The sequence below is a fragment of the Durio zibethinus genome, chromosome 2, assembly GCF_047325235.1.
Source record: "Durio zibethinus cultivar Kanyao isolate XHJ-2024 chromosome 2, ASM4732523v1, whole genome shotgun sequence".
Lineage (NCBI taxonomy): Eukaryota > Viridiplantae > Streptophyta > Magnoliopsida > Malvales > Malvaceae > Durio > Durio zibethinus.
In genome coordinates this window covers 6,121,745-6,183,262 of record NC_143163.1, presented here as the reverse complement: position 1 = coordinate 6,183,262, position 61,518 = coordinate 6,121,745, and the positions used below count along the sequence as shown (strand labels likewise).

Here is a 61,518-nt window from a genome sequence, read left to right as displayed (position 1 = left end):
GGCATATGAGAGATGCCTTACCGTCCAGCTCTGCATCATAGTTGCAACTTTTTCATTTAATGGTGCACAATCCCTGATGGTAAGCCTGAACGTAACCAGTAGTACACCAAGGTACCTGACAGGGAGCTTGCCAAGCTTGAAACTTGTTTCCTTCAAAATTTCTACAGTTCATCTATTGATACTCTTGTGCAAAATAGTTCACTTTTTGTACAATTCAGCTGCAATCCAATAACTAAGTCCAAGTTCCCTTTGGTGAAGATAAAAAGATCATCAGCAAAGCTCAGATGTGTCAGTCTAATCTTTTTACACTTTGGGTGGTAGGAAAAAACACCATGATCACTAGGAAGATCTAATATCTAGAAAGCACATTCATTACGATGACAAACAAGTAATGAGACATTGGGTCTCCTTGCCTTACTCCGTTTTCTCCTGTGAAATACCCAACCAAGCCACCATTAATGGACAACGAGAACAATGGTGTGATAAGGCAGCTCTTTATCCAGCCAACAAACTTCCCAACAAACCCCATTGTCTCCAGTATTGATATTAGAAACGCCCAGTTCACAAATCAAAAGCTATTTTCAAACCAATTTTTATGGCACATCTAGATGAAAGAGTAGTTTTGCCATACGCTCTCACCAATTCTTGTGCCATTAGAATATTATCCGTTATATTCTTCCCCTTAATGAAGGCACGCTGGTTACTGCTAATCAAGGTTGGCAGAACCTGCTGCACCTTACCTGCCAATATTCTAGTGATGCATTATAGATAACAGAACAACAAGATATTGGTCTAAAACCTGTGTCTTTCCAAGATTTCTGAGAGTATCTTTCCACCTCTCTGTCAACCTTGCCTAGCAGCTTTTTAAATATCCACTGCCTCTTTTAAAATCTGTGTAAATGTCTCCAACCGATTACCTTCACCATCATACAGACTTTTATGGCACTCTTTTTTTGCTCAGTTGCCACCGTTTTATGAAAAAAGACCTTGTTTTGATCCGCCCCTTGAATCTATCTTATCTTGGACTTTTGCCTCCATAAACTTTCTTAAGCTTTCAATAATTCATGTAGTTCCATTGAAAATATCTTCTGTTTTTCAAGATCTGCTGCAGCTAGACTAGTTAAAGCAGTTACTTACAGCGTTGCTAACTCCTCTCTTTTGTCTTTAACTTTATCCATAAATTCACCATATCGCAAAAAGTTGAACTTCTTTAGCACCATCTTTAACCTTTTCAGCTTCTTGTGCAGAATGGCTATTGGCTTATTATTGATTAGTTCCTTCCAGGATTCATTAACTAGCTTTAGAAATTCCTGGTGCTTTGTTTAGAAATTGAAAAACTTGAAAGGCTTTGGCGGGGACTTGTGTGGCACATTCATATTAATCGTGGCTAGATAGTGATCTAATACTTCTGGTGACAATAACTCCATAGATGAGTCTAACAACTAAGTAAGCAAGGTATCATTTATTAAGACTTTATCCAGTTTCCTTGATAGGGTGTGGTTACTCCATGCAAACAAGGGCCCAGTGAATGGATGGTTCATAATAGCCAACTTATTCAAGCATTTCCTGAAACTCTATAACACTTGGACTAGCAACTTAGGAATCATTATAACCAGAGCTCTCTAATTGATAAGCTACAACATTAAAGTCACCAGCCAAAATCCACGGGTAATGTAAGCAAATGTATCCGAGTTTTTTCCCAAATCGAAGTATTTTAAAATCTTTATTCTCAAAATAGGGTGATTTTAATCTTATTTCCCAAACTAAGGTACTAAGCCATGTCAACATGCCTCATCATCTTTATCATTATTAACTTAATAAAAATTAATGAAAATGTTGAATTTATCTCATGTTGAATTTATTTTTTTTTCACTCCAAGTTTACTCGATAAAAACAATATGCTTTTCCAAGGTAGAATAAAATTTAAATATCTTAAACAAAACTAAGCAATGGACACTTAAGTTTTTGGATCTAAGGTTTAATTAACAATAATTTCAACAAAGACTTGAATGTTATTTTAAACTGGAAAAGGGAATTCCTTTTTTTTTTTGTCCTTTTGCAACTAGTTTTTTTTTTTTTTAAATTTTAAATTCAATTAGAAAAGAATCAGTCCTATGTTAATTAGTAAAGAGATAAATCTGGTGAGCATTTAACTAAGATTGACATTTCCGCTAAAAGATACATGAAAGATGGTTTAAAAATTGCAAACCAATCAATCAATTTCTGTAATCGAAGGTACACTTCAGTTTCAAAATTCAATCGATTAAATAACGAGCAACATCCATAACACACAGTTCGAACCTTTTTAGAGAGGTTATTTATGATTAAAGACCATTATCCCACAACTCTGTCTGTAGATATAGGCTTTAATGTTCGAATATCAGTTTACCTAAATTTTTGTGCAATCATCAATCTGTGAAACTCCAGTTGTACAAAATCTTATACTTTTATCAATTTTCAAATTACTCAATTCGAAAAAAAATTTTGAGAGTTGTATCAACTTAAAAGAGAGACAGGTGTGATCTATAGAAACTCTCGAATCTGAAAAAAAAAATTTAAATCATTCCAAAAATTTAAAAATCCAAAAATTTAAAAAGAGCAAATTTTAAATGATAACATTTTCTTTATCATTCATCACAAAAATCTCAAATTTTGATTTTCGTAAAAGATATGAGATAAAAGAAAATTTTCGCCTAACTATTAAGAGAAGAAAAGTGTCATTTTAAGGAGAAATTGGTAGAAATTATATAACTAATTTCTTTATTCATCACGAATAAGATTTTTGCTATTTTGAGAATGAATTTTTCAAAAAAAAAAAAAAAAATATTGCAAGGAGAAAGAGAAGAAAAGTTTGAAGGAGACGATGACGTGGTTTAAGTGTACCTTATTTAGGTAAATAAGTTTAAAAGCACTCCTATTAAAGAATAAAGATTTTAAAATAAATTATTAATGGAAAAGGCTCAAATGTATCCATAAGTATAACCTCCTTCTATCACTTTCATTATTGCTTCCATATATGGTCGAAAGATAAAACTTTTAGGTACTATATAGAACACTACACGATATACTATGGTCCGTTACTTTTACCAAGTCCACGTGTATTTTAAACTTCCACATCAGCCAAATTCTACCATTATAGACATATGAGTAATTATGAAATTAGACCATTCTACAAAATTAGCCAAGTCACCTCCACTTGTAACCTTCTAAGCCTACCCATCACCTCCTTCTGTTTCATCGGGGCATTGCCCTCAAACATTTCATTTCATTAATTTCATAAGGATGAGGAAGAAGAAGCACCTCCTGAGGCATTTTGATCCGGCTTTGTCTGCTTGTTCTTGCTTTTATCAGTGAGGCCTTTCTTCTTATTTTTCATCTGTTTCATCAACTCGACAACCCCATTAGAAGTTACACAAGCTTTCTTGGAGAGTTGGGAGTGGGTTCATCCACATTCTTCTCTTGCAGACACTCATATTTATATCTTTCTCCACTTCTTCTACCATTTCCAAAATAGCAAATCTGTTTGTAAATTTAGCCTGTGCCTACTTATCAATTCTTGGCCTAGCTATTATTGATTCACTTCCAGTTTCTTTAGTAGTTCCCACACCCTGTTTTTGCTTTGGCTGCCAGACCTTAACTACTTAAGTGGTAGGCTTTTGCAAACATGCCTTATCTGTATGACCAAATACTTTGTAATGCTAGTACTTTGGCAACATCCATGGGACCTCAATTGAAATAGAAGTAATAATGCCATTATGAAACATTACATCAATGTACCTAGGGATATCCATATTCCCCTTAACATCTATACAAATCTTGGCATAAACAAGCCGTTGTTGATTTACCGTTATCTTATCCATATATAGTGAATTACCTAAAGCACTGGCAATGTAGCTCAATCTCTTCTTGTATACAGCTCTAATGGAATGTTTCCCAAATGAATCCAGACAGGCAATCTGTTCATCTGGAACTCCAAGGTTTTTATGCCTGGCTTCCACTTATTACTATTTTGTACATATGCCAGGGTCCTAATTCCAGAACTCTATTTCGATTTGGCTCAGAGGTAAATTGCAAAATGAATAAGTTCTCACCAACAGGTTTGATATTAACCAATCCCTCTTTTCCCCATATCAAATTGACAAGTCGCTGAAATTGATTGAAATTGGGAGCCTTACTTATAAATTGTGCTACCACCGAATTTTGCCATTGATAGGCACCTTCTTCGTACACCTCTTCTGAAGGTTTTATTAACATCTTTCCATTCGCTCTTTGTGATAGAAAAAATTGCAAGGATTGGTCCGTCGATGCCTCAAACAGTTACCTCCAATCAACAGAGTAGTCTTTTGCACATCCTTCCTAAAAGAAATTGGAACGTTTACTTCCAACCCACTTGAACAGACTTTTCTTAGATCAAGTTAAGAATCAATCAAATGAACAAATCAAAGAGTCTGTACGACTGGAAAAAAATAGAAAATGAAAGAACGAAAGAAAGTGCAGGAAAATTGATAGTTAAAACAAGAAAGTTGACAATTAGGCGAGAAAATCCCCAGCTCAAGGAAAACCTGCTAATATGAACTGAAAGCATTTTCTTAATACGTGATCTTAAACCCAACCCTTTATTTTTGTTTCTATTATGTGAATCATGATAAATTTCATAAATTTCTTAAAGTTTGGTGATACGGAATTTACATATGACAAATGTTCAGCAACAACAACGTTGGGTTTTCATCTTGGTTTAGATTTCCTACTTTCCTTTTCTTAGCCATAATTTCCTTCTTTTTTTTTTTTTTTTTGGTAGTACAGATGAAGTAACCACTCACTAGTTCAGATGCCGGAAGTAATATGAAGTCTTGAATACGGTGAAGTTACAAATTTACCATTATATTTTTATGGGTGATTTAATTTTTTTTATAATCTTTTAATTGATGAAATTTTCATTATATTTTTAGTTTTACAATTTTACCATTTTATATAAAAACCAAAATCTTTAACATAAAAAAAAAAAAAAAATCCTAGGTAAATAAGTTACATTTTTTACATGTAGAATACCATGTGTTATATAATTAATGAATTTGATTATATAATTAACTTTAAAATAACTTATTATGGCTAAATTAATTATGTTTAAATACTAATATTCTTGTCTCCTATAAATTAGCTATAATTAATTTGATTATCAATTCAAAAAATCAAAATTTAAATAAAAAGCTAATTAATCACGAATAATTTTACATATTTACTAATCATTATTTATGAATATGTAAACATATTAATTTGCTAGAATAATCTAATATATATATACACAAACAAAAGCACACAAAAGATAATTTCAATACATTAATTTGAAAAAAAATAACAAAAAAGTCTATGTATTTATGGTAATTTTTTATACATAAATAGTATCAAATGATGTCATGTGTTTTGATCATAATCAACAATTCAAATTTCAAAATTAAAATTATAAACTAACTTAATCTTTAATATTTGCAATTATTGTCCAAAAAAATTGTTACTTATTCAATGGTTTTAATTTTTTTTTAACTTTAAGTATGAATATTTCTTTCTAATTTTTTTACAACAAAAGTTTTATTGACCGTACATCCGATAGTTTTAATTTTGTTTTGAATTCTCTAAAGTTTTTTATACTTACATTATTTTAGTTTTGGATGTTTGATTATAAAAATAGAAAGAACTAATAGATTAAATTATATATTTAAAATTTAAACTCTAAGATAATATGTAATTAAAGAGATAAAATTTTTTCATAACAACATATAATTGATTGATAGCTAAATTTTTTAGATTCACATTTATGAATATGCATGTATGTTGTTTATATATATAGTGGTATGATGAAATTGACACATATAACAACTATTGTCAAAAAATTTTATTTTTATTCTTCTATTCTTTTTTATCCTCGATATTTAAATAATAGTATTACTTTTTGATATCTTACACCAATTTTCTACATTTTATAATAAATTCTAAAAATGATGTTATAAGATTATAACTCTGCGAGTATTATTATTTTTTGTAACATGTTCTTTTATTTATTTATTTAGTATTATATTTGTGTAAATATATTTTCCTTAATTATTCAAGTTAGAATTATTAGATTAATCTTAAATATGATTATTTGATTTTTTTTTATTTCAGTTTTGGTTTAGTGTTCTTAGATATTTTATTAGAAAAATTAATTGATAATTAATTTTTTCTTTTTAATTTTATAGGTGCAAGGGTTTCATATTAAAACAAAAAGTTATAATGTTAAAAAAGAATGTCAATGATGATAAATTTTTTTTATCAAAAGTTTATTTCTTTATAGACCCCTTTAAATGATTTTTTGATTTATTATTACTATTTGGCATTTATGTGTTTCTATTTCTTTGATAAATTCATTATTCAATTTGTCCAAAAAAAAAAAAAGTCTACTTTTCTCTTTTTTTATTTGATTATTAAATATTTCATTTGTAATAAGTAAGAAGAAAAGACTATTGTTCACTTATTTTTATTTCCATTTTTATTTTTTATTTTTTTATTTTTTGTATATGATTTAGCAGAAATTTTAACCAATTTGATATTATTTGAACTTATATTGGGTTTTCAACTAAAAGTTCATACATATATAATAAATCTTTGGTTTTTTTTTTTTTTACACATATACAATAAATCTTTGGTTCTTTTTTTTCTTAAACATATATAATAAATCTTTGGTGCAACTTATACTTCAATATATAATTTTTTATTCAAAAACGAATTTTACAATGTCCTAAATTATTAAAATTTTGAGTTTCAATAGCACTATAATTTTTTGATGATATAATTTTGTGAGTAATATGTGTGTATTCAAATTAATAAAAGACAAATAATTATTAAAAAGAATCATGCATTTCTTTTAATTGATTTAACATGTAGGTAAAATCACTTCGAAATCTTAAATTAATTAAGGCGAAATTGATCATATATAAAAAAAATATTTAACTTGATTTTTTTTTCATGTAACTTTTTCATTATATGTATCCATACGATAACAAGTTACTCTTAAATATCATCTGAATATATGCATATGTAAATTTTATTAAGTGTTTAATTAAGTTTAAATAATATTATTTATTAAATGTTTGAATATTTTGAAAGTATTATTTTCTTATATATTATTTAGATATATGTATATGTAAATTTTATATTTTTATTAAAAATAATATTTTTATGTGTAATTATATAAAAATAATTCGTGCATAGTATAAGTGACAAACTAGTTATATTTTAAATTTTGAAGCAATTTGAAGAATATTAATAAAAAATCATGTTGGAAACCATTTTACTATAAAAAAAAAATAGAAAATGATATGACAGAAAAAAACAATCATTAAACTAAAACGTGTAATTTATTTTGGTATTTTCTGGTAAATGTAGACCACATAATTCTACTTTTTATTTTATTTTTCTTATTTCATCATGATATTTTTTATTACATATAATACCACATTATATATTTTTCGGTTAGTCTTGACTCTTGATTTTTTTACCAATTTTTTTTCATATTTTTAATTATAAAAGAGTTTATAACAGAACTTTCTATTTGATATTTTTTAATTGCTTTGTAATTTGAAATATCATGATAAATTTGCTTCAAATTAAAAAATATAATCGTAATATTGTATCGACTAAAATCCATATAATGGTAATTTTCATATATATTTTTTTCACTTGGATCAGCTAGTAGAACACATCAGCCCGCTCTTCAAAGATCAAAGTGACAAAAAGGCCTAAATTATTGAGAATTGAATGGTCCATTGAATTCTGAATGCCGACGACGTCTGGTCTCCAATAGGGACTGGGCTGAACCATTAAAGCTCTAAACTATTGAGAAAACCGAATATGATTATTATTTTTTTCTTTAAAGAGAATAAAATTCATTTGTAGAACAAATAGAACAAATGCTTTTCTTTTCTTGTTTTTTTTTTTTTTTTCCTTTCTTAGATAAAGAACGGTTGAAATTGGTTAGAATAATTGACATATATAGTTTGACAAGCCACCCAAAAGCATGGATGTTGACTTTTACTTCATTGATTCTCAAATGTGGTCAAATTATAAGGCCAATTGTTTTACACATTATTAAGAATACTGAATTTTAATTTGTTCCATTAAAATCATTAAAGTTTATTAAATATACCCTAATCTTATCGTTTTAACGGATTTTCCTACGTCAATTGCTACATCAACTATCATAAATTAAAAGACAAAATAGATTTATCCCATGAGGTTCGATAGAAATTATATTTACCCCTTTTAGTTTGAAAAAAGCCATCTTATCTTGAAGTTTGGTCAAAAAATACATTAACTGTATTATTTACTAAAAGAATTTTAAATGAATAATAAATATATTTTCTATTATTTATTATTTATTTTACCCAAAAAAAATTTCTAACTACAAAATAATAGGAATTTAATTAATTTGAAAATTATCTTTTACTGTCAAATTAAATTTTAATTAAAGTTATATTCCAATTCAATCACATGTTAAATATTATCATTGAGATGAATGTATTATGTTATTTTTATTTAAAATAAATTAATTACCATTATTTTGAACTAACAAAACTGCTTCTAAAGGATAATATAATATATATTAGATAGGAGCTCAATATAAAGATAGGAGCTCAAATACTAGCTTCGTTGAAGCTCAAATTAGGTCTGTATTTTACGATATGCTAACCTAATTTCCCACATTTATTCAATTACAGCTGCCAAGTGTCAACAATGCAAAAAAAAAACAAAAAAACAAAAAAGCATTTGGCAGATTCTTATTGATTTCTCTCCCAAATCTCAACTCCCATATGCCATGCGCATCCACTCCCTTTTTTTTTTTTATTAATTATGAATCAAGTACATATGTGCAATATTCTTCTTTGTCCTCTATGTTGGATACAAAAAAATTTTCATTCCTTATCTTAAGCAAAATGTAAGATACAAATGAGATATTGGATTAAAAATATGTTCATCTTTGAAGGATGGTGCCGGAGATTGATTCTAATCCCTCTTTCTAGCCTTTTTTTTTTCCCCTTCTCTTTTGGCTAGGATTAGTTTTTATTCCTAATCTATGGAATTAATCCAACATCATTTCTTAATTACAAATAAACTATTAAAGATTCATTTTAAAGTTTAATTAAAAATTTTTCATCGTATTAGAAAATGCATTTTATGATTGAAGAATCGAAAGCTTAACAAAAGCACACGCTTAAGTTAAGAGAAAGATAATTAATTAGCCTATCTGGTGTTTTTATAACCCTTGTACTTTAATCCAATATTCCTTAATTTAAAAAAATAATAAGAATATCATAATGATTTTTAGGATGTAGATTCAAATTTTACGATTCGTGGATTTAGTCTAATTTTATGTTGATTTAATTTGTTTGTTTTATTTTTTTTTTCATGATGAACTAATTGATTGATTGATGGATATTGAAAAAGCTAAAATATTAAAAAAATTATTGAATATTTCATCTTTTTAAATAATTTTTTATGCTTTTATTATATCAAAATAAACTCTTATTTTTAATTAAAAATTATTTGATATACTAACAATGAAAAATTTTAACTTTACAAGTGTATTAATATGGAGACACATATTTCATTTTTTTTTTAATTATTTTTAAAACATATCATAAACAACATATATCACTTTGTTAGCCTGTTTGTAAAGTTAAACAATTACACTGCTATTGTATTTGATAATTTTTTTAATTTATATTCAAATAAACTTTTGTTTTAAATAAAATATTATTTTATGTTAAAAATTTATTTAAGTATGGATTAAATGTTAATGACTTATTTAAATGCAAATTAAATAATAATTTTTAATTTATATTCAAATAAGCTAATATTTCAAATGAAATATTATTTTATGTCAAGGATTTATTCAAGTACAGATTAAATATTAATAGCTTATTTAGATATAAATTAAATGTTAATAACTTATTTGAATATCAATTAAAAATTAAAAATTTATTTGGACATAATAAAAATATAGAAACTTACCTAAATAAAATAATAATATTCAGTTTTTTTTTCACTATTAGAGTCTACTGAAAATTATTTGATTGCGATTGTGATTTCTACCTATAATATGTAACCTCAAAAAAGAAAAAAAAAACTTTTAACTAAAACATTATTAAAATAGTAATAAAATTTTATATTAATTAAGTTTTAAGCATTATGAGCGTATAAAATATAATAAAAATATCCCAATTTAATTAATTAGGATTTCGTTGAACAAAATTTTAAAATCTGACTTTCAATTTAAAATTTAAAAAAGACTTTATTATATTTGTGTGTTGAAAATATTCATTAATTTAACATATTCAAAATTCATTTTATCACCACTTTAATAAAAATATTCGCCATCTGTTAAAAGAGACAAAAGTATACACTATACACAAAGACATTTATGATCAATCATTAACTTGCTTATACTCCAAGATATAATAATCACATAAAATTAAACTTCATAATTGATTTGGTTTTGCCAGATATTATACCAAAATTGTACTATTAATGAATGAAAAAAAAAAATCCAAATAAAAAATACCACAATGAGGGTTGGTTACTATATTTATATTTTGGGTTTAACATGTTATGTGCTATGGTATCTAAATAATTGTTGATTAAACCTTATCATGTCACTAATATTTCTCGATTTAACCTTATCATGTCATTAATATTATTTTTAGAAAGACATGTTATTGCCGATCAATTTAGTATCATAATTACATCCATAAATCATGAACTGTTTCTTGATGGAATAATTATGTAATTTAATTGTATAAAAAAATTATAAATATCATAAAGAATCTATAATTGTTTTTATGAGATTAGATTTAGGAGATCATTGGTTTGTATTGTTGCATGTCATTGTTACTCTTTGATAGCGGAAATTGGAAAATATCATTGGAAATATTATTGATCGATACCTTCTGGAAGCACCCATTTTACTTAATTGCCCAAGTATTCATCAATGTTTTTTACCGATTAGCAACTCCAATTGACGTTTCTTACATTAATGCCACTTAAAATGTGCAGATTTGGCATGCATGTTCGCCTTTAAGTATTTAACTCACTTGTAATAGTAGGGAAAACAAATCTAAACTTTAATTCGATTTGTTAATGGAGTCATTTTTAAAAGTTGATAAATTAATTTGAAATTTAATATTTCAATACTTACAATTTTTTTATATATATAAATTATGACTTCAATTGTTAAAAAAAAAGCATGTAAAGATTTAATTTATTGTGTAACAATCAAAGGCGATGGATAATAAGAACTAGAAGAGGCCTTAGCCCTTCCCAAAATTTTTAAAATTCCTTTATATTAAATTAAATTCATTTAAATTGATTAAATTAAAATTATTAATTTTAATTTTTTTGTGATTTTATTACTTAATCCTATGCATTGCAATTTAATAGATGTTTAAATCACATTAATATTTGTTCATTTATCACACTCAATAATCATTAACTATAAAATTCTTAAAATTAAGAGAATTATCATAAATTTCAAATAACAATCATGTGTAATTAACAAAAATCAAATTATTTTTTCTAACTTTTTTAACGAGACTCAATTTCCAACCGAGCATCAAATGTGTTTTTCTTTTTCTTTTCAAATTTTTTTTTGTACAAAAGACTGAAGCCTAGTTGATTTAAGGCAAAAAAAAAAAATGCAAGTTTTAATAATTGAACCCTAATTTGGCAAGAATCCATCTCCTAAAAGATTAAGTAAATCATTTAGACTAAAACTTACGATCCCTTTTTCTTTTAGGTTATTTTTAATTTCTCATCTCCGTATCATTTTTCACTTTTATTTTTACTTCAGATCTCTACGTTGTCATAATTTTTTCCAACAAAAAACTCATATTGGATTTACTCTACGAAAAGATAGAAAAATACTATAACTTTTAATTTCAAAATTTTATTATCATTCTTTTAAAAATACATTTAATTTTCTTATTTTGATAAAATATTTAATAATTGATTTATTCATTCATCTGTTTTATTTTATTTTTAATTGCCAAAAAAAAGAAATTTTTTATAATTTATTAATAAATTGTGTAATTAGTAATTTTATCTTTAATTGTACATCTTATTATCGATAAAAATACAATGTTATCACAATAATATTTTTATTTTATAATTTTATTAGCTTATTATTTTTTTATTAGTATATTATTTGCATATATATATATATATTAATAAGTATGATAAAATATTTTTTTGAAAAAAAAATATTTTATATATTATTATTTTAGTATTTTCAAGAATAAATATTAAGATCCATCACCGATGACAATTCACACCTTATTGACCTAATGGTCAAGGAGTTCTGAGTGGAATTAGAAGTCTTGGTTTCTAATCAAAACTATCTTTCTTGCTCCACGGGCTATGCCCATCCTATGGTTTTTTTTTTTTTTTTTTAAGTTGTGTACCTACTGATCATATTTTAATTTGTCAAAAATAAGCAAAAATATTAAAAAAATCCCTAAACTACTCTATTTATCTTAAAGAAGTTTTTATATTTTTATTATATTCAAACAAATTTTTATTTTTTAATTTGTATTCAAATAAACTTTTATTTTAAATAAAAGATTGGCTTATATTAAAAATTTATTTAAGTGTAAATAAAAAAATTAAAAGTTTATTTGTATATAAATTAAATATTAAGAATTTATTTTAATGTAAATTAAAGATTAAAAATTTATTTAGATATAACAAAAATATAAGACCTTATCGAAAATAAAGTTCAAAGAGTATTTTTTGTGATTTCAGCCAAAAAAAAAAATGTATGGTTCAAATATTATCCTATGAAGCAGAGTAAACAAAAAAAGAAAGGAACATAGAAAATGCAAATTTTTAGTTTTCATAACAATACTACGAAATGTGTAGTTTACTATATATGATTTTGTAGAATTGCTATAATGATGTTATTTTTGTTGGGGAATATCACAGCTCTGATACCATTGTTTAGGCTAAAAGCCTTCAATCCAATCACATCAGTGGAAGCGAAATCAAATAATAAATCAAACACACAAGAGATAATAATTTAATGTGGTTCGGTCCAACTGACCTACATCCACGGATGAGAAACAAGATCTACTAGTTGTAGAGAATTACAAACATACATCAAATCATCAAATCATCAACCTCACTCAATAATCAATACTCATAAGACACTCTCAATCTCTTCTAGTCCTATAGAATATTTTCAACCCAAACAAACACAAACCCAAACCATTGTGCACTCTTTCAACATAACCAAACACATACCTATATGCTCCCATACATCATACCTATGTGGACCCTTTCAATCTCCTCTAGTGCACTCACAAACAAACATACACACCCATAAGACGTAGAGCCCCAATACTCCTATGGGATGTCTATCCCACAAAATCCTACAACTCTCTTACATCTTTTTCTCATACCTAACTCTGTAGAGACTTCACCTATTTATAACCATACAAACTTGCCCATTAAGAATCCCTCTCCTCTTAGAATTCTTCTCATGTAAGTCAAACTTGCTTATTAAGAATCTTTTTCCTTTTAGAATTCTTCTCTTGTAAGTCAAACTTACATATTAAGAATCTTCTTTCTCTTAGAATTCTTCTTTTGCAAGTCTTCTTGTCCATCAAACAATATCTGAAAAATCTCAAACAAATCTCTTATGAGATTTGAGTCAATATTCCCAACAATCTCCACTTTGACTCAAATTCCATCAATCATCTATCTTCATGCTAGACATGTTTGGCTTCACCTGTAATGAAAGTCTCACAATCATCTTCTCTTCTCTTGTGTCTTCACGCTTTATACAAACTAATCCTCAATCTTCAAAACTTGAACTCAAATTCTTGAATTAAGCTCCTCTAAGCTTATTTCTTCCCATGTCTTAAACCAAGCTCTTCCCATATTTCGAACTGTCAACTCTTCCTATGTCTTGAACCATCAACTCTTTTTACATCTTGAATCTTCAACTCTTCTCACGTTTCAAACCTTCAGCTTTGATACCACTTGTTGAGGAACACCACAGCTCTGATACCACTTGTTGGGGAATACCACAGCTCTGATACCATTTGTTGGGCTAAAAGCCTCCAATCCAATCACACCAGTGGAAGCGAAATCAAATAATAAATCAAACACACAAGAGATAATAATTTAACGTGGTTCGGTCTAACTGACCTACATCCACGGATGAGAAACAAGATCCACTAGTTGTAGAGAATTACATACATACATCAAATCATCAACCTCACTCAACAATCAATACTCATAAGACACTCTCAATCTCCTTTAGTCTTATAAAGTATTTTCAACCCAAACAAACACAAACCCAAACCATTGTGCACTCTTTCAACATAACCAAACACATACCCATATGCTCCCATACATCATACCTATGTGGACCCTCTCAATCTCCTCTAGTTCACTCACAAACAAACATACACACACATAAGACGTAGAGCCCCAATACTCCTATAGGGGGTCTATCCCACAAAACCCTACAACTCTCTTACATCTTTTTCTCATACCTAATCCTGTAGAGACTTCACCTATTTATAACCATACAAACTTGCCCATTAAAAATCCTCTCCTCTTAAAATTCTTCTCATGCAAGTCAAACTTACCTATTAAGAATCCCTTTCCTTTTAGAATTCTTCTCTTGCAAGTCAAACTTACCTATTAAGAATCATCTTTCTCTTAGAATTCTTCTTTTGCAAGTTTACTTGTCCATCAAGCAATATCTGAAAAATCTCAAACAAATCTCAAACAAATTTCTTATGAGATTTGAGTCAATATTCCTAACAATTTTTAACATACTATACTATATATTCACTTAAGCTTTATTAATATATGATTTTGTAGAATTGCTATAATGATGTTATTTTTAATATACCATGTTATATATTCACTTATAGTTTTATCAGTCACAATATTTATCTTTTGGTTACTAATTTTAGTTGTTTACATAAAAAGTTAAAAAACAAATAAAAAATTGAAATAAAGAATTGAACATATATAGTAATAGAAACACTCAAAATCTCAAATAAAACTTATTTCAATTAAAAAAAATAAAAATGCAAAAACCAACTTCAAAAGAGTAAAGAAAGAAACAGGGAATTGATAAAAAAAAAAAAAGGATAAGAGTTTTCATGATTATATTAAAGGTTAATGTTATAAATAATTTATAAATTATAATAAAATATTTAATATAATATTAATTTTTAAAAATTTTTAATGTAATATTTAAATTATAAATTTATTATTTAATATAATAATCACTTTTAACATAATTAATTATAAATCTGATATTTAATAAAAAAATAATTTTTTAAATACTTAATTATTACATTAAATATATTTAAAATTTAAATATTATATTAAATCTTTTATTATACTTTAAGAAACATTTCATAATATTAATTTCTATATTAATTATATTAGAATTAATATTTAATTTACTAACAATATATAAATGTTATATATTACCGATCAATCATGTCGTGATATTTCTTTAATAAATAAAAGTAAAAATAGTTAGTTCCTTAAAAATGAAAGTTAAAAGTTTATTTAATTATTAAAATTAATTTATTTTTAAAATTCTGATTAAGTTTTAGTTTATTTATTAATAAAATAAAATAATTAATTTATTAATAATATATAAAATTTATACGTGAATTTAATATAAGCTAATTATATTGTACATACATTCCCTCAGTAACCGGCACAAATACATGAAAAAGCAAATTGAAGTCACCGAAGACACGACTGGTACGAGGGTACAACTGAGTCATAATTTCTGACCAGTATCCAGCATGGTCCACATGTACGATAAAGCAAAACTCAACCATATAAAAATAAAAATCTACATTCCACCAATATTTTCTCCACTTAATAAAAATAATTTATTTTCACCAAAACAATGTGGGAAAATTTTTGCAGGTAAAGCTTTAGCCCCCTCCTTGTTCGGGACATAAAAGGAATCTTGCTATATCTTTCTTCGTTTCCTTTCTTATCTCCCTTTCTTTCCATTTTTTCTCTTTCTGAAAGCAATTGGTAGCTTTGTATCAGGTTCTTGTGAAGTGTCATGAGCAGTTTTTATAAAAGAAATAAATAAATAAAAGAAAAAAATAAAAGCAAATGAATATGAGAAAATCATAAATTCTGACCAATCTCCCTCACTTTCTTCCATTTTCCATACTAACTGAGCTTGGATTGGTAGGCTTTTTCTTTTCTTTTTTTTTGCAACCGTGTGCATCTGCTTTCTATCTCTTTTCCCATCTAGGGTTGGTTTCAATGGTTCCTTCCTGATGTCCTTTCCTTTTTTATTATTATTTTTGTGTAAAGTATTTGATTATTATGTTGGCTTAATTTGGAAAGAAAAAAAATCCATTAGTACTGCAGCTAAGCTCTTTGTCCTACTGTTTCTTATCTGTGATCCCATTTCATATATTTGCTATTTATATCCCAGATTCCCTTCTATACATTTTCCATATCCAGCAACATTTTCACAGTACTTAACCTTGCTAGTTGCTTCTCTCTTGTATTTTGATCGATTTGAGGTGAAAAACTGGTAACTACTTTTTCTTTTTTGGGTTTGATTTCTTGTGACGAAACACCCATTTTTGTTGGTGTTTTTATGTACTTCTGAACAAGGTAATTTTCTTTTATTGCTGTTCCTGGAGGGTTAATGTTATGATTTTTGCTTCCCAACAACATTTGATTTCTCAATATGTGTATTGCCTCTGTCTTTCTCCAAATATGGTTGTCTGCATCTTGCTAATTACCCAGTGCTGGAGCTTAGCATTTTCTTTTGTGATCAGCTGTCCGATAGGATTCTGATGTTTGGATTAAAATTTAGGTCTTCTTTTCCTTTTTATATATTTCCCTTTGAACACCCCTTCTTCCCTCTCTTTCCAGACAACTACTGTTTCTTTGATTGTTTCCCTAGAATATTGTTGTTGCCCTTGTTTCCTTGATATTTTGGTTTGATTTTGTTTGAAGGGTTTAGATGAATTTATCCCTGGAAGAGAATGACGAGAAAAAAAATTCAGATCAAGAAGATTGACAACATAGCGGCAAGACAGGTGACTTTCTCAAAGAGGAGAATAGGACTTTTCAATAAAGCTCATGAGCTTTCCACTCTTTGCGATGCTGAGATAGCTCTTCTAGTCTTTTCACCCATTGGAAAGCTCTTTGAGTACTCCAACACAAGGTTGGTCTCCCTTATCTCATATCTATATGTTAATGCTTTGCCTTTATTCTTGCTCTATCTCTATTGGTTTTATATAGAAATATCTGCCTGCTGTTCCATTTAATGTGCTGAATGTGCTCGGGTGAGTGAGAGAGGAAGTGAGAAACATAATTGCTTTGAAGGATCTTTCGAATCAAGTAAAAGTATAAATTCATAATGACTGAATGTACTTGAATCTTATCTTTCTATTACCAAAAATTCTTTTAATAATTTATGTCAGAAGCTGAGGGGTTTTGGGGTGGGAGGCCATGGTTTCAAATGAATGTCTTTATGAATTTTGTTGATGCTAGTTCATACTTTACTGAACCTTGTTTAAGCCATATCTTATGACTGATATGCTATCTTACAAGAAGTTAATATCTGCTATCTTACAAGAAGTTGATGCTTTCCATATATCTTTGCCATGCAACTTAGAACACAACACTGATATTTTACCTTTCATTTTTCTATTTAAGGTGAAAGGTGATCTTTCAGTATGAAATCCCAATTATCTAAATCTTCCTACCAACTTTCATTAATTCCTTAAAGGTCATATTTGATGCATAAGATGATAAATAGAATAGGATGATAATCATCCTATATTATGTTTGGTTTATATTTAAATAAAATGATAGGATTATAAGAAGAATTAATTGTCATATTAGTATAGGATGATTCAATTATCTGAAAGTGGAGATGATTATTTTTAATTCATGAGATTGAATTTACATGTCCAATTAAACTTTTAAAAATTATATCAATAATTTAAATTATATAAACTTTGAGAAATGATAATTTTGATCAATAAATAAATTATTCTATTATAATCTTTGCATACATCACACAAGATAGGATGACATTATTTAATCTAATTTTATTTATAATTTTATTTTATCCTATCCTATCATAATCTTGTATACTAAACACATCTTGATTTCATAAGATATGCTCATAAAATATAGGGCTCCGACCAAATGACCAATGCTATATGAAAATCCCCAACAATATTAGAATACCAAAATAAATATTACAATCCCCAAACAACAAATGAGAAATGTGAATCCACTGCCTTAAAAAAAGGTAAATATATATGCATTTGTTAAATTATCTTGTTAATCAGTGTACTAAGGGCACTTACAATTTAACATTGCGAATTACTATATATTTAGAGAGAAATCAGTCTTTCATCTAACATATTGTTAGAAACCTTCATATTACAATCAATTATCAAGATAGTAATTTAAAACTGTGAAGAAATAGTTTGGTGTACTCTAAAAAGTTTTCTGAATTAATATAAGTAACTAGTTTATGTTCTTGATTTTGATATTATAGTAAGTATCGAATTAATTGGATAATGAACATATCTATTCTATTTTGCATGTATAGCCTACAATATTAAACGACTACACCTTATATTTCACCACAATTAAGACTTGCAAATTGGTAGCTCTTATATAAATATATATATAATCAGTGTTACTCTATAATTGGTCATCATTAATATTGGCTTCCCTTTGGTAGCTATCTCAAGAGAAGTACTTAAACCTAGAGTAAATATATCTATTGAGGTGCAACTAGCTAGTGATCATGTGTCTCCAAAGTAAAAATTTGGGATACAAAGAAACACCTGATAATGGCTGGTGTTTTGTTTTCTTTTATCTCTTTTCTTTACATAATAAGAAGAATGCTGAACTAGAATTCATCATGTAAGTGTGTGTATATATTTTTCTCTTTATTTAGAATTAGGTGCAGAAGTGTAATTCTTTTAGAAACTTAATCTCAACCTTTTGTTTTTACATACGGTAGTGAAGTCAGATGCTAGATCAATCAAACAAGATTTATATTGGAGAAGAATTTGAGAGTAAGCATGAATTGAAGACATAAAATTTTGAACATAGGGATAAGTTGCTTTGCCTTTGTTATAATATGGTCTAATTTTATTAATGGTATAATGAATACATGATTTTTTTGATTATCAAGCACATGGATGTCACAAGGATCAATCCTAGTAAATTACTACCACCCCAGGTAAATATACAATGTTATAATTTGAAAAATTATTCTATTTAAAAAAATTGTAAAATTTTGTTTGTTTGCAAATGCTGAGTCCATGTTATTGCATATGAGTTTCACATGGATCTCGTGTGGTATGGATAATCAAGAGGCTATTCTTTTGTACGTCCCTTTTCTCTTGATTTTAATTTCTTTTTCTTTGGCAAAATCAGAAAAATATATTCTAAGTACAATAGAATTAATTGTCATGGAAAAAAAATTGTATATGTGAATCTGACAACACCTTTTCTTAAACAACAAGTAAAGTTTGTTAGGATAAAATCTCCTTTCTAGCTAAATTGGCAATAATTTTTAAGCAATTTAATTTTAAGAAATATATATTTTTGCTAGCCTTAATTCTAATAAAGATCCAAAGAGGATATTCTAAGCTAGTTTCGATCATCCTTAATTGTTAGAGAACAAAACGAGATATATAGCTAGCAACAAGTTTATAAGAGATGCTTTTCTAAATGTGTGAATATTTTTAGTACTTGTGCATTGAAGTAGAGAGACATGAGAAAATGATACTGTTTATTTTCTTTAAGGTAATGTTTGATATTATTTTTATGATTCATCATGGTAATGCAATTATCAAAGTGATTTTATTACTAAGGTGATCTTATCATTTATGATTTAAAATTACTTTGTTTGATTAACAATTGTTAATTTATATGAATTAAAAATTACGGTATTTGATATTGCTAAAAATCAAATATTATTTTATTTAAAAGTACGAAAATAATCATCTTTATTGTAATAATTACACAAGTTAATTATTTAAATATTGTTTAAAGATAATAATTTATAAAACATTAAAATATTTTATTATTTTATAATAAATATAATTAAATTATAAATTTATTTATTTATTAAGTAATCTAATTTTTATAATATCAATTATGTAAAAAAAATTTGAAATCTATTAAAATCATCTTTTTTTGGAAAGTTAAAGCAGAATTTTATTAATATAAGAGAAATACCAAATTATAACTAGGCAACCAAATCATGGTTACGGTATAATCCTTGCTTTGCAAGAGAGTCTGCAAAACAGTTTGTTTCTCTATACACAGGGACAAAAGATATTTTCTGTATGCCTGCAAGGAGGTTGAGAAGTTTGTTGAGAATCACATTTATCTCCAAGGGCTGTCACTGATCTTCTTTAACCAAGAATTTACCCCCTTGGAATCACTTTCAACAATTAACTCTGGCAGCGGGTGAGGTTTGCTTAAATCTATTAGAATCATAATAAAAACCAAAGACATTATATTATATAAAACATAAGAAAAAAATAAAAAAAATGCATAAACTATTTTTGAATTTGCTATAATGAATATTAGTTTAAAAATATAAAAATTTTATAATATAAAATAATTATAATTTAAGAAGAATCAAAATTTTAATTCACATATTAAATGTGTAATATTAATTATTACTAATTTTATATATCATTTCATCTAGATGATAAAAGTTTCTAACCTCTTTGGATAAAAATAAAGGTGCAATGAACCTCAACAATATTCTAATGCATTCTAATTCAAATGCATTCTACTTCTTTAACTTTCATATATAAAAACTTATACCATCCATCCACCACCCCAAAAGAAAAAATAGTACCATTCACAAAATACATACCTAATATAAGTTCAACATCATCAACAAATTCCATTCTCAGCATTTCATCCACCTCATCAAGAACTTGAAATTTCAATGAACCTAAATGAATATTCTCCCTCTTTATGTGATTCTGAACCATTTGCAATATAGCATCAACTATATCAACTAATAAAAGTATTTAAAAAATGTAGAATTGAATGGCATCTCTAAAACTATCAAAAGCACTTAAATGAATAATGACCACATTTGACCTTTCATGCAGCCATGTGCCCCAACAACTATATCAACCTCTCTCTTTTGTTTCATCTCTTAGATGTGGTAAGGAGCTCTTCCAGGCTCCATATAAACAACATGATGTCAACCCAACACCTTGTTTCAAAATCTTCAAAAACCTAGGAACAAAAGGTTAATTATCATAAATTTTAGCCATTAAAGAAGGGCCATATCAAAGAATCTGATATCAAGAGAATTATACTTGTTTAGCCAATTTCATAGTTGGTAAAAGTACCAGAATTTTATGTTAAAATAAAAGAACAACTAATAAGGTGAATAAAATGTATAATATATATGCTAAATTTAAAATCATGGAAAGATAAAAAAATTTAATATAAAAAACCATATATTTTTTAAATAGTTAACTTGCATTGTAGTTTGTGTCTAAAATTTAAAACTGTTAATAAGAGATAAACAGGTAGTTTTGGATAACTAAATAATTGGTTTTTCACTTAAATTTTGAAAGTTTTGGATAATTAAACAATTTTTAAATATATTTTGATAAATAATCTAAAATTAGAAAATATTTTGTGTCAAAAATTTTAAGATTTTTCTTAAGTGTCAAAAAAAGAAACCATCTATATAGTTGTCCACATCAATATAGCTTATTTGTAATAATGTATTTTGTAATTATATATATATGATTTGACTTAGCAAAAATAAAGTTGAAATAATTTTAAAAAATTCTAGTTGGAGCTGACCTTTTCCTTATAAAAGAGGTCCTGAGTTTAAGTTATCTATTTCTTATAACTATTCAAAGAAAGGAGAAAGAAAAGATTAGGGATTTTATCAAATCCGTGGTATTTGAATTTGAATGAAATTAATACTATTCAGAGTAGAAGCTGATAGGTGTTTCTCAGCATTTCTTAAGATCACTTAATGCTAAATAATATACAGAGAATAAAAATTTCTCATTAGCATGATCAAGAAAAGCTTTAATTCATTCACTTAAAAAAGTACTTGTCATGCCTTGCCATATGTAACTGTCCATTTCTTTCTCATTTCATGAGGGCAATCTTCTTTTGCCACTGGAGTTTATATATATTGGTTTTAGTTGCCCGTGCACCCAGCCAATTGTTAATTTTCATTATCAATTTTACATTTCTAAAATCCTTAATTTTAGTTTTAATTGCTCCCGTAAATTTTTTCTTAAAGTATCAATTTGTACATTTTATCAAAGTTCACATACAAAATATATGATTAACTTTAATATTAGCCTAACATTAGATGGTGTAAGTTTTGGGTGGTTTATAAATGATTTAGGTGGGGAAAATCAAGGATTTTAGGATTGTTTTCTACAGTTGATCAATGGCTTCATGTTGCAGGAGTTTGATTAACTTTTTGAGATGCACCACTAGGCCAAGATCTATAACCTCGGAACACTTTACTTTGCTATAGGGAACATTTTCTTGGTAACTAAAGCAGTTAGAATTTGAATCCTAATCACTAATATTAAGAGTCCAACAATTCACAAATAGATCATAAATTGTTTTTTGAAATTACCAGCAGATCATAATAAAGTTGTTAGTATAAAGAAAACATTTTAGAAACTATTTATTTACAGTTTTAATACATTTTTATCAATCTTTAGCTTTGCAATCTTCATGATTAATGAGGTCTACATTATCCATATATATTTCATGAGCAATACATATCAATATATGAATAATGTCATTTGAGAAGATTGTGCAAGATTCAGCAGCTAATGGATTAGAGTCTAGAGATGGAGACATGAGACTTTTTTTTTTTGAAGCTTCTTCAATTCAATAGAAGTAAACTGGAGATGAAACAAGTTATAGCTTACTTAGCTTTTCAGTGAAAAGTAGCTCTAGCTAAATTGAGTAATTCATTGTTTAATTATCACCATTGACATGGTGGCTTAAAATTGGCATTTTAAAGTTCATATTATTAGAGGTTATGTTTATCATTTGCCCAATCACATGGCTTCATAAACTAAGGGATATTAGGGCAGGTTCTAGTTGGTTGGAATATTTGGACATTGATTTTGAAGATAAGAAATTATAATTTAAAACAAATTTACACAATCTCCTGATCGAAAAAAGTTATTACCAGTTAAAATACTAAAATTATCCCGAGCATGTCAAATTATATTTTAGAAAGTCACAAGTTAGTTTTATGAGAGAAAATATAATTTTTCATTTATTGCAAGTTAAAGTATTAAAAGTATCCAAATCAATTTGAATAATATTTTTTTTTTTATTTTTATTTTTTATAAAATAAAAAATAAATATTTCATTTCTAAATTAGTGCAAAAGAACTAAAAATACTATTAAAAGATTTTTTTTTTAAGTTTTGAAAGCTCATAAATGGAATCATATGAAATAATGAAATTTGGTTAGAATTGTTAAATTCTGTTTTTAAAAATTGAAAATATTACACATTAACCAAATTTTGTCCAAAATCAAGTTGAACCAAACGCTTATCAACCCTCCTATTGAAACAAGATTTTATTTATTGAGATAAAATTGTTATATATATATATATATATATATATATATATATTGTAAAGCAAGCTTTTATTGAAAATATAAATCGTTCGTACAGAGAAGGGCTGTCAAGAACCCTTTTAACACCTTAAGTTTTTAACACAGACTCCTGCATGATATACTACAACCAGGTATAGCACTATCATAATTCCTTACTTACAGTCTATGAAACTCTGATTCTACAGCCAGAGATAAAATTGTTATATAGACAATATATAAGGGAAATTAGAAGCTTTTAAAGTTAAAAATGTAATTATAATCTTTATACTGGCTAGAACCCTTAACTTTGAGCAACCGAAGACTTATCCTAGCAAGCACACAGACTAGGTTTGCCTTCCCATGTTTATATATGCATCATGTATGGTTAGGAAAATACTCAGAAATTGCTCCTTAGATCACCCTACTTTGGTTCCTATATATCAGAGATTCATCCCCGAGTCCAATAGGGTGTGTACTAACAGATATTATGTAATATATATGGTCTTCCAACTCTATTGCAAACCAAATATCATCTGTTTTTCTTTTTTTTTTTTTTTTGGTCTGGAACTATATTCTTCACTCTTATTAGTCCTAGCCCAACCACATTTTTAATTTGTTTCAAGAGCTAGTCTTCTTAGCATTCTTCTGAATTGTAGAGCCTGTTGTTGCTCTCAACGCAGATCAAATATATGTAAACTCCCTATGCCAATCTTAGTATCAAAGAAACAAATGCCTTCCCTTTCAGCTTCTTTATTGCCCATTGGAACTCCCTCTCCCAGTCAGCCACTTCCCTGTGTAGATTATATAGCTGCAAAATCTGTTTTCAGATAGTCTTTGGGTATGTACAATTGAAAAAAATATGAGTCTTGCTTTTTTTTTTTTTTTCTTTTTCTAATTTACCAAAGACACAATCCTTATTTATTGACTCCCCCACGATTTTCTGTTTTTAGTAGGGAGCCTTTAAAGAATAGCCATCAAAGTTATTAAAACATGCTTAAGAATATGGAATGTACACCATACGAGTCTATGCCAATTAACCTTCGGTTGCTTAGTTCTTAATTCCTTACACACTTTTGCAGTAGTGTAGCTAGGACTATTGGTGCTCCAAACAACCTCATTTTCCTGTCTGTGTTAAGAACTTGGAGGCAACACTTCTCAGCTTGAACAGTTTTTTCATGCCCCCACTATAGCTCGGCTTGATTAGGATCTCCCATCCGCTGCACCCCTTAAGCACATAGTTCCTTATCCAGCCTATCCACAACGATCTAGCTTGTGCGTATATGGACCAGAGAAGCCTAAGGACACAAGCTTTATTCCAAATTTCTATATCCTTTAAGCCAAGTCCACTTTTAGACTTTGGTCTATATATAATTTGCCAGCTAACTCAAGCTTCCTTATTGTGTTTGCCTACCCTTTTCCAGAAATATCTTAAGCATAGCTGTATGATCTTATTGATAACCTGCTTAAGGAGGATGAAGTGCCTGCAACAGTAATTGTGATGGCTAAATATCAAAGACTGAAGTAATTTCAACCTCTCAACATATGAGAGATGCTTTACCGTCCAGCTCTGCATCATAGTTGCAACTTTTTCAATTAATGGTGCACAATCCCTGATGGTAAGCCTGAACGTAACCAGTAGTACACCAAGGTACCTGATAAGGAGCTTGCCAAGCTTGAAACTTGTTTCCTTCAAAATTTCTGCAGTTCATCTATTTATACACTTGTGCAAAATTGTTCCTTTTTTGTACAATTCAGCTGCAATCCAATAACTAAGTCCAAGTTCCCTTTGGTGAAGATAAAAAGATCATCAGTGAAGCTCAGATGTGTCAGTCTAATCTTTTTACTCTTTGGGTGGTAGGAAAAAACGCCATGATCACCAGGAAGATCCAATATCTAGAAAGCACATTCATTACGATGACAAACAAGAAATGAGACATTGGGTCTCCTTGCCTTACTCCACTTTCTTCTTTGAAATACCCAACCAAGCCATCATTAATGGACAACGAGAACAATGGTGTGATAAGGCAGCTCTTTATCCAGCCAACAAACTTCCCAAGAAACCCCATTGTCTCCAGTATTGATATTAGAAACGCCCAGTTCACAAAATCAAAAGCTTTTTTCAAATCAATTTTTATAGCAGATCTGGATGAAAGAGTAGTTTTGCCATACCCTCTCTCCAATTCTTGTGCCATTAGAACATTATCTGTTATATTCTTCCCCTTAATGAAGGCACCCTGGTTACTGCTAATCAAGGTTGGCAGAACCTGCTGCGCTTTACCTGCCAATATTCTAGTGATGCATTATAGATAACAGAACGGCACGATATTGGTCTAAAACCCCATATATAGGTTGGAGATTGGCATTTAGGAACCAAAAATGGTTGAGTCAAAAGCTAAAAGCATTTCATCATGCTGAAAGAAATTCGTCAAAGTTATAGTAAATCCTTCCCCACTATGTTCTAAGCAGTTTTAAATAAATATTATACCCATTACGCCCTGGTGCTTTATCGCAATTATCAGGGATGGCAACGAGTTATGCTGGTATGGATTTTTGTTCGTCCTGAACCTAACTTGGCATGAAAAAATTTTTTTTTTTTCACATTCGAATCCTACCTGATCCGATATTGTATAAATTATATTTGATTCGATTTGACTCAAAATTAATATAATATTATTTTTTAAATATAAAATATTATTTTTTAATATAAATATAAAATTAAATATATAAAAAATAAAAAATAATATATATTTATATATATATATATATATATTAGGTCAGATTAAGTCAAATTTGCTTAAAACTCGATTTTGATTTTTTTTTATCATTACCAAATCCGACTCAAAATCTGATTTTTAATAAAAAAAATTGACACTATGAGATCGAGTTGATTTGAAATCTGCTCAGGGTGGGTTGGCCTGCCAACCCTAACTATTCTGTAGGAATATAGCCTTATATATTTCTTCTCCAATGGCATTCTGCGATAACATATCTCGCCACTCTTCAGTTAAAAACACCTAAATAATGCCAGCTAGCAATTTCTGAGAGTATCTTTCCACCTCTCTGTCAACCTTGCCTAGCAGCTTTTTAAACAAATCCACTGCCTCTTTTAAAATCTGTGTAAAGGTCTTCGACGGATTACCTTCACCATCATACATACTTTTATGGCACTCTTTTTATGCTCAGTTGCCACCTTTTTATGAAAAAAGACCTTGTTTTGATCCGCCTCTTGAATCTATCTTATCTTGGACTTTTGCCTCCATAAACTTTATTCAGATTTCAATAATTCATATGGTTCCATTGAAAGTATCTTCTGTTTTTCAAGATCTGCTGCAGCTAGACTAGTTAAAGCAGTTACTTACAGCGGTGCTAACTCCTCTCTTTTGTCTTTAACTTTATCCATAAATTCACCATATTGCAAAAAGTTGAACTTCTTTAGCACCATCTTTAACCTTTTCAGCTTCTTGTGCAGAATGGCTATTGGCTTATCATTGATTAGTTCCTTCCAGGATTCATTAACTAGCTTTAGAAATTCCTGGTGCTTTGTTTAGAAATTGAAAAACTTGAAAGGCTTTGGCGGGGACTTGTGTGGCACATTCATATTAATCGTGGTCAGATAGTGATCTAATACTTCTGCTGACAAAAACTCCATAAATGAGTCTAACAACTTAGTAAGCCAGGTATCATTTATTAAGACTTTATCCAGTTTCCTTGATAGGGTGTGGTTACTCCATGCAAACAAGGGCCCAGTGAATGGATGGTTCATAATAGCCAACTTATTCAAGCATTTCCTGAAACTCTATAACACTTGGACTAGCAACTTAGGAACCATTATTACCAGAGCTCTCTAAGGGATGAGCTACAACATTAAAGTCACCAGTCAAAATCCACGGGTAGTTAACAAACTCAAATTGTAATGCAAGCAAATGTATCCATAACCTCCTATCACTTTCATTATTGCTTCCATATATGGTTGAAAGATAAAACTTTTAGGTACTATATAGAATACTACATGATATACTATGGTCTGTTACTTTTACCAAGTCCACATGAAGTTTAAACTTCCACATCAGCCAAATTCTACCATTATAGACATGTGAGCAATAATGAAATTAGACCATTCGACAAAACGAGAACTCAGCACTTTTTTTATTTTATTCTACTCTATTCTTATTTTCAACAAACAAGTCGCCTCCACTTGTAACCTTCTAATCCTACCCATCACCTCCTTTCGTTTCATAGGGGCATTGCCCTCAAACATTCCAATTCATTAATTTCATAAGGATGAGGAAGGAGAAGTGCCTCCTAAGGCATTTTGATCCGCCCTTATCTGCTTGGTCTTGCTTTTATCAATGAGGCCTTTCTTCTTATTTTTCATCTGTTTCATCAACTCTACAACCCCATTAGAAGTTACACAAGCTTTCTTGGAGAGTTTGGGAGTAGGTTCATCCGCATTCTTCTCTTGAAGACACTCATATTTATATCTTTCTCCACTTCTTCTACCATTTCCAAAATAGCAAATCTGTTTGTAAATTTAGCCTCTGCCTGCTTATCAATTCTTGGTCTAGCTATTATTGATTCACTTCCAGTTTCTTTAGTAGTTCCCACACCCTGTTTTGCCTTTGGCTGCCAGACCTTTAACTACTTCAGTGGTAGGCTTTTGCAAACATGGCTTATCTGTATGACCAAATACTTTGTAATGCTAGTACTTTGGCAACATCCATGGGACTTCAATTGAAATAGAAGAAATAGTGCCATTGTGAAACATTACATCAATTTACCTAGGGATATCCATATTCCCCTTAACATCTATACAAATCTTGGCATAAACAAGCCGTTCTTGATTTGCCGTTATCTTATCCATATACGGTGAATTAACTAAAGCACTGGCAATGTAGCTCAACCTCTTCTTGCACACCGCTCTAATGGAATGTTTCCCAAATGAATCCAGACAGGCAATCTGTTCATCTGGAACTCCAAGGTTTTTATGCCTGGTCCCCACTTACTACTATTTTGTATATATGCCAGGGTCCTAATTCCAGAACTCTATTTCGATTTGGCACAGAGGTAAATTGCAATATGAATAAGTTCTCACCAACAGGTTTGATATTAACCAATCCCTCTTTTCCCCATATCAAATTGACGAGTCGCTGAAATTGATTGAAATTGGGAGCCTTACTTATAAATTGTGCTACCAACGAAATTTTCCATTGATAGGCACCGTCTTCGAACACCTCTTCTGAAGGTTTTGTTAACACCTTTCCATTCCATCTTTGTGATAGAAAAAATTGCAGGGATTGGTCTGTCGATGCCTCGAACAGTTTCCTCCAATCAACAGAGTAGTCTTTTGCACATCCTTCCTAAAAGAAATTGCAACGTTTACTTGCAACCCAATTGAACTGACTTTTCTTAGCTCAAGTTAAGAATCAACCAAATGAACAAATCAAAGAATCTGTATGACTGTGGAAAAAAAAGGAAAATGAAAGAATGAAAGAAAGTACAGGAAAACTGATAATTAAAACAAGAAAGTTGACAAGTAGGCGAAAAAATTGTAGATTGGACGAGAAAATCCCCAGCTCAAGGAAAACCTGCTAACGTGAGCTGAAAGCATTTTCTTAATACATGATCTTAAACCCAACCCTTTATTTTTGGTTCGATTATGTGAATCAAGATAAATTTCCTAAATTTCTTAAAAGTTTGGTGATACGGAATTTACATATGACAAACTTTCAGGAACAACAACGATGGGTTTTCATCTTGGTTTAGATTTGCCAATTTCCTTTTTTCAGCCAGAATTTTTTTATTTTTTATTTTGTAGTACAGATGAAGAAATCATTCACTATATTTGGCCAGTGGCCATGGAGCTCCGTTGTCGGGAGTAATATGAAGTGTTGTATTCAGTACGGTGAAGTTACAAACTGACAAAAAGGATTGAAATTGCATGGTCCATTGAATTCTCAATGCCGACGACGTCTGGTCTCAAATAGGGCCTGGGCTGAACCATTAAAAGCTCTAAACTATTGAGAAAACCGAATATGATTCTTTTTTTTTCTTTAAAGAGAATAAAATTAATTTGTAGAACAAATAGACCAAATGCTTTTTTTTTTCCTTTCTTAGATAAAGAACGGTTGATATTGGTTAGAATAATTGACATACATAGTTTGACAAGCCACCCGATAGCATGGATGTTGACTTCTACTTCATTGATTCTCAAATGTGGTCAAATTATAAGGCCAATTATTTTACACGTTATTAAGAATACTGAATTTTAATTTGTTCCTTTAAAATCATTAAAGTTTATTAAATATACCCTAATCTTATCGTTTTAACGGATTTTCCTACGTCAATTGCTACATCAACTATCATAAATTAAAAGATAAAATAGATTTATCCCATGAGGATAAATCTATTTAAATCAAATTAATTACCATTATCTTGAACTAACAAAGCTAAGCCTAAAGGATAATGTAATATGTATTAGATAGGAGCTCAAATTAGGCCTGTACTTTACGATATGCTAACCCAATTTCCCACATTATCTTGAACTAACAAAGCTGCTTCTAAAGCATTTGTTGGATTCTTATTGATTTCTCTCCCAAATCTCAATTCCCATGTGCCATACGCATCCACTCCCTTTTTTTTTATTAATTATGAATCAAGTACATATGTGCAATATTCTTCTTTGTCCTCTATGTTGGATAACAAAAGTTTTTAATTCTTTATCTTAAGCAAAACGTAAGATATATATGAGATATTGGATTAAAAAATATGTTCGTCTTAGGAGGATGGTGCTGGAGATTGATTCTAATTCCTCTTTCTAGCCTTTTTTTTTTTTTCCCTTTTCTTTTGGCAAGGATTGTAGTTTTTATTCCTAATCTATGGAATTAATCCAACATCATTTCTTAATTACAAATAAACTATTAAAGATTCATTTGAAAGTTTAATTAAAAAATTTTCATTGTATTAGAAAATGCATTTTATGATTGAAGAATCTAAAGCTTTACAAAAGCACACGCTTAAGTTAAGAGAAAGATAATTAATTAGCTTATCTGGTGTTTTTATAACCATTGTACTCTAATCCAATATTCCTTAATTTTAAAAAAAGAATATGAATATCATAATGAAAATTTTAGGATGTAGATTCAAATTTTCTGATACTTGGATTTAATCTAATTTTATGTTGATTTAATTTGTTTGTTTTATTGATTTGTTTATTGATTTTTTTCATGATGTATTAATTGATAGATATTGAAAAAGCTAAAATATTAAAAAAAATTTATTGAACTATTTTATTTATTTAAAATAATTTTTTATATTTTTATTATATTAAAATAAACTTTTTTTTAATGAGAAATTATTTGATATACTGTTAATAAAAATTTTTAATTTTACAAGTGGATTAACATGCTAAATATCTCTTTTTTTTTTTTCAATTAATTTTTTTTAATATGTGCTACGGAGCATATGTCACTTTGTTAACCCGTTTGTAGAGCTAAAAAATTATACTATTAGTATATTTTATAATTTTTTAAATTTGTATTGAAATAAGTTCTTATTTCAAATGAAATATTATTTTATGTTAAGAATTTATTTAAGTACAGATTAAATGTTAATAGCTTATTTAAATACAAATTAATGATTAATAACTTACTTGAGTACAAATTAAAAATTAAAAATTTATTTAGATATAATAAAAGTATATAAACTTATTTAAATAAAATATTAATATTTAGTTGTTTTTTTTATTATTAGAGTCTACTGAATATTATTTGATTGCAAATGTGATTTTATTATATAACCTTATAAAAAAAAATCTTATAACAATAAACCTTATTACAATAGTAATAAAATTTTATATTAAGTAAGTTTTAAGCATTATGAGCATATAAAAAATAATAAAAATATCCCAATTTAATTAATTAGAATTCCTTTGAACAAAATTTTAGAATCTAACTTTCAATTTAAAATTTAAAATCAATTTACAATGAAGAGACTCTATTATATTTATGTGTTGAAAATATTCATTAATTTAACAAATTCAAAATTCATTTTATCACCACTTTAATAATGTCAAAAGAGACAAAAGTATACCACCATACACAAAGATATTTATGATAATCATTAACTTGCTTGAACACTAAGATATAATAATCCCATAAGATTAAACTTCATAATTGGTTTGGTTTTGCCAGATATTATACCAAAATTGTACTATTACTGAATAAAAAAAAAATCCAAATAAGAAAGACCACAATAAGGGTTGGTTACTATATTTATTTTTTGGGTTTAACATGTTATGTGCTATAGTATCTAAATAATTGTTGATTAAACCTTATCATGTCACTGATATTTCTTGATTTAACCTTATCATGTCATTAATATTATTTTGAGAAAGACATGTTACCCTTTTTTTTTATATCTAATTTAAAAAATGATTGCCGATCAATTAGTATCGTAATTACATCCATAAATCATGAACTGTTTCTTGATGGAATAATTATGTAATTTAATTGTATAAAAACATTATAAATATCACAAAGAATCTATAATTATTTTTATGAGAGTAGATATAGGAGATCATTGGTTTGTGTTGTTGCATGTCATTGTTACTCTTTAATAGCGGAAATTGGAAAATGTCATTGGAAATATTATTGATCAATACCTTCTGGAAGCATCCATATTACTTAATTGCCCAAGTATTCATCAATGTTTTTCACCGATTAGCAACTCCAATTGACGTTTCTTACATTAATGCCACTTAAAACGTGCAGACGTGGCGTGCATGTTCGCCTTTAAGTATTTAACTCGTGGGGAGAAACAAACCTAAACTTTAATTCAATTTGTTAACGAAGTCATCTTTAAAAGTTGATAAATTAATTTGAAATTTAATATTTCAACACTTATATTGTTTTTTATATCTAAATTATGACTTCAATTACTAAAAAAAAAAGCACAAAAAAAATTAATTTATTGTGTAACCGTCAAAGACAATGGGTAATACGAATCAGAAGAGGTCGTAGTCCTCTCCAAAATTTTTAAAATCCCTTTATATTATATTAAATTATTTTAAATTGATTAAATTAAAATTATTAATTCTAATTTTTTTTTATTTTCTTAATTCTATGCATTGTAATTTAATAGATGTTCAAATCACATTAATATTTGTTCATTTATCACACTCAATAATCATTAATTATAAAATTCTTAAAATTAAGAAAATTGTCATAAATTTCAAATAATAATCCTGTGTAATTAATAAAAATTAAAATTATTGTCTTTTAAGTATTTGATTTAGTAACTAATGGCGTTTGAAAGGATATCAAATATCTAATTTCGAGTCAGGTTTCCCTTCTTCTCTTACTTGTACTAAAATTTTATTCTCCTAATATAACAAAAAAAAATTAAAATTATTTTTTCTAACTTTCTTAATGAGACTTTATTTCCAACCAAGTATCAAATGTGTTTTTTTTTTTTGTACAAAAGATTGAAGCCTAGCTGATTTAGGGCAAAAAAAAAAAAAAAAACTGCAAGTTTTAATAATTGAACCCTAATTTGGCAAGAATCCATCTCCTAAAAAGATTAAGTAAATCATTTAGACTAAAACTTACGATCCCTTTTTCTTTTTAGCTTATTTTCAACTTCTCATCTCCATATCATTTTTCACTTTTATTTTTACGTCAGATCTCTATGTTGTTGTAATTTTTTCCAACAAAAAAAATCATATTGGATTTACTTTAGAAAAGATAGAAAAATACCATAACTTTTAATCTCAAAATTCTATTATCATTCTTTTAAAAATACATGTAGTTTTCTTGTTTTGATAAATATTTAATAATTGATTTATTCATACATCTGTTTTATTTTAATTTTTAATTGCCAACAAAATTTAAGAAAATTTTATAATTTATTAATAAATTGTGTAATTAATAATTTTACCTTTAATTGTACATTTATTAATGTTAAAAATACAATGCTATCACAATAATACTTTTATTTTATAATTTTATTAGCTCGTTATTTTTTTATTAGTATATTATTTGCATATATATATATGTTAATAAGTATGATAAAATATTTTTTTGAAAGAAAAATAGTCTTTTATATATTATTATTTTGATATTTTCAAAAATAATAATTGTCTTTTTACTTATTGACCTGATGGTTAAAGAGTTCTGAGAGTATTTAGAAGTCTTGGTTTCTAATAAAAACTTCCTCTCTTTCTAGAGTAAAAAAAAAAAAAAAGTGTACTTACTAATCATATTTTAATTTTTTAAAAAATAAGCTAAAATATTAAAAAAAAAAAAATCCTTAAACTACTTTATTTTTTTTAAAGAATTTTCTATATTTTTATTGTATTAAAATAAATTTTTTTTATGTGTATTCAAATAAATTTTTATTTCAAATAAAAGATTGGTTCATATTAAAAGTTTATTTAAGTATAAATAAAAGGTTAAAAATTTATTTGGGTATAAATTAAATGTTAAGAATTTATTTTAATATAAATCAAAGATTAAAGATTTATTTAGATGTAACAAAAATATAGGACCTTATGGAGAATAAAGCTCAAAGAAATTTTTTTTTGTGATTTTAGCCAAAAAAAAAAAAGTATGTTTCAAATATTATCCCATGAAGCAGAGTAAACAAAAAAGAAAGGCACATAGAAAATGCAAATTTTTAGTTTTCATAACAATACTACAAAATGTGTAGTTTACTATATATGATTTTGTAGAATTGCTATAATGATGTTATTTGTAACATACTATACTATATATTCACTTAAGTTTTATTAATATATGATTTTCTAGAATTGCTATAATGATGTTATTTTTAATGTACTACATTATATATTCACTTGAAGTTTTATCAGTCACGATATTTAATTTTTGGTTACTAATTTTAGTTGTTTATATAAAAAGTTGAAAAACAAATAAAAAATAGAAATAAAGAATTGAACATACGTACTAATATAAACACTCAAACTCTCAAATAAAACTTATTTCAATTAAAAAAATAAAAATGCACAAACCAACTTCAAAAGAGCAAAGAAAGAAACAGGGAATTGATAAAAAAAAAAAGGGTAAGAGTTTTCATGATTTTATTAAAAGTTACCACAAGGTTAATGTTATAAATAATTTTTAAATTATAGTAAAATATTTAATATAATATTGAGTTTTAAAAATTTTTAATATGATATTTAAATTATAAATTTGTTAATTAATATGATATTTATTTTTAACATAATTAATTATAAATACTGATACTTAATAAAAAATATTTTTTTAAATACTTAATTATTACATTAAATATATTTAAAATTTAAATATTATATTAAATATTTTATTATATTTTAAAAATCATTTCATAATACTAACTTTTATATTAATTATATTGAAGTTAATATTTAATTTATTAATAATATATAAATGTTATACATTATCAATCATGGGACAATACTTCTTTAATAAATAAAAGTAAAAATAGTTAGTTCCTTAAAAATGAATGTTAATAAGTTTATTTAATTATTAAAATTAATTTATTTTTAAAAATCTGATTAAGTTTTATTTTATTTATTAATAAAGTAATATTATTAATTTATCAATAATATTTAAAATTTATACGTGAATTTAATATAAGCTAATTATATTATACATACATTACCTCACTAACCGGCACAAATACATGAAAGCAAATTGAAGTCACTGAAGACACGACTGGTACGAGGGTACAACTGAGTCATAATTTCTGACCAGTATCAGCATGGTCCATATGTACGGTAAAGCAAAACTAGCCATATAAAAATAAAAATCTACATTCCACCAATATTTTCTCCACTTAATAAAAATAATTTATTTTCACCAAAACCATGTGGGAAAATTTTTGCTGGTAAGGCTTTTAGCCCCCTCCTTGTTCGGGACATAAAAGGAATCTTGCCATATCTTTCTTTGTTTCCTTTCTTAACTCTCTTTCTTTCCATTTTTTCTCTCTCTGAAGACAATTGGTAGCTTTGTATCAGGTTCTTGTGAAGTGTCATGAACAGCATTTATCAAGAAAAAAAAAAAGAAACAAATAAAAGCAAATGAATATGAGAAAATCATAAATTCTGATCAACGTCCCTCACTTTCTTCCATTTTCCATACTAACTGAGCTTGGATTGGTAGGCATTTTTTTTTCTTTTGCAACCGTATCCATCTGCTTTCTATCTCTTTTCCCATCTAGGGTTGGTTTCAATGGTTCCTGCCTGATGTCCTTTTCTTTTTTATTATTATTTTTGTGTAAAGTATTTGATTATTATGTTGGCTTAATTTGGAAAGGAAAAAAAAACAGTAATAATGCAGCTAAGCTCTTTATCGTACTGTTTCTTATCTGTGATCCCATTTCATATATTTGCTATTTATATCCCAGATTCCCTTCTATACATTTTCCATATCCAGTAACATTTTCACAGTACTTAACCTTGCTAGTTGCTTCTCTCTTGTATTTTGATCGATTTGAGGTGAAAAACTGGTAACTACTTTTTCCTTTTTGGGTTTGATTTCTTGTGACGATACACCCATTTTTGTTGTGTTTTTATGTACTTCTGAGCAAGGTAATTTTCTTTTATTGCTGTTCCTGGAGGGTTAATGTTATGGTTTTTTCTTCCCAACAACATATGATTTCTCAGTATGTGTATTGCCTCTTTGTCTTTCTCTACATATGGTTGTCTGCATCTTGCTAATTACCCAGTGCTGAAGCTTAGCATTTTCTTTTGTGATCAGCTGTTCGATAAGATTCTGATGTTTTGATTAAAATTTAGGTCTTCTTTTCCTTTTTATATATTTCCCTTTGAGCACCCCTTCTTCTCTCTCTTTCCAGACAACTACTGTTTCTTTGATTGTTTCCCTAGAATATTGTTGTTGCCCCTGTTTCCTTGATATTTTGGTTTGATTTTGTTTGAAGGGTTTAGATAAATTTATCCCTGGAAGAGAATGGCGAGAAAGAAAATTCAGATCAAGAAGATTGACAACGTGGCAGCAAGGCAGGTGACTTTCTCAAAGAGGAGAAAAGGACTTTTTAAGAAAGCTCATGAGCTTTCCACTCTTTGTGATGCTGAGATAGCTCTTCTAGTCTTTTCAGCCACTGGAAAGCTCTTTGAGTACTCCAGCACAAGGTTGGTCTCCTGTATCTCATATCTATATGTTAATGCTTTGCCTTGATTCTTGCTCTACCTCTGCTGGTTTTATATAGAAATCTCTGTCTGCTGTTTCATTTAATGTGCTGAATGTGCTTGGGTGAGTGAGAGAGGAAGTGAGAAACGTAATTGCTTTGAAGGATCTTTCGAATCAAGTAAAAGTATAAATTTATAATGACTGAATGTACTTGAATCTTATATTTCTATTACCAAAAAATCTTTTAATAATTTATGTCAGAAGCTGAGGGGCTTGGGGTGGGAGGCCATGGTTTCACATGCATGTCTTTATGAATTTTGTTGATGCTAGTTCATACTTTACTAAACCTTGTTTAAGCCATATCTTATGAATGATCTGCTGTCTTACGAGAAGTTGATATCTGCTGTCTTACAAGAAGTTAATGCTTTCCATATATCTTTGCCGTGCAACTTCGAACACAACACTGATATTTTACCTTTCATTTTTCCTTTTAAGGTGAAAGGTGATCCTTCATTATGAAATCCCCATTATCTAAATCTTCCTACCAACTTTCATTAATAACTTAAAAGTCATATTTGGTGCATAAGATGATAAATAGAATAGGATGATAATTATCCTATATTATGTTTGGTTTGTATTTAAACAAAATGATAGGATTATAAAAAGAATTAATTGTTATATTAGTATAGGATGATTCAATCCTCTCAAAGTGGAGAGGATTATTTTTAATCCATGAGATTGTACTTACATGTCCAATTAAACTCTTAAAAATTACATCAATAATTTAAATTATATAAATTTTGAGAAATGATAATTTTAGCCAATAAATAAATTATTCTATCATAATCTTTGCATACATCAAACACAAGATAGGATGACATTATTTAATTTAATTTTATTCATAATATTATTTTATCCTATCCTATCATAATTTTGTATACTAAACACATCTTAATTTCATAAGATATGCACATAAAAGGGCTCCTACCAAATGACGAATGCTATATGAAAATCCCCAACAATATTAGAATACCAAAATGAATATTAGAATCTCCAACAACAAATGAGAAACGTGAATCCACTGTCTTAAAAAAGGTAAATATATATGCATTTGTTAAATTATCTTGTTAATCAGTGTACTAAGGGCACTTACAATTTAACATTGCGAATTACTGTATATTTAGAGAGAAATCAGTCTTGCATCTAACATATTGTTAGAAACCTTCATATTACAATCAATTATCAAGTTAGTATGAAAATATTTCTAAACATAGTAATTTAAAACTGTGGAGAAATAGTTTGGTGTACTCTAAAAAATTTTCTGAATTAATATAAGTAACTAGTTTATGTTCTTGATTTTGATATTATAGTAAGTATCGAATTAATTGGATAATGAACATATCTATTCTATTGTGCATGTATAGCCTACAATATTAAACAACTACACCTTATATTTCAGCACAATTAAGACATGCAAATTGGTAGCTCTTATATAAATGTATATATAATCAGTGTTACTCTATAATCAGTCATCATTAATATTGGCTTCCCTTTTGTAGCTATCTCAAGAGAAGTACTTAAACCTAGAGTAAATATATCTATTGAGGTGCAACTAGCTAGTGATCATGTGTCTACAAAGTAAAAATTTGGGATACAAAGAAACACCTGATAATGGCTGGTGTTTTGTTTTCTTTTATCTCTTTTCTTTACATAATAAGAAGAATGCTGAACTAGAATTCATCATGTAAGTGTGTATACATAAATTCTCTTTATTTAGAATTAGGTGCAGAAGTGTAATTCTCTTAGAAACTTAATCTCAACCTTTTGTTTTTATATACAGTAGTGAAGTCAGATGCGAGATCAATCAAACAAGATTTATATTTGAGAATAATTTGAGATTAAGCATGAATTGAAGACATAAAATTTTGAACATAGGGATAAGTTGCTTTGTGCCTTTGTTATAATATGGTCTAATTTTATTAATGGTATAAAGGCTACATGATTTTTTTGATTATCAAGCAGATGGATGTCACAAGGATCAATCCTAGTAAATTACTACCACCCCTGGTAAATATACAATGTTATAATTTGAAAAATTATTCTATTTAAAAAAATTGTAAAATTTTGTTTGTTTACAAATGCTGAGTCCATGTTATTGCATAAGAGTTTCACATGGATCTCGTGTGGGATGGATAATCAAGAGGCTATTCTTTTGTACCTCCCTTTTCTCTTGATTTTAATTTCTTTTTCTTTGGCAAAATTAGAAAAAGGTATTCTAAGTACAACCGAATTATTTGTCATGGAAAAAAAATTGTATATGTGAATCTGACGACACCTTTTCTTAAACAACAAGGAAAGTTTGTTAGGATAAAATCTCCTTTCTGGCTAAATTGGCAATGATTTTTAAGCAATTTAATTTTAATAAATTTATATTTTTTACTAGCCTTAATTCTAATAAAGATCCAAAGAGGATATTCTAAGCTAGTTTAGATCATCCTTAATTGTTAAAGAACAAAAGGGGATATATAGCTAGCAACAGGTTTATAAGATATGCTTTTCTAATTGTGTGAATATTTTTACTACTCATTGAATTAGAGAGGCATGAGAAAATGACATTGTATATTTTCTTTAAGGTAACATTTGATATTATTTTTAAGATATCATGATAATGCAATTATGAAAATGATTTTATTACTAAGGTAATATTATCATTTATGACTGAAAATCATTTTGTTTGGTTAACAATTGTTAATTCATATGAGTTAAAGATTGCGGTATTTAGTATTACTAAAAATTAAATATTATTTTATTTAAAAGTACGAAAATAACCATCTTTATTGTAATAGTTACACAAGTTAATGATTTAAATATTATTTAAAGATAATAATTTATAAAACATTATAATATTTTATTTATTTTATAATAAATATAATTAAATTATTAAATTAAATTATTTATTTATTAAGTAAGCTAATTTTTATAATATCAATTATGTAAAAAACTTTTTGAAATCTATTAAAATCATTTTTTTTCTTTAAGTTAAAGCAGAATTTTATTAATAAAAGAGAAATAGCAAATTATAACTAGGTAACCAAATCATAGTTACGGTATATTGCGTGCTTTGCAAGACAGTCTGCAAAACAGTTTGTTTCTCTGTACACGGGCAAAAGATATTTTCTGTATGCCTGCAAGTAGGTTGAGAAGTCTGTTGAGAATCACATTTATCGCCAAGGGCTGTCACTGATCTTCTTTAGCCAAGAAGTTACCACCTTGGAATAACTTTCAACAATTAACTTTGGTAGCGGGTGAGGTTTGCTTAAATCTATTAGAATCATAATTAAAAAACAAAGACATTATATTATATAAAACATTAGAAAAAAATAAAAAAATACATAAATTATTTTTGAATTTGTTATAATGAATATTAGTTTAAAGATATTACAATTTGATAATATAAAATAATTATAATTTAAAAAGAATCAAAATTTTAATTCATATATTAAATGGGTAATATTAATTATTACTAATTTTACATATCATTTCATCTCGATAATAAAAGTTTCTAATCTTTTTGGATGGGAATTAGATTACCCTCCAATACAGTAATCTGATCATTCTAGATGATTCAACATCACTACCACATAAGATCAACAAGTGTTTACCAAACATAATGACCTAATCACCATATGCAAATCACCATAATTTTTAGAGTGATAAACACATATCAAACACTACCTGAATGCTTTTTGAAACATAAATGGAGCATATGAACTGATCATTACATAGACTAAAATTATGGTAATACCTTTGCTACCCACCATACTTTTTTAAGATAGTGTTTGGTTTCATTTTTAAGATTATTGTAATGATTTGTTCATCGCTTTCTTTAAGATTATTTCTTTTCGTTGTGGAATTCTTTTTAGAATAGAAAGATAATCCTTGCTTTTGTTTATGTTTCTATTTGGAACAAATTACATTAATTGATCCCCTTTTACTGATTAGTCAATATTTTTCACAAATTTTACGGATAGAGACCCTTATTTTCATAGTTATTATTCCTTAAATTTTTTCGAATTCATTTATTGAAAGAAAATAATTTTGAAAATTTTAAACCTTGAACTGGATCCACTAAAATGATTAAGAAGTTGAAAAAACTACCAAATCATTCCAATCTTTAGCTATCAAGATGAAGTAAAAAAAACTACCTAATCGTTTGAATCCTTAGCTATTAAGATAATAAGATAATCAAGATGATATGATTATTAGTGATTTTAAATTATTATGTTCGGTGTAATATTATAAATTATTGATGATCTTAAATCACTATATTTAATATTTTATGGGAAAAAATCATTGAATACAAAAAAACTCAAAATAACTTATCGTTAATAATAAGATTATTTAAAAAACAATCTCAATTTTTATTGAATGAACAATTTCTAAAATATGAATTCATTGTTATATAGAAAATTTAGATATGAACCAGTTCTAATTAGTATAATTCAAAGTTGTTGATATATTCACATTTAAGAGTTACATAAGTTGTCTTGTATAAAATGATTAGGAAATAGAGATTTGTTTATAAAAACGAAAAATTTGGAAAACATCGTTGTTGGCATCATTTCAAGGATAAATTTATCCTAAAATGATTTTGAAGATATTTTTTTCGATGATAAAACTTTTTCATTCATTTGGATGAAGTTTAGATCATCACATGACTTTAATTCAATTATTTTTACTAATTTAAAATTATTATCACATAAAATTCTCAAATTATTATCAAACACCGTGATTTAATCATAGTAATTAGTTCACCTTCCATTTTAAAGAGACCATCTTCAATTTTAAAGAGATTACTCTGTAGCAAATGTTAAAAAATGATGACCTGTCAGCAGTAGCTTTTAAATTTTTTATATTAAACTCATATATATGTTCAAAATTTCAATGTCAAAATCAGCCTCAAGAATCTTCCTAGATATATAATCCTGATCTATTCATTAAACATTATTCCCATATTCCTTGAATATAAAACCCTAAAACTCACTAAAGTTATTTAGTCCAATAATATACACTAAAATCAGACTAACATCATTCTCAGAATTAAATTTAAAGTTACTTGGCCACATTGAAACATAATAAGTTTTGCTGAGAGGTGGGGTATCTAAAATTGAGTCATATAAATACAAATTGTCGACTTACTCAAACCCATAAATGAATTATTGAAGAAATCACCATGTTGGAAACCAATTTGCTCCATAAACTTAGGTCCTTAGAACATCAATGAAGTATGCATACTGGACCAACTAAAACAACTGTGTACAAATTTTAAAGTGAAATGTAGGTTTCATGTGTGAATCTCCAAACAACAAGAAATTACAAATTAAATGGCCAACCAACATGAAACTATGGCATAGGACAATGGTAAAACAAAATTCACTCATGGAACAATTCTTAAAGATTCAAACTGTGAGACAAAATGGGACCATATACATTAGAGGCATTTATGTTAGGAATCCCTTGGTATTTGAGTTTTAGTAAAATTGTATTCAGATGTTTTATTTGGATTTTGGTGTAAAAATTGTGAGTGTTATCTCACTTTTATTATTAATGAAACTAATTTGTTACATACGCGATGCATTGGTTGATTTATTTATTTAAATGTGTATAGACTATAAACTCATAAATTAATATTATATAAACTTAATTTATATAAATGTTTATATTTTCCAAGTATATATAAAATACGCATTAAATTTGATAATGTGAACATGAATAGAACATTATTTTACATTGCAAATTATGTTACCTTCTCAATTGAATTATGTTACCTTCTCAATTGTTTAAAAGTTTATTTTACCTTACGCTAGGGGGGAATAAAATATTATATTACATAAATCAATCATTATGATTTTCATAGCGATTAACAAAACAACTTACATCAAAAGTACATACCATCTAAAGAAGGAATAGAAATATATACAGATATCATACCCGGCGCATTAAGGAAACTAACTACTGCTTAATTTACTATATGAAACTCACGCATTAAGGAAATTAACTATTACTCAATTTATTATGAAAAATAAGTAGACAGTGGGTTATAAAAATCTCATTGGATATAACATTTTTAGTTAAACTTAATTAAGAGGGTAGTATCTTCTTTTTATATAAAAAATCTTCTCGGCATCTTTTACATCAAATCAGAACTTAATTGATTGCGAAATACCCAAAAACGTGGATTATTACGTGCACTTAATGGTAACAACAATAAATTTATATGTACCACAGATTTATAGATAATTTTTTGAACTGAAAAAATGTATGGATTATTATTATTATTTTTTTGTATGACAATAATTAAGATGAATGGTAATTTTTTTTTAATTTAAAAAATAACATAATAAGTGATAAAAGAGAAATAAAATTCCTTATAAATGCAGTACATATTTGAAATATGAATTTGGTAGTTTTAATTGGAGATGGACATATAGTGCTCTTGATAGTTGCTAATGTTTAGGAATTTAATATGAAAAGGTTATTTAAATTTTAAATGTTGTACATATATATTTGAAAAAAGTGACTTTTGAGATAAATTTTATCTAATTTAAATTGAGATAAAATAGTTGAAAGATTTGAATAAGTTTAATTTTTTAAAATTTTAAATAGTTTAAAATTAAATAATTAATTGAATAAGATTATTTGATAAATAATTAGAATTAAATTATTATCTTCCGTGTCAAAAATATAAAATATCCTAGTAATCATCTACACGGCATATGTAAGGCGGCACTACAAAAAGTGAATGAACTTTACTTGCATCCTCTACCTTTCTTGGAAAATTAAATTCATAAGTAAATCAAATAGAATAGTGACGCACATAGAAATAAATGTGTAACGAACATCTACAATATTCAAATGCATTCTATTTCTTTAACTTTAAATTATGAAAACTTATACCATCCATCCACCACTCCAAAAGTAAAAAATAGTCGCATTCACAAAATATATACCTAATATAAGTTCAACATCATCAATAAATTCCATTCTCAGCATTCCACCCACCTCATCAAGAACTTGACATTTCAATGAACCTAAATGAGTATTCTCCCTCTCTATGTGATTCTGAACCATTTGCAATATAGCATCAACAATATCAACTAATAAAAGTATTTAAACAATGTAGAATTGAATGGCATCTCTAAAACTATCAAAAGCACTTAAATGAATAATGACCACTTTGACCTTTTATGCAGCCATGTGCCCCAACAACTATATCAACCTCTCTCTTTTGTTTCATCTCTTAGATGTGGTAAGGAGCTCTTCCATGCTCCATACAAACAACATGATGTCAACCTAACACCTTGTTTCAAAATCTTCAAAAACCTAGGAACAAAAGGTAATTATCATAAACTTTAGATATTAAAGAAGGGCAATATCAAAGAATCTGATATCAAGAGAATTATATTTGTAGTCCTATACTTGTTTAGCTAATTTCATAGTTGGTAAAAGTACCAGAATTTTATGTTAGAATAAAAGAACACCTAATAAGGTGAAAAAATGTATAATATGTATGCTAAATATAAAATCATGGAAAGATAATAGAATTTAATATTTAAAACCATATTTTTTTAAATAGTTAACTTGCATTGTAGGTTATATCTAAAATTTAAAACCGTTAATAAGAGATAAACAGGTAGTTTTGGATAACTAAATAATTGGTTTTTCGCTTAAATTTTGAAAGTTTTGGATAATTAAACAAATTTTAAATACATTTTTGATAAATAATCTAAAATTAGTAAATATCTTGTGTCAAGAAATTTTAAGAATTTTCTTTAATGTCAAAGAAAGAAACTATCTATATAAGTTTCCACATTAGTATAGCTTATCTGGTAACCATATATTTTGTAATATAATATATAAATATATATATATATCTATATGATTTGATTTAGCAAAAAATAGTTGAAGTAATTTTTAAAAATTCTAGTTTGAGCTCAGTTTTTCCTTAGAAAAGAGGTCCTGAGTTTAAATTATCTATTTCTTTTAACTATTCAAAGAAAGGAGAAAGAAAAGATTAGGGATTTCATCAAATTGGTGGCCCCCCACAGTGTTTGAATTTGAATGAAAATCGATAGTATTCAAAGTAGAAGTAAATAGGTGTTTCTCAGCATTTCTTAAGGTCAATTAATGCTAAATAATATAAAGAGAATGCAAATTTCTCATAAGCATGATCAAGAAAAGCTTTAATTCATTCACTTACAAAAGTACTTGTCATGCCTTGCCATATGTAACTGTTCATTTCTTTCTCATTTCATGAGGGCAACCTTCTTTTGCCACTGGAGTTTATATTTATTGGTTTTAGTTGCTCGTGCACCCAGCCAATTGTTAATTTTCATTATCAATTTTACACTTCTAAAATCCTTAATTTTAGTTTTAATTGCTCCTGTAAATTTTTTCTTAAAGTATCAATTTGTACATTTTATCAAAGTTCACATACAAAATATATGATTAACTTTAAAATATAGGCTAAGATTAGATGGTATAAGTTTTGGGTGGTTTATAAATGATTTAGGTGGGGAAAATTAAGGATTTTAGGATTGTTTTCTAAAGTTGATCAATAGCTTCATGTTGCAGAAGTTTGATTAACTTTTTGGGATGCACCACTAGGCCAAGATCATTAACCTCGGAACACTTTGCTTTAGGGAACAATTTCTTGGTAACTAAGGCAATTAGAATTTGAATCCTAATCACTAATACTAAGAGTCCAACAATTTACAAATAGATCATATTTTTTTTTTTTTGAAATTACCAACAGATCATAATAAAGTCGTTAATATAAAGAAAATATTTTAGAAACTATTTATTTACAGTTTTAATACATTTTTATCAATCTTTAGCTTTGCTATCTACATGATTAATGAGTTCTACATTATCCATATATCTTTCATGAACAATACATATCAATATATGAATAATGTCATTTGAGAAGATTGTGCAAGATTTCAACAGCTAATGGATTAGAGTCTAGAGATGGAGACATGAGACTTATTTTTTAAGCTTCTTCAATTCAAAAGAACTAAACTGGGGATGAAACTAGTTGTAGCTTACTTAGCTTTTCAGTGAAAAGTAGCTCTAGCTAAATTGAGTAATTTACTGTTTAATGTTCACCATTGACATGGTGGCTGAAAATTGGCATTTAAAGTTCATATTATTAGAGGTTATGTTTATCATTCACCCAATCACTTATAAACTAAGGGATATTAGGGCAGGTTCAAGTTGGAATATTTGGACATTGATTTTGAAGATAAGATATTATAATTTAAAACTGATTACACAATCTCCAGATTGAAAAAAGTTATTGCAAGTTAAAATAATAAAATTATCCCAAGCATGTCATATTATATTTTAGAAAGTCACAAGTTAGTTTTATGAAAGAAAATATAATTTAACAACTTTTCATTTATTGCAAGTTAAAATACTAAAAGTATCCAAATCAATTTGAATTATAGGCTTTTATTAATTTTTATTTTTTATAAAATAAAAAAAATTTTTCATTTCTAAATTAGTGCAAAAAAACTAAAATTACTATTAAAAGATTTTCTTTTAAAAGTTTCAAAAGTCCATAAATCGAATCATATGAAATAATGGAATTTGGTTAGAATTATTAAATTCAGTTTCTAAAAAATGAAAATATTACACATTAACCGAATTTTGTCCAAAATCAAGTTGGACCAAACACTTATCAACCCTACTATTGAAACAAGAATTTATTTATTGAGATAAAATTGTTTTATATATATATATTAAATTCTTGAGATAAAATTGTTATATATATATATATATATATATATATATATTGTAAAGCAAGCTTTTATTGAAAATATAAATCGTTCATACAGAGAAGGGCTGTCAAGAACCCTTTTAACACCTTAAGTTTTTAACACAGACTCCTGCATGATATACTACAGCCAGGTATAGCACTTTCATAATTCGTTACCTACAGTCTATGAAACTCTGATTTTACAGCCAGAGATAAAATTGTTATATAGACAATATATAAGGGAAATTAAAAAACTTTTAAAGTTAAAAATGCAATTATAATCTTTATACTGGCTAGAACCCTTAACTTTGAGCAAGCGAAGACTTATCCTAGCAAGCACACAGACTAGGTTTGCCGTCCCATATTTATATATGCATCATATATGGTTAGGAAAATGCTCGGAAATTGCTCCTTAGATCACCCTACTTTGGTTCCTATATATCAGAGATTCATCCCCGAGTCCAATAAGGGTGTGTGTACTAACAGATATTCTATAATATATATAATCTTTCAACTCTATTGCAAACCAAATATTATCTGTTTTTCTTTTTCTTTTTTTTTTTGGTCTTAAGTTAGGGTAGTTCTACTAGTGACTGATCAGTGTCATTCTGTTGTTATCCCTAGTACGTGGCAGGTGATTGAAAGGCGCAATCTGGAGTCAGAAAGGTTTGACAGATTGGACACCATTCCATCTCTTGAGCTGCAGGTTATAAGAGCTTTTATTCTTTTCTTCTTGTTTGTATTGCACATACAATACAGGTTGCTGCTGGTAAATTATGGGAAATTTATAGCAATGCTATCTGTTTTATTTATAATATCACAAGGTAAGTGTGTTGCAATTATCAATTAGGTGGATTAAGCACATGTAAGAAGCCCTTTTATCTTTAGAAGCTCATCTGTCACTGCTGCAATTTTGTATTATTGTCGATATTCAAATTGTAAACAGCATAAATCACCGTTCTATACTGTCTTCCTAAGTAACAATAATATTCTTTTCGAATCCAATACTACCATATTTGTTGGTTTACTCATCTACTAATGATTTCAAGTCATTTTACCATGATACTCAGTTCGGGTACCTAAGGATATTAACCTTGTTTTAAGATTCAACCATGTATATCATCCAAACGAACAATTGTCACAAAAAATTGCGGTCTTTGAATCTTCATGAGTATTAAATATCTTGTCAAACTAGCATGTTTACATTTTAACTTTGAACTTCTTGCGTAAATGTTACTGTCTGTATGAAAAATTAGAGTGACTAAGAATTTAGTCCTAGAAAATGCAACTGCGGCAGCACATTCCAATTTAATTGGGTGTCCCTTGAAAATTCCTGCTATAGTACCTGATCTTGTTATCCCTATTTGCTTGGAAAGTGATAACCAATTGATGCTGAAGAAGCTGCTCTTTTGTTTTGTTTTAGCTTGAGAGTAGCACTTATGCTATGTTGAGTAAGGAAGTAGCAGAAAAAACCCAAGAACTGAGGTAATTTGAATATTTGCTGCTTTGTCGTTGCGATATATGAGGTTACCATGATGATGTTGTGCCATCCTTTCATTGATAGACAGTTGAGAGGAGAGGAGCTCCAAGGTTTAGACTTAGAAGAATTAAAGCACCTAGAGAAATTACTCGAAGGAGGCCTGAGCCAAGTTACGAAAACAAAGGTTTTTGAAGTCCTATCTCCTCCAACTCACCCCTCATCCTCGCATTTTAAGCTTTATTTTCACCCTCAGTTAGTGGATGTTATATTGTCACCTGAAACTTTTGTAGGTTGTGATCTAACTAATGGTGAAACTTTCATGTTTCAGGATGAGCGATGTATGAAAGAAATCAGCACCCTCAAGAGGAAGGTGATACAAGTAGCTAACTTGCAACAATTGATAGGATTTGCATAAGTTTCTTATAGTAAAAAGGAATAAATTGGATGATATCAAATATGGAACATGACAATTTTACTGTTTTAATTTCCCAATTGAAGATTTCTTTTGTTAATCTTGTTTTTTTTTCATGGCTTGCTTAATATGTAGTGCAACTTGATTCCATTATGTAGAAAATAAGCAAGTGAAGAAAGATTTAAAATATTAAGTTCTGGCGATAGCTTAGGCAATATATAGTGGAAAGTTTCAATGGAAGAGATATGAAACTTAAAAGGGCCCAGGAAACAATTGAAAATATCTGCTTCTGCATTCAAAGATTTTAATCCGCAAAGATTCACTGTACTTTGTTTATTCTCAATACTTCTCTCTCACTCTCCTGCACAAATATCTAGTACTTAAATTCTTTATCATTGTTGAATTTGAAGGGAGCTGAACTGATGGAGGAAAACCAGCTATTGAAACAGCAAGTGAGTGTGTACTCATTTCAAAAACTTTCTTGTATCCTGCTTTCACTTCATTGACAGCCAAGTTAATTTTGTTAGATGGAGAATTTACCTCATGTGGTGGAAGCAGTTGTAGCTCATCAAGGCCAATCATCTGAGTCAATTGCTCATGTTCAGAGATCTGGAGATCCTCCTCAGGGGTATAATAGCTCTGACGTTTCTCTCAGATTGGGGTAAGTAGTCATGTAACATTTTGCATCTATAATTTTAGATGAATCAGATTTTGATATTACTACCAAATATAGCAACAGCACAAATAATGGATCCATTTATCTCTGTTAAAACATTGTAGTTGCTTTACAAAATTACTTGGTTGTTGGTACTGCAAATACTGAATTGCTTCTCTTTCTGCTATAGCCTGGCCTGAGTGTATCATCGAATGCCTTTCTGCAGGTTACCTCTCCCCGACTGTTGAAAGGTTTGAGAGGATGTTGTGAAGAAGTGATCATGATCTTGCATAATCTTATCATTAAAATATAGAACCTGGCTCTTGTATGTATATTGTATTTGTGTTTATATAGGCTCAAGATAACCAATTTATCCACTCTAATCGTACTTGTTGATGAGTCAGTAATTTGTTTTAGGAAGAAGTCAGATTACAATAAAACTGGGTTTTACATGCCTATTTAAGTGTATAAATAGATGAGTCATTTGGTGATCTCAATATACAAATATATACATTGCTAAGTGTATAAGGGTTTGAAAGTGTTGGAAGAAGCTACCGGTCATACACGCATTAGGCATTTATAATTGAATTTGTTATGCATATTGGCAAATTAAATCATTTCAAAAGATTGGGTTATCAATTATGTATTTGAAATCTATTGCCATGTTGTTACTTTGTAGTTTGTAGTAGTGATCATCAGCAATGACCAAGAAAGTGCAAGCACAGTGTAATTAAAAATCTCGGGTTCATCTGGAGATTCAACACCAGAATTTTCTTTGTCATCAAATTTTTTTTGCATGTTGATTTCTGAATTCATAATCAATCTCTAGGATACATTCCATATGATAACAACTTGATAATAATATCAAGTTACAGTATTGATCATTATTTATGTACTTGTTTGATAAGTATAAATGTTTTCATTTCAACCCAAATTGTTTTCAAAATTTAAGGAAAAACAAACTTAAAGCACGCAAACTCTTTCTCTCTCTCTCCCTCTCCCTCTCCCCCTCCTTTGACCTTGAGATTGAAAGGGTCAGTAGTCGGAAAAGCTAGCACGGAGCGAGGTCTACTCTCTCCAATTAAAAAACTCGAGATGCCGATCCACGTGTTGTTCTCGAAGTGCTCCATGCATCCCACGCGCATAAAATGGCGTGAATTTAGTACTTTACGAAAGCGTTAGTCACGTTATTCCCGCTAAAGACCTGTTCCAGACTGAACGCACACAAAAAGCCAACTCTCTCTCTCCTTTTCCATTTCACTTCCCAGTCCCCGTTCATTCTCTCTCTCACAGGAAAAAGCAAAAGAAAGATTGAAATCTTAGAAAACCTTGTGATCAGGATATTCAACCATGGATGAAGAGTACGATGTGATAGTTCTAGGGACAGGCCTTAAGGAATGCATTCTCAGTGGTCTTCTCTCCGTTGATGGTCTCAAAGTACGTCCCTTGTTAATATATCACAGCTCTTTGTTTAATTTCTATGTTTTCATGTTTCAAAGCAATGTGCAATCTGGGTTTTCTTTTAGGAATAAAGGGTACCCAGCTTTTTACCTTTTCTTCTTTGGAAGAAGTACTTCTATTTCTAGATAGGCATTAATATAATAATGAATGTGAGAATCAGTTTCTGCAACAGGTGATAATGGAAGTGGGATAGATGTTAGATTGTTAGGTTAAAATCTTATCATTCTGCATTAATCATTAGCTTTTATCCGGATATCACTGCATTTCACAACAGGTTTTGCACATGGACAGAAATGACTATTACGGAGCAGCGTCAACTTCTCTTAATCTCATGCAGGTCATTCTTCTTTCATTAAATGATGAACTTTTTTCTTTTTTTTTTAATCTTTTCTGTTAAAACATTTCTAGCAATTTGGTTCATCTGATATTTTCCTTAGCCATTTTCTGAAAATTTTGTCTCTCTTTTGTATAGCTTTGGAAACATTTCAAGGGAGATGACAAGCCTCCGGAACTGCTAGGCACGAGCAGGGAATATAATGTTGACATGATTCCCAAGGCATGCAACAAGCTTTTCTATAATTTGACCTCTCTGTGACTAATCAGTAACCAAATTTAGCTATATGTTATTTTTATAGTTTTCAGTACTTGATTGCCTGTTGGATGCATATTTTAGGTTGCACTTCATATATGTTAATAATATGGTTATGTAACATCCCTTTGTTATTTAGTAATAAATTTTTGTAATACAATTAAATATATGTAATTGAATAGTATTTCTTTTTTACACGGAATGGTATAAATTCTGTAATTTTTTTGTTTGTTTTGAGCGCTGTGTGTTTAAAATGTGCAGTGACAAACTAGTTACCAATGAATATGCCATCTTTGTGCTAATCATTTTTTATGTTGAACGCTTAATTTGGTTTCACAGTTCATGATGGCCAATGGCGGTTTGGTTCGTGTTCTCATCCACACAAATGTTACTAAGTATCTTAACTTCAAGGCTGTGGATGGTAGTTTTGTGTACAACAAGGGAAAAGTAAGAGTGTTGTAATTTTTTGTATCATTTGTTTCTAATTATTAGTGCGAACGATGTTCTATCACCTATAACAACTTAAGCAATTATCATAACTTGTAGATCTACAAAGTTCCAGCAACTGATGTTGAGGCACTGAAATCACCATTAATGGGGCTTTTTGAGAAGCGCCGTGCCAGAAAGTTCTTCATTTATGTCCAAGACTATGAAGATAATGATCCAAAATCTCATGAAGAACTTGACCTGAATAAAGTAACAGCGAGAGAACTTATCTCGTGGGTATCTCATCCCTATTTCCCTCTAAAAAGTTTGCTCTAAGCATTTACATTGACTACGAAATTAATAACAATATATGCAATGGTTATAAATTGTGTGTTTAAACTTGTAGGTTAAAATTTGTTAATTTCTAACTAAAATGTTACTCAAATTTCCAAATTTTCTCTTATACAAATGGGTAAAATATTTTACTTTTGATTTTTTTCATGACCTTTGGTTTCTTTCATCTGCTTTTTGCAAGGAAGTTTGCGGTTGGAATTTCATTTTTCCCTTCTAAGAAGGGATGTTTGCTTTCTAGGACCAAGATATGACATATTTGAATGATCATGTCTGCTCATGATCATTAATATTACTTACTCTAATTGTCCTATCCATTAGCTAGTATGATTACGGTTTACCGGTCTTGATGAATGCTAATTTATGCAATGTAGAAAGTATGGGCTGGAAGATGATACAGTTGACTTTATCGGTCATGCCTTGGCACTCCACAGTGATGATAGTTACTTGGATCTGCCAGCTTTGAATTTTGTTAAGAGAGTGAAGGTAAAAGTTTGTTTTGTGTTCATCTTTGTTATAACAGGCAATGGTTGATTCTTAAGCTCCATGTTCCATGATACTGGTTGGAAGAAACCAAATAAAGTTTTTGATTGGGCATATACATTCTGCTTAAGCTTATTCTTCATGATTATATTCAGAGTATTTCCGCTTTTTTTTTTTTTTTTGGTAAAGCTCTATGCAGAGTCTTTGGCACGGTTTCAAGGAGGATCTCCTTATATCTATCCACTATATGGATTGGGAGAATTGCCTCAGGTGTGTCTTTATCTGTACTTTTGTTTCTAGTTTAATAGAAATATTGTTTGTTTGACATGTTATTGTGTCTCTATTGACAGGCATTTGCACGTTTAAGTGCTGTTTATGGTGGTACGTACATGCTCAACAAGCCAGAATGTAAGGTAAATCCCTCAAAACATTTTGAAAACCAGAATTTAATTTGCTTTATTTTCTGTAAAGTACGATTAAGCAACTAGTGATTAGCAGTCAACTTGGCCAATGCTTGAGAATATCATCTTGACGCTTGCCATTGAGTCCTTTACTGGTCAGTTGCTCATATAGTGTCAAGCAGTATGTCTCCAAGGTGCACCCATTTGAGTAACCCTATATGGCAATTATTCTTATAATTTGAGGCTTATATTATATTCCCCATTGAATGGCTTTCTCATTTTTGAACATACTCCAAAGATTGCTAACTTGTAGTATATATCTGATAATTTGTTCTTCAAATTGTTTTTAAAATTAATTCTGCTTTGCCATGCAATGCACTTACCTTCCTTAGCTTGCTTAATTATAGGTCTTAGAAAGTTAGTGCTATGCTTCATGCTTGAAGTGCACAAATGCAAAGTAAGCTCAAAGTTATAGAAGATTGTATTCCTTATACTAGCATTTTTCTAGTAAATTAGTGGTATATTCAGTAAACTTCTACCCTAGAATCAATTTCTATGTTAGGATCTTTAACATTGATATTAGCAGCAAATCCTTAAGCAAGAGACTTACAGGGATTAATTATCAACACTAATGTTTGCAGTTGCGATTCCTTATAATGAATATAAAGAATCAAACAAAAAAAATGCACATCTTCATATCATAGAGTGAATCATCTTGTTTCTCTGGTTTCATTTGGACATTCTATGATCCTGATTTTTGGGACATGAAAGTGTTTAATGTAGAAAACTTAGCGAATAATTTTTTTTTTCATATTATTTTATAATGAAGAAGTACATCAAAATAAATAGGAACATTGATGTTCCTTAGTAGGAAACAATTTACAGCAAATAAGAAACAAAATATAATAAATGGAAAGAGAATTATTTTATTCTAAAATAAAAATAAATCCCTCAAAACTTGACAATTAGAATAGTTGATTAAATCAGAAAAATTAGAAAATAACTGCACTAATGTAGTAGAACCATATTTCTACACTCCCTTTCAAGCTGGGTTATGAATGTTAATCATACCCAGCTTGTATTTCAATCCATCAAAGATGCTTCTGGGATGAGCTTTAGTTAACATATCTGCAATTTGAGAACTTGTGGAGACATAGGCCAGTTTGATCGACCCATTTTGTATCCTTTCCTTTATGAAATGTCATTCCAACTCTATGTGCTTGGTTCTGTCATGATAAACGAGATTTTTGGCAGTACCTATGGTAGCCTTGTTGTCACAAAACAAAGTCATAGATATCACAGTATGAACTTTTAATTCTCCAAGTAACCCTATCAGCCAAATTTTTTCACAAATATTATGGGACATTGTTCTAAACTCAATCTCAACACTACTTCTAGCTACAATAGCTTGTTTTTTACTTCGTCAAGTGACCAAATTGCCCTAAACGTAAGTGCAATATCCTATAGTGGACCTTTTATTTGTTATTGATCCACTCAAGCCAACATCTATGTACACTTTGATTGCATTGTCCATTGACTTATTATAGTATAGACCTTCATTAAGACTCTTCTTTAAGTACTGTAGGATGCGATGAACAGCCTTGAGGTGTTCTTTGGTTGGATTATTTATGTATCTATTCACAATCTCCACTGCAAACCTGATGTCAGGTCGTGTGTGGGAGAGATAAATAAGCTTTTCAACTAGTCTTTGGTATCACCTTTTATCCGTGAGAGAGCTTCTATCTTCACTACCAATTTATTAGTTGAGTCTATGGGTGTATTGGCAGGTTTGCATCCAATCATACTAATTTCTTTAAGTAGATCAAGTATATACTTACATTGAGATATTAATATTCCATTCTTAGACCAAGCCACTTCCATCCCAAGAAAATATGTTAGAAAATCCCAAGTCTTTTATTTCAAAATCCTTTGCAAGGAGTTTCTTTAAATCCTTTATTCTTTCTTTGTGGTCTCTAGTGATTATGATATCGTCCTTATAGATAATAAGAATGACTCTTTTTCTTTTAGTAGTGAACTTAATAAATATAGTATGGTCAGATTGACATTAAAGGAATCAATACCTCTTCACTACCTTGGTCAATTATTCAAACTAGGCTTGAGGAAATTGTTTAAGTCCATATAAAGCTTTTTGGAGTTTGCACACCTTGCCCTTCGAAATCGGGAGGAATTTCCATGTAGATATCTTTCTCCAAGTCACCATTTAAGAATGCATTCTTGATGTCAAGTTGGTGGAGAGGCTAATCCAAGCTGGTTGCTAGTGACAAAGGAACTTTGATTGAATTGAGTTTGGCTACCAGAACAAAAGTCTCCTCATATTCTATCCTATAGGATTGAGTGAACCACTTTGCAACAAGTCTAACTTTAGACTGTTTATACTTCCATCTGTATCATGCTTTATTGTGAATATCCACTTACATCTAACTGAATTTTTTCTTTGGGCAAATCTGAAATTTCTCATGTCTCATTCTTCTCTAGTGCCTTGATTTCCTCAAGAATTGCTGCCTTCCAATTTGGTTCATTGAGCGCTTCTTGAATATTTTTGGAATTTGCACATTGTTAAAGTTAGTAATAAAGGCCCGAAAGTTTTGATTTAACCTTTCATGTGAGATGTACTTGCAAATAGGATACCGAATGCATGATCTCACACCTTTTCTTAATGTAATAGAAATTTCAAGGTTACCAACTAGCTCACAAGTTTCATTTTCATATTTAATAGGGATATTACCTGTGTTAGTTTAGGTTCTTGGAGACTCGAATCAGGTTGATTTTTAGTACTTGGCTGTGTTCAATTGTTCACTGCTTTCAGCTTTTTTTACTTCATTGAGTAGACCATCAGCTCTTTTGTTTTCTCTTGCATAACTTTAGGGTTTGAAGAGTTGAGTTGTTTGAATAGGTTCAGTTTTCGAATATGGTTTTGAAAGGGCTGGTTAAGAATCTGATTTTAAAGGGCTTGGTTAGGAATCTGGATTTGAAGGAGTTGTTTGGGAAATTGGCAAGTCAACAACTAAGAATTGATATTCTTGAGTAGTATCTCCCCTTGAATATTATTCTTACTGTAGTATAAAAGATTCTCAAAGAAGGTGACATCCATAGAGCTATAAAACCTTTTTTATGATAAGTGAATAATAGTAGCCCTTTTGGTTTGGAGAATAATTAAAGAAGATGCATTTTAAGGCTTTAGGATCAAACTTGCTGCGCTTTTTTTTTGTTGATATGAACAAAAGCCATGCAACCACAGAGTTTGACGAGAATAGAGAAGATCAACTAAGTTTGTGGAAGAAAGCAAAAAGAGTTTGACAAGGCATTTTAAAGCTAAGAACTCGTGAAGGCATTCGGTTAATCAAATAAGTTACAGTGAGGACAACTTCTCCTAAAAAATGTTTAGACACATTAGAAGCCAACAAGAGAGATCTGGTCATTTCTATAAGATATTTGTTTTTGTTCGACAACTTAATTTTGCTGTAGAATTTCAACACGAGCTTTAATGGATAATGCCATGATTGATGAGGTAAGGATCGAGAATAGCTGAAGTATTCCCTCCTATTGCCAGTTTTCAGGACTTGGATTTTGGCTTGGAATTGAATTTTTAACTTGCTATTGAAGTTTTGAAAGATTTGGTCAACTTTGAATTTTTCTTTCATAAGGAATACCCAAGAGAGTCGAGTATGATCATCAATAAATGTAACAAACCACTTAAAACCTATAATATTATTAATTCTTGACGGTGCCCAAAAGTTATTGTGAATCATTAAGAAAGGTCGAGATGGTTTATAGGAAAGGCTAGGGTAGGTTTTCGAGTGTGTTTAAAAAGTTAACAAATTTCACATTGAAAATTTTTAGGGACTTTATTGAATAATAAGAGAAACTACCTTTTTAGGTATAAAATATTTGGATATCCTAGTCTATAATGTCATAACATGATAGGGTCATCTTTACTAGTACTAGAGGCTAAGGCCATACAATAGTTTTGTGGTTTCTTAAGTGCATCATTTTGAAGAAGGTAGAGGCACATTTTAGCACTGCCGCTCATCCTCCCCAAGCCCAATTCCAGAAATTCACATAAGTTGAGAAAAAAATTAGTGACACAACATTTATCCTGCATAAGCTTACAGATGGGAAGTAGGTTATAGCTTAAATTTGGGACATGAAGGACAGAGTCGAGTGTTATGCCTTTTAAAACTATAATAGAACCTGTTCCTGTTACTTTTGAGAAACAGAGCCATCAGCAATTTTTACGATAAAACTATCATAGCAAGGTTTATAAGTGTTGAATAAAGATGTATTTTTAGTCATGTGATCTGATGCTCTTGAATCAACAATCCAAAATTTTGTATTTCCCTATTAAAAACTTAAGGCATTTAGGAAAATACTTTTTTATACTAAGGAACTGATTCCAAATGTTGCAGAGTTGTTTGAAGGGTTTGGTGAAGCATTTTTTTGCAAAATTTTAAGTTGTACCTTGTTAAAGGGACATGGTTCTGTTTGTGGTTGAGGTTTGGTGGCTGCCACATTTCCTCGTCTATCTCTTTCTCATGCAGGTTTCAAGTTGGGAGGCTTCCGATGGATCCTCCAACAAGTGTCTTAGTGTGTCCAGTAATTTGAAGAATTAGTTTTTTGAGACCATTGGGAACAATAGCAGAAGTTGTTCCTCCAGGTGTCAACGTGACTTATGAGGAAATGTTCTCACTTCTGCTGGCATTGATGGAAACTTATATGGCTACATTCTAATGGTTTAGGACTAGCTCTAATATCAAGTAGAAAACTTAGAGAACAATTGTTTTTTTTTTTTTTCTTTTATTACTTTAGAACGAAGGAGTACATCAAAATAAATAGGAATAGTGATATTCCTTATTAGAAAACACCTTACAGGAAACAGGAAACAAAAATAATAAACGAAAAGAAGATTATTTTACTCTAAAATAGAAATTAATCCATAAATACTTGATAATTAGAATAATTAACTAAATAAAAAAAAAAAGAAATTGTTGCACTAGTATAAGAGAATCAGATTTCTACACTTAATGCCTTTTAGTAGTTCACAAATGGACGAGTGACAGAGGAAGCTGAATTAAGGATGGCTTTACATTTCTCTTCTGAGACTTTTATAAAAGTTTTGTTTTTCGGATTGCAGGTAGAATTTGATAGTGATGGGAAAGCTATTGGTGTGACTTCTGAAGGAGAAACTGCTAAGTGTAAGAAAGTTGTTTGTGATCCATCTTATTTGCCTGATAAGGTGGTACCTCTGAAGAAACCATCATTTTTTCTTTTATGGACAAATATACATCCTCACAAACTAATTATACTTTTTCTGTCATGTCTTTTTCATTGCAACAGGTTCAGAAGGTTGGAAAAGTTGCTCGTGCCATATGCATAATGACCCACCCTATTCCTCGTACCGATGATTCTCACTCAGCCCAGGTTATTCTGCCACAGAAGCAACTTGGTCGTAAATCCGACATGTATGCTGCTAACTTTTTCAGCTAATTTGTAAATTTTTCTTCAGGAACAAGTGGCTAAAACAGAAACACTGATGCAAATGCAATGATTAACTTTAAAATAGTGCACGTATGTTCATGTTTGTAGTTTTCACTCTATGCATACTGTTGTCACAATTTTAGCTTCACCAATTGAGTCTTTTTGTTCATTGTAAAAGGCTTATTTGAATGTTCGGGAGAGATTTTATGCACTACAGTAGGAGGGAATTCTATAAGTGCCTCATCTCTGGTAACTTCTAAGGTTTATTTTTGATGATACAGGTACCTGTTTTGTTGCTCATATGCTCATAATGTAGCCCCCAAGGGAAAATACATTGCTTTTGTTTCAACAGAAGCAGAGACTGACAACCCTGAGCTAGAGTTGAAGCCCGGCATTGACTTACTGGGATTTGTAGATGAGATATTCTATGACACTTATGACAGATATGTTCCCACTAACAACCATGAAGCCGACAACTGCTTCATATCTGCTGTAAGGGTACTTCTATCTTTATTACTCAGCATATTCTTTGGAGAAAATATTGAACGGAAAGTACCCATGGCAACTTTTCCCACCGGTACCCTTTTCGTCCATGCGTGATGTGAAAAAACCTTCTGGCTTCCAAATAATTTGCATCTTTGTCAAATGAATCAGAGCTTTCACTACTTCGAACTTTTACCTTTATCTTCAGAACTTAATTGTCCTGATTCAAGTTTTAAATTTCCTGCAGAGTTATGATCCAACTACTCACTTTGAAACCACCGTGAATGATGTGATCGAGATGTATAGTAAGATTACTGGAAAGGTAGGGTTCATTTTCCAATGTTTTTGACCTATGTTACTTGACTTTGAAATGAGTGTGGATATGGGTATGTGTCTTTTGGAGGGTTGGATCTCCATGCCCATGTTTATCGAAATTATCAGGCATGGATACTTAAAAGAAAAATGAAGAGCCGGAGTAACATTGATTTTGACTTTCATCTTATTGCATTTTGTAGTAACATATCTCCATTTTAATCGCTGTTGCAATGGTTGATTCATTCATAATTATTCCCATGTTGTACAGGCTCTTGATTTGTCCGTGGACCTGAGTGCTGCTAGTGCGGCTGAAGAATGAAATTCTTTCAAACCTGTTCCTCTCGTGCGAAACAACCATTAGCAGAGGAGCTTCAATTCTCTCGTTTCTGGTTCATCAGATCTACATTTCTATATAAATTTTTTTTTCATTGTAGCTGCTATAAGTGCTCTATCCCAAAATCATGATTGGGTAGGGTAACATGCTTTTGAACCTAGATCACAATTCTGATTCTTTGTGACAATTTTGCTCACTGGCTTTTACATGAATTTTCTGTCAGCATGCGGCATAATAATTTTTGTCTTTGACCTAATTAAAATGGTAATTAAATAAAATAAGAGAACCGATTCACGGACGGAAATAGATGTCACTCATAAAGTAATGTTATAAACCTCTTCAAAATAAATATGGAATAAACATTTTCAAAATCATAGGATTTTTTTCTTATAAAATGATGTTTGGTATGAAATTACTTGTATCTATATTATCTAAATAAATGAAATCAATCTCAATATTTTCTTTTAGTTACTCTTTCAACTTACTGCCTTTACCTCCCTTTTGAGATCTTCACACTATCATAAACAATTTTTTATTAAATCATTTTATGGCTAATTTATATTATAAATTGTCATTTGTTTACAAACTATACAGTCTCATAAAAAAAAAGTTACTCTCCATTATAATTGTTCACGAGCCTTATTAGCTATCTGGCCCAAGTTTGGTTCGACTTAGGTTAGAAGATGGACACGAGTTTGGGAAATCAAGTTCAGCTTGATTCAACTTGAAATTTTGTTTTATTAATAAAATTTATTTTTTATATAAATTTTTTTAAAATAATAATATTTTAATTTTTTAAAATATTTATTAAAAAATTTGCACCTCTTAAATCTAAAGGTTGAGCCTTAAGTAGGATTTTGAGCGATTTATCAGATTTGATTTAACCGCTAAACAAATTTGCTAATCTCAACAAAAGATGACAACGGGTGAAGTCAAAAGCAAATTTTTACTCGCCCCAATTATGACTTGATCCCTTAATATTGACATCCAACTCCAACCTTACATTAAAATATTATTTTTTTCAAACTTGACTCATGTATTTAGAAATCATAATTGATTACGTCTAAAATTAATTTAATAATTTTAATTTAATATAATATTTATAAAATATTATTTTTAACATAAATTATATATTAATTATATATAAATATATTATTTTTATTAAATTAATATCATTAATTAAAATTTAAATAATAATTATATTATTATAATATATATAATTAATTAATTAATAAAAAAAATATTTCTTACATATTCGAATCGAATTGAAGTGATATTACCAAAAACTTTACTTCGATCCAATTCTAATTTAAAAAAAAAAATTCTTAACTTATTTTTGATTTCAACTTCACTGTCAACTTAAAAATAAAATTCGATCTTATCATATCTAACAAATCAAAACTAATGACATAAATTTTTTTACTCTTAATCTTAATTCCCTATAATAATAATAATAATAATAATAATAATAATAATTGAGGTCAAGAATCAAGCCCTAATCTATCAAGAAATGCTTGCTAAAGTGTACGTTCAAGTCTGAAGAAATAGGTATAGGGACCATCAAAGTCGAAAGTTTTTTTTTTTGATCGTTGCCTTCTTATTCCTTCTTCGGGAAAGAACTACTAAAAATTGGATGTAGGACCCGGGTAAAAAATTCTTCTTATTTTTTTATCGTTGCCTTGCTTGTTCCTTTTCCTACAAGAAATTAATAGATACTTAATATTGTCTGAATTTATCAGATAAAATTTTATGTTTAGTTTTTATTTATTAATATTAAAATTATTAATTAATTATAATAATAAATAATAATAATAATAAATACTTAATGTTTGAAAAAATAGGTGTAGGTCCCATCAAAGTCAAAAGTTCTTATTTTTTGATCGTTGCCTTTCTTATTCCTCTTTCGAGAAAGAACTACTAAAAATTGGATGTAGGACCCATTAAAAGGGTAAAAAATT

At 28.8% G+C, this 61,518-nt stretch overlaps 3 protein-coding genes across 10 annotated transcripts; all 3 read left to right on the top strand.

Annotated features, from left to right (window-relative positions):
* The first annotated feature begins 16,278 nt into the window (after positions 1-16,278).
* Positions 16,279-30,088, top strand: LOC149519936 (MADS-box protein JOINTLESS-like). Of its 3 annotated transcripts, none has more exons than XR_016330115.1 (2): positions 16,279-17,269; positions 29,533-30,088. XR_016330115.1 is itself a non-coding variant. In XM_089748062.1 (2 exons), exons 1-2 carry the CDS (start codon positions 17,088-17,090, stop codon positions 29,589-29,591), a joined length of 246 nt encoding a protein of 81 aa, XP_089604188.1. In that variant the 5' UTR covers positions 16,286-17,087; the 3' UTR covers positions 29,592-29,954. The 3 variants fall into 3 exon arrangements, 1 of the variants encoding a protein (XP_089604188.1); XR_016330116.1 differs by lacking the exon at positions 29,533-30,088 and adding an exon at positions 22,552-22,669; XM_089748062.1 differs by having other exon boundaries at positions 16,286-17,269; positions 29,528-29,954.
* A 5,555-nt stretch (positions 30,089-35,643) lies between these two features.
* Positions 35,644-49,783, top strand: LOC111308342 (MADS-box protein SVP-like). 4 transcript variants are annotated; one of them, XM_089748045.1, is made up of 9 exons: positions 35,644-35,863; positions 36,646-36,856; positions 47,299-47,380; positions 48,098-48,159; positions 48,239-48,338; positions 48,483-48,524; positions 48,977-49,018; positions 49,094-49,227; positions 49,448-49,783. In XM_089748045.1, exons 2-9 carry the CDS (start codon positions 36,675-36,677, stop codon positions 49,467-49,469), a joined length of 666 nt encoding a protein of 221 aa, XP_089604171.1. In that variant the 5' UTR covers positions 35,644-35,863; positions 36,646-36,674; the 3' UTR covers positions 49,470-49,783. The 4 variants fall into 4 exon arrangements, with proteins under 4 accessions (XP_089604171.1, XP_089604175.1, XP_022762399.1 ...); XM_089748049.1 differs by having other exon boundaries at positions 49,412-49,783; XM_089748047.1 differs by lacking the exon at positions 35,644-35,863 and adding an exon at positions 36,131-36,213.
* Positions 49,784-49,985: 202 nt separating this feature from the next.
* LOC111308341 (guanosine nucleotide diphosphate dissociation inhibitor At5g09550-like) lies at positions 49,986-59,772 on the top strand. Of its 3 annotated transcripts, none has more exons than XM_089748043.1 (13): positions 49,986-50,658; positions 50,974-51,019; positions 51,155-51,238; positions 51,611-51,718; positions 51,818-51,990; positions 52,423-52,534; positions 52,721-52,801; positions 52,882-52,944; positions 58,085-58,186; positions 58,288-58,412; positions 58,710-58,926; positions 59,159-59,233; positions 59,495-59,772. In XM_089748043.1, exons 1-13 carry the CDS (start codon positions 50,648-50,650, stop codon positions 59,543-59,545), a joined length of 1,248 nt encoding a protein of 415 aa, XP_089604169.1. In that variant the 5' UTR covers positions 49,986-50,647; the 3' UTR covers positions 59,546-59,772. The 3 variants fall into 3 exon arrangements, with proteins under 3 accessions (XP_089604169.1, XP_022762398.2, XP_089604158.1); XM_022906663.2 differs by having other exon boundaries at positions 50,957-51,019; positions 58,710-58,920; XM_089748032.1 differs by having other exon boundaries at positions 50,957-51,019.
* Positions 59,773-61,518: the final 1,746 nt, after the last annotated feature.

Excerpts from the sequence above, each read along its gene's own strand:
- LOC149519936 (XM_089748062.1), top strand. The coding sequence starts at position 17,088 with ATGACGAGAAAAAAAATTCAGATCAAGAAGATTGACAACATAGCGGCA. Across the intron at positions 17,270-29,527 it reads TTTGAGTACTCCAACACAAG|TACAGATGAAGAAATCATTC; the intron begins GTTGGTCTCCCT and ends TTTATTTTGTAG.
- LOC111308342 (XM_089748045.1), top strand. The coding sequence starts at position 36,675 with ATGGCGAGAAAGAAAATTCAGATCAAGAAGATTGACAACGTGGCAGCA. Across the intron at positions 48,525-48,976 it reads TCAGCACCCTCAAGAGGAAG|GGAGCTGAACTGATGGAGGA; the intron begins GTGATACAAGTA and ends TTGAATTTGAAG. Across the intron at positions 49,019-49,093 it reads ACCAGCTATTGAAACAGCAA|ATGGAGAATTTACCTCATGT; the intron begins GTGAGTGTGTAC and ends TAATTTTGTTAG.
- LOC111308341 (XM_089748032.1), top strand. The coding sequence starts at position 50,572 with ATGGATGAAGAGTACGATGTGATAGTTCTAGGGACAGGCCTTAAGGAA. Across the intron at positions 58,187-58,287 it reads CATCTTATTTGCCTGATAAG|GTTCAGAAGGTTGGAAAAGT; the intron begins GTGGTACCTCTG and ends TCATTGCAACAG. Across the intron at positions 58,413-58,709 it reads CTTGGTCGTAAATCCGACAT|GTACCTGTTTTGTTGCTCAT; the intron begins GTATGCTGCTAA and ends TTGATGATACAG.